At 41.8% G+C, this 60,948-nt stretch overlaps 1 protein-coding gene and 2 non-coding genes across 5 annotated transcripts; all 3 read right to left on the reverse strand.

The window, feature by feature from the left end:
• Positions 1-21,823: 21,823 nt before the first annotated feature.
• Positions 21,824-41,098, reverse strand: LOC147120421 (nuclear receptor subfamily 4 group A member 2). 3 transcript variants are annotated; one of them, XM_085986317.1, is made up of 10 exons: positions 40,734-40,798; positions 39,279-39,331; positions 28,895-35,553; positions 27,015-27,138; positions 25,678-26,537; positions 24,785-24,914; positions 24,496-24,659; positions 23,826-24,028; positions 23,500-23,678; positions 21,824-23,360 (listed from the first exon to the last, which is right to left on the reverse strand). In XM_085986317.1, exons 5-10 carry the CDS (start codon positions 26,533-26,535, stop codon positions 23,104-23,106), a joined length of 1,791 nt encoding a protein of 596 aa, XP_085842443.1. In that variant the 5' UTR covers positions 26,536-26,537; positions 27,015-27,138; positions 28,895-35,553; positions 39,279-39,331; positions 40,734-40,798; the 3' UTR covers positions 21,824-23,103. The 3 variants fall into 3 exon arrangements, with proteins under 3 accessions (XP_085842443.1, XP_085842441.1, XP_085842444.1); XM_085986315.1 differs by lacking the exon at positions 40,734-40,798 and adding an exon at positions 40,844-41,098 and having other exon boundaries at positions 27,015-35,553; XM_085986318.1 differs by lacking the exons at positions 28,895-35,553; positions 39,279-39,331; positions 40,734-40,798 and having other exon boundaries at positions 25,678-26,519; positions 27,015-27,105.
• Positions 41,099-50,372: 9,274 nt separating this feature from the next.
• Positions 50,373-50,444, reverse strand: trnaa-cgc (transfer RNA alanine (anticodon CGC)). Its single transcript has one exon. It is a non-coding gene; the product is annotated as a tRNA-Ala (tRNA).
• A 322-nt stretch (positions 50,445-50,766) lies between these two features.
• trnag-gcc (transfer RNA glycine (anticodon GCC)) lies at positions 50,767-50,837 on the reverse strand. Its single transcript has one exon. It is a non-coding gene; the product is annotated as a tRNA-Gly (tRNA).
• Positions 50,838-60,948: the final 10,111 nt, after the last annotated feature.

A 60,948-nucleotide genomic window follows, 5' to 3' on the forward strand; every position in this document is an offset into this window, starting at 1 on the left:
GTACCCGTGGATTGGGGGGTAGCTAATGTTACCCCAATATTTAAAAAGGGGGGTAGAGAGAAAGCAGGGAATTATAGACCAGTAAGCCTTACATCGGTTGTGGGCAAAATGCTAGAGTCCATTATTAAGGATAAAATAGCGGAGCACTTGACAAATGGGGAAAGGATCGGACAGAGTCAACATGGATTTACAAAGGGTAAATCGTGTTTGACTAATCTGCTGGAATTTTTTGAGGAAGTAACTGGTAAAATAGATGGGGGAGAGCCAGTGGATGTGGTGTACCTTGACTTCCAGAAAGCCTTCGATAAGGTTCCACACAAAAGATTATCATGCAAAATTAAGGCTCATGGGATTGGGGGCAAAGTATTAACGTGGATAGAGAACTGGCTGGCGGATAGAAAACAGAGAGTTGGAATAAACGGCTCGTTTTCGGAGTGGCAGGCAGTGACCAGCGGGGTGCCGCAAGGATCTGTCCTGGGACCCCAGCTGTTCACAATATATATAAATGATCTGGATCAGGGAATTGGATGCAATATTTCCAAATTCGCTGACGACACTAAACTAGGAGGAGGGGTGGGCTCTGATGAGGATGTCAGGAGGCTACAGTGCGATTTGGACAGGTTGGGGGAATGGGCGGATACGTGGCAGATGCACTATAATGTGGATAAATGCGAGGTTATCCACTTTGGGGGTAAAAACAGGAGGGTAGATTATTATCTAAATGGCAATAGATTGGGAGATGGGGAAGTGCAGAGGGACCTGGGTGTTCTTGTGCACCAGTCACTGAAGGAGAGCATGCAGGTGCAACAGGCGATTAAGAAGGCAAATGGTATGTTGGCCTTCATATCAAGGGGGTTCGAGTATAGGAATAGGGATACCTTACTACAGCTGTACAAGGTGCTGGTGAGACCGCATCTGGAGTATTGTGTACAGTTTTGGTCGCCCCATCTGCGGAAGGATGTTCTTGCCATGGAAAGAGTGCAACGGCGATTCACCAGGCTGATACCTGGAATGGCAGGAATGACCTACGAAGAGAGATTAAATAGTTTGGGCTTGTACTCACTGGAGTTTAGAAGATTGAGAGGGGATCTCATCGAAACATATAAAATTATGGCAGGCCTGGACAGGCTGAATTCAGAGAGAATGTTTCCAATGGCCGGGGAGCACAGAACCAGGGGCCACAGTCTAAAAATAGCGGGCAAATCATTTAAAACAGAGATGAGGAAGAATTTCTTCACTCAAAGAGTGGTGAGCCTGTGGAATTCCCTGCCACAGAGGGCTGTGAAGGCTAATTCAATAAATATTTTCAAGAGAGAATTGGATATATTTCTGAAGGCTAAGGGGATTAAGGGTTACGGAGAAAAGGCGGGGACGGGGTACTGAACTGGTAAGATCAGCTATGATCTCAGACGAAGATCAGCCATGATCTCATTGAATGGCGGAGCAGGCTCGAAGGGCCGAATGGCCTACTCCTGTTCCTATCTCTATGTTTCTATGTTTCAGTTCTAATGGGTAAAGCAGGCTTTGCATGAGCAGTACATGCCCGCCATGATCAAGTAGTGTATGTCCTGGACTGTGACATTTTTGCTAACAGTTACCCTATCTAGCTGTAACACGGAGCACTAAAATTGTGTACAATGTTCTCACTGCTTCTCCTGTCTCTCGAAAATTAGCTCCTAATCAGTGTATATACACTGAAACAATTCAGAAATGCAGAGATAATAGACAAATATTATATAGTACAGTAACCAGATGCAAGATCAAGATATTAACCTGGGGCGGGAATCGAACATGTGGGATAAGCAGCAAATCCCCCAACATGATTTTAACTCAGGGCCTAATTTTAATATGATTGAGAGGCTGGCCACCCAATCACCTCGGGAAATGGACAGCCCGCCCACTTTCATGGCAAAGTGTCTGGCAAGCCACCTGAGGCCTAGTTGAAGTGGGAGTGCATCTCTTAAAGTGAGTTTGCATTCCCTGCTTTCATAATTTGCTGTCAGGGTGGTCATTTAAGTAATGAATCGGAGGGCTGCTCCTAGGTTTTCTGATGCCTCCCTGGAAGTATTGGGGGAGGAAGTTAGGGCAAGGAGGGATGTACTGTTCCCTAGCACCCACAGGAGCATACCCAGGGTGACTAACCAGCAAGCCTGAGAGGGTGAGTGCCAGCAGCATTACCTCCAGGACCTGGGTTTAATGTAGAAAGAGCTTCAATGACCTGGCAAGAGCAGCAAGGATAAGTACAGCTCTTCATCTGTCCATCTCTCTCAACAACACCTGTCAACACTCATTTCACCCCCTCCCCAGCACTTTCAACAATTCCCTTTCCCCATCACATTCTTCAGAATACACCTCTCTTTCTCATTCCAAACACATTGACCTCCTCCTTTGCTCTCTTCACACCACACACTAACAGCATTCTAATCTCACATCCTAGTACTTGCAGAACTATAACCTCCTCCCAGCACTCCTAACTCACTTCACATTCCACACACTTGGATTTGCATTCATTACCTCCCCATCCTCATTCCATCTTGCTTCTTCTCCAGCACATGTACTGTATGCACAAACCCTACACATCTCCACTTTACTTTTTAAAAGCCACTCACTAACTCACACCCTCTCTTTCTGCAGGACAAAACAGCACATAATGCAAGGCAGGAACAAGATCAGGGGAGGAGTATGTGACATCATAGCCCTCACCCAAACAGAGCACAAAGCCCTGGAGATTAGTGGCCCAGGTCAAGCCATGAGCATTGGGAAAGGGCGACTTATTTGGGCAGGGTGTCTACATATTACTTGTCACCTTTCATTCACCTCAGCAAATATTCAGAAAACTTGACAACTTCAAACTGCATTCTGAAGACTGTCATCTGCTAATGTCCAGCCTTTCAGTGCCATTCTAACTCTTCTCCCTTTACTCTTTCCTCTAGGTCTGGGCAAGAGTTAGGATGGCACTGAGGGGTTGGAGATTAGCAGGTGCCCTGAAGGATTGCCCTCCCCCAAGGTGTTTTCTTCTGCAGGGACAACACACCTGTGAGGAAGACAATCCTCCTGAGGATGCACCTTCATGCGCCGCATCACTCCCAAGCACCATCACGGAGTGGTAAGTTCTCTGAAGCGATTTTAACCGTCCGCCCCATTCTGCTGGGTGGGGTGGGTTAAAATTGCCCCTCAAGAAGCAGGCCAGAAGAGGCTCATTACCATTATTAAGCATCAGGCTTTCTCTAGGTTAAAATAAACAATCCTTACAGTTTCTTTTTAGAATGGAATAGTTTCTTAGGATGAAATAGATGAGTTTCCTCCTGTCCCTTGGCAAATAGATTAGATCCTTCAGTTATAGGTGTTCCACATAGAAACATAGAGATAGGAGCAGGAGTAGGCCATTCGGCCCCTCGAGCCTGCTCCGCCATTCAATGAGATCATGGCTGATCATCCAAATTCAGTACCCGGTCCCTGCCTTCTCCCCATATCCCTTGATCCCTTTAGCCTTAAGAAATATATCCAACTCTTTCTTGAATATATTTAATGAATTGGCCTCAACTGCTTTGTGTGGTAGAGAATTCCACAGGTTCACCACTCTCTGGGTGAAGGAATTCCTCCTCATCTCTGTCCTCAATGGCTTACCCCTTATCCTTAGCCTGTGACCCCTGGTTCTGTACTCCCCCCCGCATGGAATATGTGAACCCCCAATGTCACAGAGTTCTATGCATTTGAAAGGATATTAACAGCTAAGCCAGAGCTATTGATCTCTGAAAGATTCTGGTGTTTTATACTCTGAATGATAAATTTTATGATGGGGTATTTGAACACCTCTCAGGTATAGACCGTGATCTTAAAATTCTGAATCTACCACTAACCCTTGCCTAGACTGGTACATTTGTCTTCAAATAAACCAGCACAAATTGCACAATTTATGACAAGTGGTTTATAGAGAATAAACTGCTCATCTCACAGTTGACATTACTCACTTGTTATATAACCAATATCACGCTGTAGTTTACTTCTTCCAAATCACCAATCCTCGATGCGTATCTGCTAAATAATAAAGGCTACATTATATTTTCACAAACTCCACTTATCTACATCCCAAGAACAATACCACCAAACACTATGAAGCTCAAACAAGCTTTAGAAATAAACATAAATGCTACCTATTTCATATTGCAAAGACTAAGCATGTCTGACAAAGGTATAGGGAGCACAGTGAATTAAGGTATTCACATAGAAACATAGAAACATAGAAGATAGGAGCAGGAGTAGGCCATTCGGCCCCTCGAGCCTGCTCCGCCATTCGATGAGATCATGGCTGATCATCCAAACTCAGTACCCCGTACCTGCCTTCTCCCCATATCCCTTGATACCTTTAGCTCTAAGAAATATATCTAACTCCTTCTTGAATATATTTAAAGACTTGGCCTCAACTGCCTTCTGTGGTAGAGAATTCCACAGGTTCACCACTCTCTGGGTGAAGAAATTCTTCCTCATCTCTGTCCTAAATGGCTTACCCCTTATCCTTAGACTATGACCCCTGGTTCTGGACTTTCCGACCATCGGGAAAATTCTATCTGCATCTAAGTTTGTCCAGACCTGTCAGAATTTTATAAGTTTCAATGAGATCCCCTCTCATTCTTCTAAACTCCAGCGAGTATAAGCCCAATCGACCCAATCTCTCCTCATACGTCATTCCTGCCATCCCAGGGATCAGCCTTGTGAATCTTCGCTGAACTCCTTCCATGGCAAGAACATCCTTCCTCAGATAAGGCGACCAAAACTGCACACAGTACTCAAGGTGTGGTCTCACCAAGGCCCTGTACAACTGCAGCAGGACATCCTTGCTCCTGTACTCAAACCTTTTCGCTATGAAGGCCAACATACCATTTGCCTTCTTCACCGCCTGCTGCACCTGCATGCTTACCTTCAGCGACTGGTGCACAAGGACACCCAGGTCTCGTTGCACTTCCCCTTCTCCCAATCTATTGCCATTCAGATAATAGTCTGCCTTTCTGTTTTTGACACCAAAGTGGATAAGCTCGCATTTATCCACGTTATATTGCATCTGCCACGCTTCTGCCCAATCACCCAACCTGTCCAAATCATCCTGGAGTTTCTCAGTATCCTCCTCGCAGCACACACGCCCACCCAGCTTTGTGTCGTCTGCAAACTTGGAGATATTACATCTAGTTCCCTCGTCTAGATCATTAATGCATATTGTGAGTAGCTGGGGTCCAAGGACCGATCCCTGCGGTACCCCACTAGTCACTGCCTGCCACTCGGAAAAAGACTTGTTAATTCCTACTCTCTGCTTTCTGTCCGCCAACCAATTCTCTATCCAAGTCAATACCTTGCCCCCAATCCCATGTGCCTTAACTTTACATGCTAATCTCTTACGCGGGATCTTATCGAAAGCCTTTTGAAAGTCCAAATACACCACATCTACTGGTTCTCCCTTATCTATTTTCCCAGTTACATCCTCAAAAAATTCCAGTTGATTAGTCAAGCACGATTTACCTTTTGTAAATCCATGTTGACTTTGTCCGATCCTGTCACTGTTTTCCAAGTGCTCAGCTATTACATCCTTTATAATGGACTCTAGCATTTTCCCCACTACCGATGTCAGGCTTACCGGTCTGTAATTCCCTGCTTGCTCTCTACCTCCCTTTTTGAAAAGTGTGGTAACATTAGCTACCCTCCAATCCATGGGTACTGTTCCAGATTCCAGCGAATTTTGGAAGATGATCAGCAATGCATCTACTATTTCTAGGGCCACCTCCTTAAATACCCTAGGATGTAGATTATCAGGCCCTGGGGATTTATCGGCCTTCAATCCCGTCAATTTCCCTAACACCATTTCCCTACAAATACTGATTTCTTTCAGTTCCTCCCTCTCATCAGACCTTATGTTCCCCGACATCTCTGGGAGGTTATTTATGTTCTCCTTTGTGAAGACAAAACCAAAATATGCATTTAATTGGTCTGCCATTTCTTTGTTCCCCATTATAACTTCCCCTGCTTCTGACTGCAAGGGACCTACACTTGATTTCACTAATCTTTTTCTCTTCACAATATCTATAAAAGCTCTTACAGTCACTTTTTATGTTCCCTGCAAGCTTACTTTCATATTCTATTTTCCCCTTCTTAATTAATCCCTTTGTCCTCCTTTGTTGAATCCTAAACTGCTCCCAATCCTCAGGGTTACCGCTTTTTCTGGCCAAATTTATATGCCCTCTCCTTGGATCTTATGCTATCCCTAATTTCCCTTGTTAGCCACGGTTGAGGCAGCCTTTTTGTTTTATTCTTATCCCAAACTGGGATGAACAACTTCTGTAGTTCATCCATGTGGTCTTTGAATGTTTGCCATTGCCTATCCACCGTCAACCCTTTGTGTGACATTCCCCAATCAATCCTACCCAATTCGCACCTCATACCATCGTAGTTTCCTTTATTTAAATTCAGGACCCTAGTCTCCGAGTCAACTACTTCACTCTCCATCCTAATGAAGAATTCTATCATATTATGATCGCTCTGACCCAAGGGGCCTCATACAAAAAGATTGCTAATTAATCCTCTCTCATTACATGATACCCAGTCTAAGATGGCCTGATCTCTGGTTGGTTCCTCGACATATTGTTCCAGAAAACCATCCCGTAAACATTCTAGGAATTCCTCCTCCACAGTATTTTTACTAATTTGGTTACCCCAATCTATATGTAAATTAAAGTCACCCATGATGACTGCTGTGCCCTTACTGCATGCTTCTCTAATTTCCCTTTTAATGCCATCCCCAACCTCCGTATTCATGTTTGGAGGTCTATATACCACTCCCACTAACGTTTTCTGCCCCTTGATATTTCTCAGTTCTACCCATTCAGATTCTGCATCATCAGAGTTAATATCCTTCCTTTCAATTATGTTAATCCCCTCTTTAACCAGCAATGCTACCCCACCTCCCTTTCTTTTTGCCCATCCTTCCTAAATATTGAATACCCCTGGATGTTGAGTTCCCAGCCTTGGCCACCCTGGAGCCATGTTTCTGTAATCCCAATCAAATCATATTCGTTTACCTCTATTTGTGCAGCTAATTCATCCACTTTGTTCCGAATGCTCCTTGCATTAAGACACAAAGCCTTCAGGCTTGTTTTTTTAATGCTCTCAGACCTATATGAATTATTATTTACTGTGACCATGTTTGATTTAAACCGTTGAGTTCTTTGCCTTCTAATTTTGTTTTTCTCCTTCCTGTCTTTTGCTTTTTTCCTTGTTTCCCTTTCCTCTGTCTCCCTGCTCAGGTTCCCAACCCCCTGCCACTTTAGTTTAAACCCTCCCCAACAGCACTAGCAAACACTCCCCCTAGGACATCGGTCCCGGCCCTGCCCAGGTGCAAACCGTCCCGTTTGTACTGGTCCCACCTCTCCCAGAACCGGTTCCAATGTCCAAGGAATTTGAATCCCTCCTCCTTGCACCATTCCTCTAGCCACGTATTCATTTGAAATATCCTCCTATTTCTACTCTGACTAGCACGTGGCACTGGTAGCAATCCTGAGATTACTACCTTTGAGGTCCTATTTTTTAATTTACCTCCTAACTCCCTATATTCTGCTTTTAGGACCTCATCCCGTTTTTTACCTATATCGTTGGTGCCATGTGCACCACGACAACTGGCTGTTCGCCCTCCCCCTCCAAAATGTTCTGCAGCCGCTCCGAGACGTCCTTGACCCTTGCACCAGGGAGGCAACACACCATCCTGGAGTCTCAATTGCGGCCGCAAAAACGCCTATCTATTCCCCTTACAATTGAGCCCCCTATCACTATAGCTCATCCACTCTTTTTCCTCCCGTCCTGTGCAGCAGAGCCACCCATGGTGCCGGGAAGTTGGCTGCTGCTGCCTTCCCCTGATGAGTCATCCCCCCCAACAGTATTCAAAGTGGTATATCTGTTTGAGAGGGGGATGGCCACAGGGGATTCCTGCACTACCTGCCTGTGCCTCTTACTCTGCCTGCTGGTCACCCATTCCCTTCCTGCCTGTACACCCTTTACCTGCAGTGTGACCAACTCGCTAAATGTGATATTCATGACATCCTCAGCATCGCGAATGCTCCAAAATGAATCCATCCGCAGCTCCAGTGCTGCAATGCGGTCTGTCAGTAGCTGCAGCTGGACACACTTCCCGCACACATGGTCGTCAGGGATGCAGGAAGCATCCCTGATTTCCCACATAGAGCAGGAGGAGCATACCATGGGGCTGGGCTGTCCTGCCATGACTTACCCTTTAATTAATTAATTAAAATTAAATGAATCCCACCAATTTCACTTCAATTAAATGATATACTCAAGGGCCCTTGCTTAACAGTAGTCCCTGCTACACAACAGAGACCTTAGAAACCACAAAATTTAAGTTTAGAAAAATTTAGAAAGAACATACTCACCAACCAATCACTTACCTGCTTCTTGGTGACGTCACACTTCGATTACTTTTTGCTTCCCTCTCCCTGAACCTGGATTGGTAAGCCGCCTCTGGTGCTCCCTCGCAGGTCCGCCGCCTCTCCGCTCTCGGGGCTCTGGGCCTCGCTGCCTCGGGCTGCTCCTTTTATCACATGACATGGAAAACTGCCCAAGCTTTGTTATGTCATAATTAGCACTTTGTTGATCTAATTGTTAATTTAGATTTCACCGTCAACCATCTATTATCCTATTTACATTAGTTAACCATTTGTAGCATTAGTCACCTCCTTCTTCCCAAGTTATCTAAACTGATTTTCATTTGATAATGGAATATGACTTTCATATGACTTTTCCTTTTCAGCTTAGAGTGGTACAGACATCACAACTGCTCTGGTTTTCATTGTGTGCACTGGTAAAATAATTTGTTTTGTGACTTGGAGTGTAGAATTTCTGAAACAAAATGTGACTTTGATCATTTTCACGAAGTAAATAATGTCTTTACATTTAGAAAGAAAGAAAGAATTTGCATTTATATAGCACTTTTCACAATCTCAGAACATCTCAAATTAATTGGAAACCTATTAACTGCATCATCACAAATTAACACGCATCTAATATTAAGCACAATCAGGTGAAAAATTAAATTATTTGGAATGGTGTCCGAGGAAAAATTGGTCCCCCATTCCTCGCTGATAATAACAATTGTTGTAAGTGAATCTCTGTACAGGCTACAATTTATCCATTATACTGAATGTTGATGAATTCTAAGCCAACATAATCCTCCAACTACAATGATAATTTGTTAGATATTGAGCTGAAGAATGGCTGGGAAACCCTAACTAACCATTGATACCCCTATATATATTTTGGTTGTGACTACCTTCAAAAGTACTTCTTTATTTCATTTGGAAGATATTATATTGCATTGCCTGAGGCGTTTGTATCAGAGAACAAGGTCTACTTGCCTGAAGGCCGTGTCTAATATAAAAACAAAATCTTTCCCCAGGGAAGCATATGCCAATTTCAAACTTCGTTCATCAACTAATGTTCAGCAGCTAGAAGATTTGACTTATTTAATGCGGTTTCATGTATTTTGAATCGCTCTGTAAATATATACTTTATTAGCCAATCTTCTATGGCGTTGCTCATAGTGAATTAGAGAATATGCTGTTTTATGCAATGTTATGTACAATATATTATTGGGACTACTGACTTACACAGATTGAACATGACAAATTGCATTTTTATTCCTGGGTATTATTGAGTGTTAGTGGTATTCTATGATTATGTGCATATTTGCATGGAAACTATTAAAAGTTTATTTAATTATGCACTCTGTTTTATCTCTTATATTTTTTTTAATCTAGGAGAAGAAGAAGATGTTTCAGGTTGCAACAAGGTAGAAGGTAGGTCCTAGGAACTGCATGTCGCAGTCGGGGTAAATTGAAGGGGCTCCATGGGTTGTATTGTTAGGAGGATGGCCCTTCGGTTTGGGAGCAGGGTTCATAGGGTGTGGGAGCATTGGGGGGTGTAAGGGTCTGAGAGCACCTAGAGGGTTTTTGGGATGTGAGGGTACATGGGGGGACAGTAATGGTGTTTGGGAACAATGGGAAGGGGTTACCAGAATTTTATAGAAGTAAGAGAAGGGTCTTCAGGTGTGCAGTGGTAGTGGGAGGAGGAATATGGGGTATGGCAGCACTGAGATAGTGGTAATGGAATGTGCAAGCATTGGGGAGCGGTGTTGCTGGGTTTAAAAGTACTGGGAGGGAGTTGCTTATATGGAAGTACTGGGAGAAGGTTTGTGGAATGCTGCTAATAAAATCACCACCGTGATTGGACCCCAAGCCAGCCTCGAGGCCATGTGTCATGGTTCAGCATCTGTTTGAGACAATGGGTGTGTAGTGGTGGAGGGAAGTGTTCATTCATGACAGGGAAGATTTCTTACAAGAGTTATCCAGCATTGACCTGGAGAAACAACTGGGTCATGCCCCCGTCACTATTACCAGACTGCAAGCCTTGACTTTGTGTTTGAGTCCCAAGGCCCGAGACTCCTGTCTGTAGCTCTAAAAGTTGCTTTCTCAGCCACTGTCAGGACCATGTTAAAGTTCCTCAATCACATTTTCAACAACAACTTGCATTTATATCGTGCCTTTAAGGTACAAAAAATTCCCATGGCATGTTTCAACATTTTTATTACTTTAATATTTTAAAAACATTGAAAATGTGCTAAAGGAATTTTAAGCCAGTTTCTTGGCATGATTTTGAATCCAACTTTGGGTGGGATCCTTGTGATTCAAAGGATTTGGGCTTGCTGGCTGATTGTAGCAGGGGAGGGGGCATCGCCAATGGAGAAATGAATTGTTGTCAGCATCAGGTAAAGGGACTAGTTATGGTGAGGTGACAGCAGAGGTAGAAATAGGCAAGGGAAAGGAATCATCGGGTCAAAGGTCTGATTTTAGCTGCTCCAAGAAAGATGCTTCGGTGAACAATGGTGCCATGTCACCACTGGTCTTGGAGATAAAGCTAAAAGTCTCAGAGGTAAGCATACATTGGTGCTACATCCCTTGTAGACCAAAAGTGGAGGATAAATAAATAGGTAAGTTTAATTGTGACAGAATAACATGACAGAAGTATGTCTGGTTAGTACCTGGAGGGGTGACCATCAGGGAAGACCAGGTGCAGAAGGTCACGGAAGGAGCCCCGAGGAGGGGCGGTTGGTGAGAAGGTCACGGAAGGAGGAGCAGCTGGTGATCAGGCCCGGGCGTTGGGCTGAAGATTGTCGGACAGGAGGAATGGTGGAAATGGAATGGCGGTGCGCACCGACGCAGCGGCTTTGCTTCTCCCAGTCATGGGAGCTTGCAAGATCACATTTCGTTGTTCATGTACTTGTGCAATGACAATAAAGTTGAATTATTACAGAAAGTAAGTGTGATACTTATAGGTGTGCGCATAGGGAAGACTTTTAATATATTAATAGAGATTATTGCAATTTGTTAATTCTTAGCAGCATATCGATATAAGAGATGAAATAATCTCACTCCACTGCCATGACTGCAGCAGAGCAAGAATCACTATCCGCCTGTGCCTTGTGCTCCTGACACTGCCGCAATACATGAGGTCTTCAATGGGACAGATGGAATTCGCTCGCCCACAGCAAGAATTCCCAGGAAATGATCTTTGGGATAGAGAACTGGGATGACCAGCACCTGACCAATTTCCTGTCACTGCCTGTTATCTTCCATCTCTTTTACACCAACATTCCGTCGCATGTCCCAAGGAACTTTGGGACTATGCTTTTCTGTAGTATAATCTAATTATTAATCATTAACAACTGGATTATGCAATCAATTGTGTCTACTGTGTTATTTCTTTTTCGCTATTTGTAAATTTAATGTCCCTGTTAGGGGATAGGACAGGATGCAGCCCTGGCAGGGTATAAATATGTGGCACCTGCAGGCTTGTGAAACTCCTCTGCACGGGCACAATTCTGAATGTACGTATACACCCACACAATTCATGAAAAAGACTAATAGATTGTTAACACGCCTAACAATAAAACAAAAACAGCAGTGATCTTGAGGACAAGGGACAGGCTGAATTCGACAGACATTAAAAATGTTTTGTGTTCCATCTACTCTTACAACAGCAATATTGAGGCACTAGGGTAGAAATTGGTACGTGTTGCTCCTGTTTTTCAGGCATAAACGGGTGCAAATCTTACTAATTTAGCAGGGAGACAATGCTAAAGTGGTCCCGCTGCTAGCTTGGTGAGGCCCATTTTAGGCGCCCTGGGTGGACCCCTTGTTGAGGATCCCTTTGCAAAATTAATTCCTAATGAATTCTTCAGTGGCCGCAACCCCCAGAGCCACCAACTAAAAGTATGGATTTTTTTTAAACCCTTCCTTTGGACCCAGGAGGAGCACGGGTGTTCCACCAACTCCACAGGCACGGCAATCACCAACCACCGCCACCCCCCCCCGCCCCGCGCCGTAGCCCACTCCAACCTCCCCTGCTAGAACTTAACTGAGGGCTGCTACTGGCAGCGATGCAGGCGGCACTAAATTGTATTCTCGTGTCGAGGGAGCTGTCTGTGGAAGTGCGAGCAACGCCCACAGCCTGCAGCCCGCCCCGAGTATCCTGTCGATCCTCCGGCTTCTTGCTTTGGGCGCTTACAAATCGTACAGTGCCGAGTCTGGACTCGAAAACAGGCCACTGTCTCAGTCATACTGCAAACCAGCAAATCTTCATACGACTGAGAGACATCCCTGTTTGTTGTACTATCAGGAATTTGGGATAACAGTGGGGACCTACAAGATACTTTTGAAAATTTGCAAAATCTTAGCCACAAGAACCCTCTCCCACATAAAGAGAGAAAAAATGCTTTCAATATTTGCATTATTTGTAAAATTAGTTGTTCTTCATAAGAGTCTCCCATTTCTTATAGACCTTATAAGATCTTATAGACATTGTTCTCATCACTTGGTCTCTAATACAACAATGCTCTTTACTTGTTTAAATGTGCAAAAAGTAATAAATAAATTCTAATATTTCTAACCTTATGTGGAATCAGTTTATTCAGTATATGTCCCTATAAATAAGATCCTGAACAGATCAACTTGAGTTTAACACAATTTTGATAGAAATATGTCCTCATCTGAGAGTTGACCGCTGGGCATCAACCCCACCATTGATGCCCATGCCTTCAGCCATCCAGGCCCCACACTCAGAAGTTCCCTCCCGAAACACCTCCGTCTTTCCACGTCTTTCGTCAACCCTCCTAATATCTCTATCTTTGGTTTGTCAAGCATTTGTGACTGATTACACATAGGACATTTTTCTACAAAATGTAAGTGGTTGTTCCTATTGAAGAGGAAACTCTGAGGCTAAGGACAACAGCAGCTTAAAGACATTGGGGGGAAAATTGGGTTGGTTTGCACCTCTTGTTAGCACCCCTGGGGGATGTTAACGGGGCGCAAATCCCCTAGGGTGCGGCGCCGCTAACACTTCCTGTAAAATTCAAAGGGAGGTTAGCGGCGGCACTAGCCAGTAGCACCCCGTGGCGCTGCGCTGCCAGTGCTGACATCATCGTCATGCGCTGTGCCCCGCCCGCAAACTTCCCTTGTGCCCCCTGACCTATCGCCGGACAATATGTGAAACATCTTCTCTACCTCTCCCCTATCAAACCCTTTCATAATCTTAAAGGCCTCTATCAGGTCACCCCTCAGCCTTCTCTTTTCTAGAGAAAACTGCACAAGCCTGTTCAATCTTACTAATTACCAATTCGTGAATATTCTCCTTTGGGAGGAAGGTAAGTGGGGTCTCTATCAGGTTAAGGTGGCTCCATCATGACACCTCTAGTGACAGAAGCTCAGAACCAAGCCAATACTCTGTGGCAGATTTGGTAGTCCAGTACCTGAAGAAACCAGATCCGCAGTACTGCAGGACACTAACAGAACCTGGAGGGGTAGACCTCTCTCGGGAGATGGGATCTTTCCCACACAGTTCTCCATAATTCTGCAAACCAGTTCTCTAATGGATAGGGTAGTGCTAGCTGGACAAGCAGCAGGAAGATTATTAGTGCTTCATCCTGAAAAGATGTGTGGTTGTAGCTGGCTAAACTCCAGCAGTACACCTACACATAGTTAGGGGTCCCTGTCAACCTGCACCTAAGCTCTCTAGATTTAGGTAAGTGAGCTATGTCCCCATGCAGAGAAAGTGCTCACTCCATGCCAGGCAAACAAATATTCTACATATGTAGATTTCTCAATAGTTGGAGATGCCTAAAAAACAGTGATGGGTTTTCACACATGTCAAACACCCAGCTGACCAAAGGAAAAAAATACTGCAACACTGTGACATTTTTCTTTTTCCACAATGACAATCCTTGAGGCCTCGCTCAATGAGCATTTTGTGCCGAATATTCCTACATAATGGGTAGGTTTGTGCTATGAACTCACCCCTATTATGAACTCATATCAGCCAGCAAAGAGAGGTTTTCTTTCCATCAGTCACAACTAAATTCAAACACAGAAGGCAGTGTCTACCACCTAGTCACCAGGATTCAGGCTTAGGCAACTTTGTTGCCAAGGAATGATACTGGAGTTGGGACTGGAAACAAAGAATATCTTCCCGTGTTTCATTTTTTGTGTGTGCATTTTGACCATCATTCTATCTGTTCTGGGTTTAATTCCGTTCCCCTTGTATTCCAGGTTGTAATCTTTATATTTTAAGCTATTTTCTGTCTTGTTATTTGTGGTCTGTTTTTCTTCCCCTGTGTTTGGAATTATACTTCTATATTCTAGGCTAGTTTGTTCCTAGCCATTTTCATTGTCATTAAAACTAGTTAATAGTCTTCCAGTCTATATTCTTTATATTCCAAGTAGTATCTCTATATTTCAGGCCATTTCCTTATATTTTGATGGTATTCTCTGTGCTGTTGCCTGGTGCCTGTGTTAATTGAACATTCCCAGCTATATATTCTTGTGTTCTGAGCTGTGTTTTATGTAACCTGTGCATTTTCATTGTGGTCCATGCTGCGCTCCTTCTATTTCAGGCTGTGTTCACTGTGATGTGGACTGTTTTGTGTGTGTCCCCTGCAATCCGTGCTGTATTCTGAGTGGTCCATCCAGCCTGTGTTCTTTGTGATCCATGTTGTGTTTCCTGTGATGTGTACTCTATGATATGACAGAGCTCAGAATTCACAGTTGTCCATGCTATTGAGACATTTGTCAAACCACTGCATTTCAAATGTTAGACTGGCTGCTTGTTTTCATAGCTTAGAGGTTGTTAATGTTGTACAAAGGCTTTTTCCACTATCATGGCAAAAACTGCGGCCAACAATAGCACCTTCACCACCACCCCAGCTGAGATCAGCTAATTCAAACCAGACCATGAATCAAACCTGACACCTTCCTGATCAGTGTACCTTAGTAGACCGGGTGGAGCCGGGTTCATGTTCAACCAGGATTGTAACAACATTCAAGTGACAGGAATAGACCATATTACTGATAAATAATGCACCCTCGTTTTACTAGATGCAATGCACATGTGTATATGTTATGGACATTTTCTAAGCATTGATTCCCCTTATTTCTGAATCTTGATTTTTCTCCCTTTGTCCAGGAACAAATGAGAGTTTGTGGATGTTTTCTTATCCATGACTGCACAGTGAAAGCGGCTGTTTCCATATTAACCCTGTTCAGCAAAGATTTTATTTTAAATAAATTACCAAATCGTGATATTGCGGCCAAAATGCACTTGAAATTGTGCTGGTTATGTTAGGCTTCAAGTTCCCACAAAATTCATTTGCATAATCACAAATGTAAAATCTTCCATGAACCAGTGCAATTTGGCAACGTAATAGAACATCATTGTTTCTTTTTTCTTTCCATTAAAAAGTATTCCTTGATGTATTTAAGAGTGGAAACCTAGTTCAGTTTTATTAATACAGCTGAAAATGGGATTATCAGCAAAAATAAGCATTTTTAATAAGGGTGTCCAGTCCTCCACCTGTGACTAATCTGCTGTTAAATCATGAAAATGACTTAAAAATATATATACTGAACCATTTAATAGTTTCATTGGTGTACACTAGTCAATTTCTTAATAAATTAAGTATTTTTGATATGAAAGAACTTTTAAAACATGCCTACTAGTGCCTGTGCACCTAAGAAAATGAATGCAATTTGAAGAACCTTCCCAAACGAGCACAAACTCGTAATTTTGACCTGGAGGCATGGCCAATTTTGTGGGCAGGGCCTGATTCCAGCACTGGTTTGGCCGATTCCACCCTGATTGTGCTGATATAATGGAAACAAGTGGAAGCTCAATCCTTATTTATTTTTGTTGAAGGTAAGACTTCTCGTTTTAACTCCCTCCAGTTCTCTCCCCATCTCTTCTGAAGGCATTGAGTTATGCTACAGTATGGTTGCATGGGTCCTCGCCAATCTCCTGTACTTCACCCTTCTTTTTGTGTTAGCCTAAGCAGTGAATGTCAACAGGCATGTCACCATGTAGACATTACAAATGACACCAGTCCTGTCCAGTGTCATTAGATAATGATCAAGTGTAGGATTCCTGACATGCTGAGACCAATTGTAGCACTCCCATCATCATCCTGGTTCAGATCCGTTAACTCAGCGCAGACTGGGGATCACAGCTGACACCTTCTTGGTCCACATAGCTCAGTTCTACATTGAGCAGTGTATTAACCAAATGAGCCATCAGGGTCACACAGAGGACACAATCCCCGATTTTAAGGTGTTTTCTTCCTTCCTCTTTTTTTGACCCCTCTACATGCATTATCCCTGGCCAAATGTTATCCCTGGCCATATGTTAAATGTACAACCTGCTTCCAAGCCTCTCACAATACCAATATGAAGTCATCCACTAGCATCTGTATGACAGGGACCCAAGGTGACTCTTGCTCCATTATCCCTCCCTGCCTTAGAGAACCACTTCACAGAAGTCACAGAAATCACAGAAACCCCACAATGCAGATAGAGGCCATTTCAGCCCATTGAGCCTGCACCGACACATATCCCACCCGATCCCCGTAACCCCTACACCAACACATATCCCACCCTATCCCCGTAACCCCACGTATTTAATCCCCCTAACACTAAGGGTCAATTTATCATAGCCAATCATCCTAACCCGCACATCTTTGGACTGTGGGAGGAAACTGGAGCACCCGGAGGAAACCCACGCAAACACGGGGAGAATGTGCAAACTCCACACAGACAGTCACCCGAGGCCGGATTCGAACCCAGGTCCCTGGTACTGTGAGGCAACAGTGCTAACCACTATGCCACCATGCTGCCACTTGTCCAGTGCTCCAGATGTCCTCACATCAGCATGGCTGAAATCAGAAAGTCAACATGTGGGGGATCACATGTCCCGTCACTCTGTGATTCCACTGCACTACCACTCAGATAAGTTAAAGAGAACATTCAGATTTCACTGCATTTTTGAGGCCAGAACATCCTTGAATTTGGCTGAAATCAACATGAAAGCAAAACAGTTCAGTTACTGGAAATATAATATTACAACCAAAAAGCACAATGAAAATGAACTATCAGTGTAACTAAAAAATGGAATTATAATTATTCAAGTGATCATTCTTATGCAATACCTGGGCAATAGGTGTCTCACACAAACACAAGACCTCATATATAACGATAGCAAAATACTGCGGATGCTGGAAATCCGAAATAACAACAGAAAACGCTGAAAAAACTCAGCAGGCCAGGCAGCATCCGTGGAGAGAGAAACAGAGTTAACGTTTCAGGTCGATGACCTTTCCTCTGAACTGGAAAAAAGCAGGAAATGGAAAGCAAGTTTATATATAACCATTGTTTCTGCAGATGTTGTACTTGTCTGCTCTCATTAGACTGGCAGTGTCAGTGCAGGACTGGCACCAATTGTGCATTGGCATGAGTACCGAATATGGGATTATAATGCCTGCTCACACTGTTGTGCAGAGGCTGTGTACAGCTGAGTATGTGTGCTCAAACATTTGCCTGAAGTATAATTTACCAGCCTCCAGTGTTGCTGGTGAATTTTCTACTGATTGAATAGAACTGATGGGATAGTCATCTCTTTTCGCTCAAAAACAAACCTTCTGTGCGGCCAATATCTTGTTTAAAACAGTAAATAAAAGGCAGGCTTCACACCAATCACAACAAAGCAAACCGAATGTGAAATGATCTCTTGGAGGTCCTCTTGCTTATATCGGAACTTCTGAGATCAGGCTAGTACTGGCAGGATTATGCTATACTTTTGGCACCAGCACAATGAAAATCTTGGCATTGCCTCAGTACCAAAAATGCAGTGTAACGACAGCATAAATCAGATGGTTTCAACCCCCGTCAAGTAGATTTATATTAATTGTAGTGTCCCTGAGTCATACGATCGTCGGTGAGGGCAGGAATTACACCACCGAGTCATTCCTGGTCAACACACCACAGTCCAAGGGAGCGATGAAACCACCCAACTCGCTGCAAATACCCAGAAACAAATGTAAATTATGAAAAGAATAATGAATACCTGTGGGGAATACAGGGCGCTAATCTGATTAATGGGCTCAGATGACATCATAAACTGCAAAAGCAAGCCTGTAATGGATTAAAACCATCATCTACATCCAGAATTATTGCTTTGAAGTTACTCTATGTGATCTGTATCTTGCATTTAATATAGACGATGTGGATGGTTGTGGGTCTGTTTCTGCCGACACGAGCTGTCACTGGGTTCCAGACATGCTGACACTTGTGGTGTCATTACCAAAAATGATTGTGAAATTATTTGGAGTATATCAGGAATGTCTACGTTTACTTTGTAGAACATTTGAATAATATGGCGAGACAACTTTCACAACACCTGCGAACATTAGAAATGAGCGCGATTCTGTTTCTCAATTGCTGCTCCCACGGGCGCTGGAAGCCCCTTGTGTGCGCATCTCATGTTGTCGCTTTGAGATTTGCTGGGGTGGGGGTGGGGGGCTATTGATTTGGAAAAAGCACTTACGGATAGAGATGCACCACGTCTGCACAGAAATGTCCCACGGTTTGAACGTGTAATTTGCACGTCTTTGTCACCCTGTTTAATAACATGTAGAGAGCATATATATGCATATATGTGGGTAATGTGAATCTATTGTGTCCTCCAGATGCAAAACCGAGGCACGCCACAAATGCATTTGCAAAGGCATGGACACTCTGTCCCCAAACTTGACCGGGACCGTGTTGTCTGTATTCCAGGCTGTGTTCTCCCTGGTTGAAGCTCCCGGTTCTATTTGTACTCCACGCGATCTTACCTCGTGCTGTGGACGGAGCTACCCCATCCTCATCCCCCTCCCGCCAGCTGCTTTATGGTCTGACCGGCCCTCGGCTTTCTCCTACTTTGCGGGCTGATCTGCCTGCGATTGCGGATGCTCTCTGTGTTCCAAGTGTGGAAACTCTCTGGTTCCAGCTCTGCAGCGGCCCCAGCTGCCGATCACTCTCTGTGGAGCCTCTGTAAAAGGCTGTCCATACACATGCACACAGACACGCAGGCTGTCTCCAAATACTACCAATTATATATGATAGCGCATTGAGATCTTAAGCTGCCAGTAAACAGATCCACCTTAGCAAAACCATGTAAAAAGACAACTGTGCTTCTTTTGGTGGGATGGTTGATTTCCTTGAGAACTCTAGCTGTTTACCTAGAACTCGTGGAGTAAGGTTCACATTTTCTGTTTTTCAGGGCTGTCTGTATTATCCTCAATCGAATTGTTACATGCTAAGACAATCATTAAGGTAAAGTTATTGACTACGTTTTTGAACTTCGGTACCGCGCATGATAGGTTAAAATCGGCTTATACAGTCAGAAAAGTGACTTTATATAATTTCGATGATTTTTTTCCTGGCTGTCCAATGTTGTTGAATAATATTCGCCGTCCATTCAGTCCTAATAAAAAATAATTGAAATGCTTCGTTATTTGTGATCAAATCTGAACGCCATTAGAAATATAAAAATAAAGTTAATAACAGCGTTATTGTAAGAAAGTAAATAGGGGACCAACACCTTGTCATATGATATAAATGCGGGGTTGAAGCAGACACTAGATGTATACAGCCTTGTCAAACTCATTTATAAGTTGCATTGAAATAATCAAATTATTTTCTTGTTTCTTTATACTTCTCAAAATAGATACAGAACAATATTTTGCATTGAGGCGTGTGTTGTGGGTAATTCACTGAATGAAGACAATGTATAGAGTGGAGGCGATTCAGATTTCTGTTAAACACCGAATGAATACAAGAATTGTTGATAAATATTGTGCTGTGAAATAATGCTGTACTGTTAAAAACTGGTGAGAGCTGGAAGAATCCCACAGAACATCTACAGCCACGCAGCGAAAGGACACCCGCTTCTCCAACCATTTACAGCCGCAAACTCCAAACATTCTTTTCCTAAAATTGCCAACATTAATTTAAAATAAAACCACGGTTGGTCGATATCAACATGTCCTGAAATAAACCACCAGTTGGAATATTATATTACAAATGGCAAATCATTTTAAACTTTGGCTCTACGTTTTCAAAAATTCAAATGACACTCCCATAAATATTTCAGGCTGAGAACTTTTAGGAAATCCACTTCGATTCAGATGCTGCAATGCGAGAAGTTTTAATTCATATATGTTTAGCACGTCAAATAAAAGCGGAATCCTGTGTAAATCCTGGCGCTGTGTGTAAAGCAAGAGCCCACCAAGGCTGACATACAAGTTCCTGGGCAAGTTTGAAAATGTAGCTATAAGCAATATATTGCGAATTATATTACACACTTATTGCGAATTGTGATTCCTACCTCTAACTATTAAAGAGAATTCACTATTATGACTAAAGCGCTGTATCAACAGTGATATTAATTCTGTTGCCTACATTTGATTGGATTTTTCCCCTGAATACTCGGCTCACATTCGCTGCCAGCTTCTGTCTCCGCGACAAACTTTCTTGTATTCGATTACGAATTCGGGCTGAACTCAAACGGCTACCTAACAACGTCGGAAATACTGCGTGTCGCTCACTGTACATATTTCAAATGATAGGTTTGAGGAATTGAAAAGGCGATAAGCGGAAACAGCGGTTTTCAGCCGCGCACATCTTAGTGTAAAATGACTAATTGTGTCAAGGTAATGATAAAAAAAAACGCTTTCTGCATTCACAACCACCGAAGCAGTGCACGCAGAACAAGTCGCATCTTTTCACTGCGCAAACTAATCTGAATTCCTTATCTGGAGACAAGAGAAGCTAATCTTGTGACATTCATGAAATCGAGAAATTCTCTGGGTAGCTATTTCCTTTAATTTATTTGAATCCCAAGACAGAATACATGAATAACCGATAACCAAATGCTATCCAGATAGGATGTCGGAAACCTTAATTGCATTTCTCATTAGGAAAGGTACTTAAACTGATGGGACATTTCTGACGAAATAAGAAAAAACTTGCACCACATACACATAGCATGTACTAGGGAAATACTTTCAAATCAGCATAGTTTCTGCTTCTATAAAATTCAGCACCATTTGCTAAAAAGCGCATCTGCACGCTACAATAAATATTTGCCTAAAGTTTATTTTAAAAAAACTTCACATCACATTGAAATTAGCTTTATGATCAGCTAGGAAAATTATCAGTTCATACGCATATACCCTTTGCTACTTTGATATTCCAAAAGCTTTATAGTAAATGAAATTACTATGGTGAATCTGTGTTTGTATAAAACGGGCTATGGATGATTAAAATTGAAATAGTAGGTTGGATAAAGTACAAGACTGTATATGCAAATGTAATGGAAATTTGGATTGAATACACAGGAATCCATCAAACAACTATTTGAAGACATCTTGTTTATTTGTGTAAACATTAAATGTTTCTTTCTCAAAGAAAGAATTCTCAGAAAACATACTTTAAGCATTTCTAAATGTAAGATACACAATAGAAAAGGCAGTGATTTGTAGGTCAAAATGTATACGTACCGCATACATATATATATTTTAATATACAAAGTAAAACCTACATGTATGTAAATACTTTCTTTTAAAAATCCCACTGAAACATGAAATGACAACTGTCACCTTTTTGCAGACGTTTGGAAAGTAAGACAAAGTGCTCAGTAAATTGCAGGAGATTATCTCTAAAAGCACTCTGAAAACCGTCGAAAGCAGTAGCATGCAAATTCATGTTAGACGACAAAAATAATAAAGATATAAACTTTTATCAACATCAACAGTACATACAACACTTACAAACGATGATTGTTGAACGGTCTTTACAAACACAATGTATCTCTTTAAGATGTCAGTCGGTTTATACTTGTAGCCAAATGCTAGAATTGTACATCTGCTAACAAGATATCAAACACTACATCTGTCTTTAAAAAATCTAACAGACTACATAGTGTCTGGAATACTATTTCTTAGGTTTTCATACTGTAGACATAATCCATCAAGAAGATACCAAGTGCCTATAATATTTCCAACATACAAGTATGAAGATTAGTCCTGCAACAGCATTCACATGCTTTATTTTGTACTAACCGCTATTAGATCTGCATCTTTTTTCTTCACTCTTACATTTCAAATCAACCAGAAAAATAATCAGAGCAAAACTTAATTTGATAATTTACATCTGTTTGCGGCTTTCAGTGACGCTTTGGACGCATCACATCATCATATAATTGCTGTATTTATATAAGCCAATTCTTTATTATATATACTGCGGCATATATCTGCTTAGAGCACGAGCTTTGCCGAGGACGGAGTTTACAATCCATTTTATACACTTCAAATATGAGTTTTATCAAAAGTTGAACGGAGCTTGACAGGAATGCGTGTATTCCCATTTAGGGAAGCTTCATCTCGTCAATAAAAAAAATAAAATAGATAATTAAAAACTGTATATACCACGTTTTGCAGTTTATTTGCTGTGAATCCTGGTCAGTAAACGACTGTGAATACAAAGTTCTAGCAAGTGCAAAAAGTTCTCAGGCTTTTTGCAAATGCGTTTGGCACCAAAGTTCCGTTTCACTGCAGAAATGTCTCTGCTGGATTTCTGGAGCAGTTTAACATCCTTTATTATTATAGTTTTTCAGCTTAAGTGCTTAGGTTTGCTTTCAAAAGGGTAGTGTGTCTAGGAAGAGCTTATCAATTATTGTCGGGGGTGGGACGAGGTCCTCGAGTTTTAGATAGAAGATGCGCTGGAGACCTTGTGTGCAGAGAGTGCGGAGCTCCGGCAATTTCCCCAAAAGTTTAGACAAGTAGTTTGGACGATTTAAGTTTCCGCCGTTGAAAGTCACGTGGTCTTTGAGACAGTTTACAATTTTATTTTGAAATTCTTCCACCTTCTTGGGTTCCTTCAGCCCGTGTCGCTCTGCAACAATAAAAAAAACCAAATGCGAACGTTACCAAAGGCTCCCAGTTTGAGCTTGGCACTTACAATGTGGCACTGAAGGGGTTAAAGGGTTTTATCGTACGATTTAAGGAGATAGGCTTAAAATAAATGCGCTGACCTGTTACCATGGCGAGGGCAGCAATGCAGGAGAAGGCTGAAATGTCTATGTTCATACTGTGGAGGTTGGAGGAGAAGTCAATGATTGAATCTATCCATTCCCCAAAGCCACGAACGCACTGCAGCCTGTGCAGCACCACCCCATTGCAAAATATTAGCTTGCCGTCCACAGGGTTGGACCTGAAATTAATAATAATAACGCAACTAATTGCTTTGCAGTAATAAACGGAATTTAATTAGCGGAGAGCAATAAAACTTAGATCACTGAAGCTTGAAAGGGGTTGGGTATGGGAAAGGGTCGATGACACTTTAAAAGTATATATGTACCGGTAGGCCAGCCTCAGGACGAACAGTTCCAGAAAAGCCGATTCAAAAAGCAGGTCCTGGTCCTCTTTCGGTAGGTCGGTATAGCCGGGGATCTTTTCCGCCCAACCGCGGATGATTTCCATGGAGCCTGTTAGAAGGTCATAGAACTGCTGGATGTGCTCTGTATCCCCGCCGCTCAGCTGGTACTCGGGATTGGACTGGAACTAGATTGTCACAGAGAAAAACGATCAATAAAGTCCTATTAGACTGATAAAGAGTGAAATGGCACCTCCTTTGTACACGGCCTTGATAATTCTGCCAACAATTCTATCTCGTGTTGACCAATTAAGAGATGTTAATACCTGAATTCATTCGGGGTGGTGTTTATTTTTTTTTACATTCCTTTTAACATCTCGCAAACAATTCTATCGCCTTATAACAAATCAAATCAAATGCAGTCATGCATTCCAATGTTACTATTTTTAAATTACGTTGGTGTAATGTTCGCTGTTTATCGTAGTCCAGAAAGCTGGTGTCTGCAGCTCCGAACAGATCGGAATCAATGTACGCGCATTTTCTAATGTATTGATGAATCTGGTGGAGCTGAATTAGTGACCAAAGATACATTTTCAAACTGTTTAGACTGAAAACTCTGACTGCTGTCTGGTGGGAAAGCAATTGTGGGACTCACCCTGGAGTAATCGAGGTTGGACATGGCAGGGTTGGAGTCGACGTGCGCTCTGACCAGCGCTGTGATGAGACTGACTGGAGGAGACGGGGGAGACGGCTCCTGGGGGCTCTTCGGCTTGGACGGGAGACGTCCCCTGCGACCCTTCAGGCTATCTGTACGAACAACTGGAAAATAAATATTTTTTAAAAACTTAAAATTGTGTGACCTGAGACATTCCTAGAAAAAAAAACCTTACAATTTGCTTTCTAGTACAAGTTGGAGCACAGACACACATCGTGTCAAAACTTACCTTCTTTCACCATGCCAACAACAAGGCACTTCTGAAAGCGACAATATTGGCACCTGTTCCGGCGGCGCTTATCAACTGGACAGTTCTTGTTTGCCAAACAAACATATTTAGCGTTTTTCTGCACCGTGCGCTGTAAAAGAACAATGAAAAAACGTTAATCAATAAAATTACCAAATTTATTTCCGCAATGTCTGGTATATAAATATATATATATTGAAATCAGACAATGATTTTTAAGCTAAGATTTTTTGCACCATATTTAATGGGTGGATATTTACAGTGTTCACAGTAGCTTTAACCGTCTGCCTCTTTCCCAGCTTCTAGCTGTATTTGATATGCGAGGAAGAGAAGAAGCAGACACTGGGTAAATACAAATTCGTGGGCATTCATATTATTTACATCCCTCCGAGACCCCTCGATTTAAAATGATAAGATTATTCAATCACGGTGCTGAAATAAAGAGATCACTTTAATTTTACCATAGGGAATTATGTTCCACTTGGTTAACTTAGACACGGCTTAATGTTGTTACCAATTTAAATCTCAAGGAGTCGTCTGAGTTTGTGACAGACGCTAGGTAGGTTCCCTCTGCTATCTGTATTTGAGCCAATCACACCAAAAATTACTAGTTGCTAATGTAATAAATTGGTACAATCAGAAATTACACTACTTATCATAACAAAACCTATTCTTACACCCATAGTACAGTTTACCGGTAGGTCTTTGTAACCTCTGATATAACATCGCACCCTTTTACTAATCTAGGTGGTAATTTCATTTAACCAGTACACACACAGCGATTAAACACACAGGAAAAATGAACAAAAACAGTCCTTTAACTTATTTTCTCAACAGCATGAAACTTAAATCAAAATTTAAAATAAAACAATCACCTTGAAAAAGCCTTTACAGCCCTCGCATGTGCGGACTCCATAGTGCTGGCAGGCAGCGTTGTCCCCGCACACTGCGCAAAGGCCTTCGTTTGATGGAGAGTTTCGAGATGGAGGTGATGGTACCTGGCTGTCCATCAGCTGAGACCCATGACCAATCTGGAGACCAGGGAAGCCCACGGATGCTTGTTTTCTGACGGGATTGGGGACAGCGAAGTTCTGGCTGTCCACCACGTGATGTCCACCTCCCGTCTCAGGGTTCATGGAAATATGTAGGGGGTTATCAAACCTCATTTGACAGCTGGACACTGGGGTACCGGGGGGCGACTGCTTGAAGGAGAAAAGAGATAGTCTTGAGACAGGGGTCTTCCGCTGGTCTATCATATGGGTGGTGGCTACATAGTTTTGGGAAAAGCTGTGAAGAGAACTGGGGTCATCCCATAATGGGCTGTGCTGGACCTGGAAGCCTGGAGTTGTTGGGGTAGGGGGTGGAGATGGCTTGTAATACATGGAACCAGAATGGATCATCTCCTCTGGTGGGTGCTGTAGATGGTTCTGTTGGTGGTAGCCGTGCATCTGGATGTCTTCGATCTTGATGGCGGACTGCTGGTTGGATAGTGGCATCTGGTACAAGCAAGGGGGTTTCACGTCGTAATTGGTGCTGTAATTCTCCATGAAGGTGCTGAAGCTTGGCAGCGATGTAGTGGCTGTAATTTCAGTGTTGGTGAGATCCATGCTGAACTTGACGAACTCTGGCGTTAAGAAGTCAGAGCTGTATTCCCCACTGTGGTAGCTGTAGCTCTGAGAGGCAGGACTGGCTCCTTGTGGCGATGACCCATACTGAGCTTGAACACAGGGCATGGCTGTAAATGAAAGTTCTGAACATGTACTCATACCATTTAAATGCATACGACCACTACTTCTAAATCACCTTGCTTCACACATCCGAGCCCCACTGTAGGAATCTGAACTAAATGTCTCGAAATCATTTCATTTAAACTCATGGATATACTTTCAGGGCGTGTGCCAGAGATACGAGCTAAAGCGATTTAACGTATTCACTTGTTACGGGTTCCCTAGTAAAATAACTCCTTGATACTTTAAAATGATTAATTTCAATGTTCAGCCAAGTTTCCTTTTGTTCTGTAAGTATTCGAGGTGAACTAAAATATTTGTAATGTGTAGTTTCCTATCAAAGTGGCAACTACAATTTAAAAAATATGGAATACATAGGGAATATTTTCTTCGTGGCTGACTTAAAAAAAGAAAAATGGCAATATAATGTAATTAAAATAATTTGATAAATTAACACCTATGACAGCGCATTCAAACTGACGTACCTTCAGCCAAGTGACTGTGAAAGAAATGGAAAGTAGACACTGTTGTGGTTTGTGTTCCTGAAGAGCAGAATTCGGAATGTTTTTTCTTAATTGCAATTCAGATAAAAGTACAATGAAACCTTTTCTGAAAACAGATGGAAACAAATAATCATTGACCCACACCACGCCAACTGTTAGTTGTAACAGAATGTTGTAAGAATTATATTCCAGTGACTTTCATAGGACACATAACACGTTATCTTTGCCCTTTTCAAGTTACATTTTCCTTGTGATTCCTTATTTTAAAAGTTTATTTAAATACGCACTGATGTACCTCAATGGAGCAGGTTTGCACAACCCCCGCACGAACCCTCGGATTTTTGTCCTGCTCCACTCATCATCCTTTGGAGCAAACCATCATCTTTGCTTAAGTATATTTGTGAATTCCCTCTGAATTTAATTGTAAGTATCTGACCAACACTAATAACGCCCTCAACCTTTCTATATACACTGGACCATATTTTACTGGACAATCCAATATATTTAAAGCCTAGAAGGAGACTATGACAAAACATACAAGGGAAAAAAATCATTTCTGGAAGAGGTCTGCTTAGAAAAGAATGTTATAGAAAGTTGGCTGTTTTGCTCTCAACAATGCAGCATTAGCAGGACAAATTACCCCAAGTGCTAAATTACAGCTATGGAAAGATCTGTATGCAATATTCTGTCCATTATTATATATAAAATAGTTATACAGAGTATTACACGAGTATTACACATATAAACACAGATAGATGGATGGATAGCTAGACAGAGAAACAGATAGAAAGGGAAATGTGCAGCATTGATTCAATTTAAATGATTGCTCTGTAATGCACATATAGGAAGACAGACCAGACTATGTAAATGCGTATCTTTTAAAATATACGAATAACACGAATGTTCACAAAAAACACATGGAAAGTTCCTTTGGTAAACCATTTTAGCAGTTGTTTTGTGCTGTGGTTCCCTGGAAGACTCCGGAATCCAAACAGTAAAAGTAATAACCATTGGCTTAAAAATAACTTTTTAGCAATAGTCATCTGCAATATGTATATTACGTAAACCGCCCTTAGAAGCTTAAACTGGAAAGTATGCCGCAACGTTAAAAAAACAAAATAACTTTTCGAAATGACAATCATAACTCTGCATGCTTTACAATTTACCCTATCCGCGCAGCTCAATTTGATTATTTACTGACCGTCATAATTACAAAATATCAAGCAGATTTCAGACTTACAATCCCCATAATACTCGCCAAGATCCAGTGTGTTTACCATAACTAACCGCGTACATCTAACTTTCTGTCAACTGTCTCACATCGGTCTGTAAATCTTTTGGACCGCAGTCTGACGTTTACACATTGCAACGTGGGTTGCGTCTTGGTGGCCGTGATTAATTTGGTATTTTTGTGGGTTTTTTAAATATATCATGTTGCTGGTCGCAAGAAATACACGTGTGGATGAGATCCCGCTATCACCGCCCCCATCCCAAACAGCTGGAGCAGGGCACCAGGTGGAACGTACAGGTGACCACATTAAAAACAAAGCCACGCGGATCAACCTGGACACCACCTACAACTTCTAAAAGGAAGAGTAGATATTCAATCATTGTTTAAAATTATTATTAAGATGTGTCTTTCAATTGCTTAATGACAGCTACGATGGCCGGAACAGAAAACGCTGCCAGCCTGTAACTGTTGTCAAGTAGACACAGTTCTAAAATTGACAAGCTTTACAGCTAATTCACAACATCCTCAGAAAAACTAAGCCGTGACAATCAGAACAGCAGCAGTGAACAATATAATGGAAATATTCGCATAAACACACATCATGAAATTGCTCAAACAATTCAATACCTACTTGTTTAATTTTTACTTCCACTTATCATTTAGATACTGCAGATCGCAGGGCGAGTAGAAAGTCGGTTCAACATGGAATGAACTTTGAAGTGCAGCAGTGTTTGATTTAAGTAGCGGTGGTACAGGTTGCTGTTCTCGGCACTCTGAGCAGGCGATCAGACTCGGACTGGCCCTACTCTCCAATGTGCCTTTGTTTATGTGAGCTCCTCTCTTCCACCGGCAGCGTGTAACCAAGTCTCCGAGCGTCAGCGAGCGTCAGCGTCCCAAGCCCAATGAGCGCCCGAGGGCTGGGCCGCACCACACGGTTGGCTAAGTCTCACTTTGGTAAATTTCCGAGGTGACGTTAACGCGCTGGATTTTTAAGGTAGTTGGGGCATGACTTGAGGCAACCTTCTCACCTCCTTTTTCAGCATTTCCAAAACAACACGTAGTTGGAATATTCGCCGTTTATAGCTTATCGATCGTATTGATCACTTGTTTTGGACTTATTTCTAGAACGGTAAACTGCGCATTTATTATTTTTCATTTCCGGTATAAAGATTTATTCCATGATTCAATATTTTCTACTGTAAAAACTAGTAAATCGTAAGAGCCAGAAAGGGAAACTGGTGGGTGCATTATTTGGCATTCAAAGAAATTTCCTTTTTTTTGCTTTATTCAGTTTGTGTTCAATTGGAAGTACCTGTGTATTGTTTAAAACACGCGCATTTTATTTGATGTAAGCTACATTTATGCACATTAGTGACTTTACACAACCAGCGTGCATACACTCATTGATTAATGTCGAATGCAGGGGAAAGGTTCTGCTTGTGGAATGTCAAAAAAGAAAAGCAGCCGGTATAATTTCGGGTAAGTTTCGGTGTCACGGTGTGAAAGAGCTGCGCTGGTAATTGGCGAATTTAAATATTGAATCCGGTTGCTCTGCAGCAGGATTAGATATAAAAGTCACAATGCTGCATGTGTATATATCTGCAATGGTGGAAATAATAACAATGCAAAGAGCGGGGAAAGTCTGGTGGCCACCTTTAATGATGACAGGCGCTGGAAGGACAGAGGGAGCTCATTAATACGGGCTGTTGCAGAGCAGCGTCAGCGCTGGTGGGCGAAGCCATTTAATGAACGAAAGGAAAATGTGATCGGGCGCGCGCCGGGGCCAGCAGAGTGCCGCGTGACGCAGGAACGCCGCCATTGACGCAAAGAGCCGGCTGGGCCAAAAATAGCAGGTCTGGCAGCGAGCGCACTGTCAGCCTGCAACTGATGCACTGCTGGGCAGGGCTTGCTCCGGCTATTTTAAACTCCGTCGGAAACTCGAGAACACCAAATTAAGACATTGCGGATATTTTTAGAGATACTGGCTTGGCGTGGGATTATGTAGAAGGGGTCACGTTTGCTATATACACACACCTTTATAGAAAAGTAAAAGTTTTTTTTGCAGGGACATGCTGTTTTGTGGATTTTATACTGGTTTATTTTTTTTGCCACGTTTGATGGGTTGTGTTAGTGTTGTGCTGTTAAAACTGTGAAGTGCGGCTACAATACTGCACTTTTCCACTTTCAGTATAACCCCGAGCGGGGAGGAAAGCGGCAGGTTAGCTTTGAACTAAAACTTGCCCACCACGTCCGGGACCGTCTCCTCTACTCTTCATATTTGAGGGTAACAATACGAGAATATATTAGGATATAATTTATTATATTGTCAAACGTGGTCTATGAAAATACACTTTTTGGTTGAAAATAAACATTATATGAGCGGTGTTTGTACCAGTGAAGTCCCCCCCACCCCCTTTGTCTTCTGAGTAATACTGAGCTTTCCCGTATACAAAAACGTACAATTAATACAAAAGGAAAACAATTTAGGTGAAAACGCCCATTACGGTCCTAAATGGAAACGTTCTTGGCAGATGGTACATTTCCAGTGGTTGACCGCTTTTCAGGTTCTTCACTTGTCTGGAAACAGAGCCATTCAAATAACCGGAACTGTTGCAGTTGCGCGTTTTGACCAGGAAGAGGCACTCGCCCTCAATCATATACCAGCAAAAAATACGTTATTTTTCCAAAATAAATTTACATATAAAACCAAACAGGCCAACAGCACGTCTAGCTTTCCCTCACATATAAAGTAGACTAGCTAAATTACAAGTTCTCACGATGCACTGAGAATAGTTTTTAGCAGCTAGATAGCTAGCAGCAGAATAGATGGCACATTTACTGGAATTGTTACAGGATAATTTAAGTCTTGGCCAGAAACATTAATCACTTACTATTATCCTATTGATCCAATTCAGTTTCAGTGCACAAGAGCAAAATGACAATGTTTTACAATGGTAAATAGGATATGGGGACTGATCTTGTTCCCTCCTCGGCTAAAATGTCTTCTAGACGCATGTGTTGTGTGTGTGTGTATGTATGTGGGGGGGGGGGGGGCGGAAATGGAGAGAAAGTAGAGGCACACCACACAAAGTAAAAAAATTATATGCACAAAAATTTTATTGTTAGAGAAACAGTACAGTTCATTAATTACAAAGAGTCAAATGAAAGTAACTTCCTTGTGATGTTAAGTGGAGAAAATGCATTTTGAATTTTAATAAGCTTCTCAGAAAATTCAAATTCTGAATAAATATTAAGTTGAAATAATCACTGGTAAAGGCCATTTTATATCCTAACACTCAATGTGATATAAAACAGATCCTTCTTAATGGCATAGGTAACAATCTAATCCCTGATGCTGTGATAAAAAGACTCAGGTAAACAATCTGCTTCACGTGCAAATGGACGAATTAGACATCTCAATCTCATGTTTTAGATTGTTTATGGTTTGTGATGTTAACACTACAAAATGGTTCTTTTAAGTGAATGTATTGTTGTAAATTCTAAAACATTAAAACAAATGCAAGTTACTTACATGCTGCTATTATATATATATTAATTAAGCCTACTGCCTAAACTAACCCCAGTACATGATGGCTGAATTCTTAAACTGAACATGGATAGTAACAAATGCGATCTTGTCTGAAAATGACTGTTGTCAATTTCCAACTGATGTAAAAATATTCCCCGAAACCACTTATGGGCAAAAAAAGAATTTAACTCTTAAAAATACTGTTGACTGAAATTATCAAATAAATTGAATTAAATAGCTCAACAAATCCTTCAGTTGGTGCAGAGAAAGTTCACTGCGTTTACATTTGCATCATGCTTGTGCTAAGATTTTTTTAATAAAATGGCACATCCCCAAGGGCATGGTGTAGATGATATATCCTCCTCCACCCCAAGGGCATGATGTAGATTAAAAATCAACTGAGTCCTGATAAAACAAACTCATAGATCAAGATAAAAAGAAAAATCAAAATGTTGAAATGTGAAATCTAAACAGAAAATGATGGAAATACACATCAGGTCACATTGCACAGCCTCGTGCTCAAACTGTAATGTTCTCAGTGCAGTGGTTGAACTACATCATCATTACATCCACGTCAGTCAATGGGTGAATGAAAACCTTGTTTCATTCCATTCTTCAAAGACAGACAGTTTATTCATGTCTCTAGCAAGTCTAACACTACAACTATCACATCTTACCTTTGATGGCTATATTCACAATCTTCCTTCATCTAAATCGAAATTGGTGGTTTCACAATCTTTGACTTTGTGGCACTGCCACTTCTCCGTTGCTGGACCTGGTTTCAAGTTTAGTTTCTTTTCTCATGCCAAATAGTATTTCTCCCCCCCCACCCCCGTCAACCAACCATTCTTCACTCTCTTATCAAGCCCAAGTCTGACCAAGACTTGAATATTTGTCCCATCTCCAAGACAGACATCGCTACCATCTCGTTCACACTACTGGACAGGATAAATAAAGGCTGATAGGTGATCACCTTTCGTACCTCTAGCTTCCAACCTGTCGGTCTGAGAGTCTTTCTTGTTCTTCTCTCTATTGATCAATACTATTGCCAGAACTTTTCTCTTTTTGCTTTTTCTCTAAATACAGCACCAAACAGGTTTTTCCTCCTCCCCTACATCCCCAATGTACTCAAATAAACTCTTATCTCAGAGTGTCTCATTCTTAATTTGTTCTTCCCCAAGACTTCAATCCTATGCAACTCCTTACTTCCCTCAAATTTTCCTTCCTCCTAGTCATCAGGCTTTTAAAACCCAAGCTTATTACATTTAACATCAGTACTTCCCAATTTATTTGGTCTTGTCTTTTACTCTTTCCAACTTTGGGAACAACCAACACTATTCACCTTGGTTTCTCAATTTTAAAAGAGCCAGTAAAGATCTAAAAGTGAAAAAGACAAGTTAACAGTTCAAGGTGGGACGTAGATTCACTGCAGATTCTCACCTGTAACATTAACCTGTAATCCCATTAATCTTCCAGATGCTGAGTAATCTGCTGTGTATTTTGTATGATTCAATTCAGCACCCTGTAAATTGTACATTTGGAATATGCACAATAATCCATTTAATTACAGGATTGTGGAAAACGAGTAGGGGTTTATGTACCATATTTAAATTAAAAATTAAGATTCCATACATCACTTTTTGGATTCTTCTAAAGCAAAGCATAAACAAGCTATATTTGGTGTCAATTTGGGATTGGAAAATTTAGTTTAAAACCAAATTTAAGACATTTTCCAATAATTTTTAGAGCCATGAAATTCTGTTGACTAGCTGTTTTTATGCATTTAAAAAAAGAGACAAACTACATCTTATTCTATATACTTGAAGCATGGGAAACACAGCACCACAGAAAGAAAGAAAGTCAGTGGGATTAGTATTGAATTACTCTTGCAAAGAGCAAGAACAAAAATCATGGGACAAATATCTTCCTGATAAAAGCACACATGTTTACAGCCTATGATCTTACAACAGCAAAAGCAATTAGTTATTAACTTAATGAGAGATTTTATAATTCCAGGAATTATGCCCCGGCATAATGTTTATTAAAAAAAAAAATTAAGCATAACTTTCAGAGCCTCAGTATTATATTGTCAATATAGCAAACAACAAGAAAAACAACCATCAGTGATTAAAAGTTGTGTTGAGAATTAAATTGCATTCGAACATGGGGGGTGGGGGGGGGCAAGAAGACAGGAGAAAAAATAATTTTATGAACAAAACTATTGCAAGTGAGTTTTAAAATGTGGCAGTTTACATTTTAGAAGTATTTCACGTAATTGCCTTAACACAGAAGTACTCAGTTGCATATGCATCATCAGCAAGATTATTACACCAACAGGTTTCTACTAGTGTAGCTTTATAGATACAAGCATTGCAACATAGCCCTAAAGCATTGTAAAAAGCTCTTCAAACATCTGAAATTTAATCCATGCTGACAAATTTTGCAACTGCAGATATAGCTACAGGAGGTAAATTTGGATTGGACTTGGTGTTTATACATTTCTAGCTCAATGTGGTCAATCAGAGAGTACAATTGTGAAATCAGCAAAATCTTGATTGGTGGAGGGAAGAGAGGAAAAGAGAGAGAACATTACCTTTATATTACCCATCATTTTTGGAGTCATTAAGTGAGATGTTGAATGCAATCTGTCCTTTTCAGCAATACTGGATATTTGTCCAAAATCATTTATTGTTCCAGGCTACATTATATCACAGATGGTAGGCTGTAATAGAATGCTCATAACCTATTCATTTTTTTCTTGTACAATTTTGCTACACTACATGAACGTAGGTGTTATGGTAGAACGTATAACAAAAGAAAGGCAAGTGTTAATTAGATCAAAGTCCTCCAGAATAACCTGTGCATTGTACTTTTGATACATAATACAATCTAACTTCACAGCATGGCAGTGTAGCACTGCTTCTCCCACCACAGGATGTTAGGATGCAAGTCTGCGCCCAAAATTCCCTTTATGGCAAGTTTTTGATTGTGTCATGGGCCAAGAGTATAAGGGCAGAGAGCAGATACCAAGGACTTCCCGACAAAGAGGAAAGGAAAGCAAATGATAAGGTTACTTAGGTCACTCTTGTGCACCTTCTAGTGATCCAATTAATGTAATCTACCCTCTGCTCAGCAGGAAAATGGTGCATGATGTAAAGAGACCCAGAGCGAAACAAAACACTAATAAAATAAAGATTCTTCAGTTCTCAGAATATTGAATCTATCATGAATTAGTACTTTCTCACCAATCAAATCAGGACATGTTCATTAAACTAAATGCTCAGACATTTTAAATACACCGAGATTAAAGTACTACCACAATTAAGGACACACTGCTGAAGTCTGCCCATTATCAACCATTTAGCTGTGTGTTGGTTGTCATCCGAGTGTAATAACTTTGTTGAATTCCTAATGCAGTTTTTACACCAGCAAAATCTTACTTTTTGTTATATTACAATTCTGCCATTTGTGATCTTGTAACATAGAGCCCATTACTGTGCATAGTTGGTCGTGTATAGCTTGTAGATGAACATTCAGCTATTTTAAAGGATAATCCAGCATTCAACAGACTTGATGTTTACATTAAAGGGTTATACTTTTGAAAGAAATAAAATTATCTAATATATGAATTCACAAATACATAGAGTGCCCTACCACCATTTTGTACTTATCTGTAATGGAGTCACATAGATACTGTGCTGATAAAAACTCCACTGCACTAAACGCAGCAACCTTCAGGGTTAATGGAAGAGACACCATTGCTGCAATTAAATAAAAAAATGTTACAAATCAGCTGCTAGGATTTAAAAAATCTTAAATAGAAGTTTAACATAGTACGGTTAAAATCAGAGACAACACACCCAATATCTCGGAGTAATGTATACCATGTTACTGAGCCACAGAGCTCATTTGTCCAGATTCAATTAACCAGAGTTCTGGCTCTTGATCACTATCCAGGGACCCAGATTGGAAATTGCACATGTATGTGCTTTGGGTGAAAATAGGGTTGGACTTGACTGTGTTGGCACCCATGGTTAAATAGCCTGCCAACATTCAATGTCTGGATTCACATGTGAAAAATGCCCACTTACCCCAATACAAGTCACAACCTTCTAGTGGGGGGAGGTGATGAAATCAAGATCAGGATCACAAGCTCTAACCACTTCTTGGAGTAAAACCTAAACAGTTCTAAAAATGCTCGTGCTTCTCAGGGTTTTGATACAACAACAACTTGTATTTATATAGCATCTTTAACATGTAAAACATCCCAAGGCATTTCACAGGAGCGTTATCAGACAATATTTGATACAAAGCCACATATTGGGACCAAAAGCTTGGTTTAAGGTTTTAATACTATGATCATTAGCACTGAAGTGTGAAGTTGATTGTTTGGTGGTTGACATTATTTTTGTGCACACTCGGTCAGACTGGACTAAAATTCCAGGTCCACGTCCTCTATTTCAGAAACAGGACTTCCCTCTTATTTTGATACCAAACCCCAACATGGTGGTGAAAGCCAGTGACTTGAATTAACGCATCAGCAATGGCAGAGGCAGATGGCACATGAGAGAAATGGAGAAATAATCAGGGTCCTGAGTGAATTTACCTACCTGACCTCAGCACCATAAATCCTTTAGTGACAAAGGCAGGCCCCCCCCTTTCCTCCTCCCGAACACTTTCACAAATCGCCGGCAGTATCTCAAAGGACACCAGCACCCAGATTAGGCCTATACATCCGTCAGAGGAGCACATGGCTATGAACATAAAGCTCCGAGTCTGAGGTACAAGGAAAATCGTGATAACGCCTTCATCTATTCTATTAACTCAGACTGAAGAAAGTGAAGGAGAATGTGACACCGGATCACGATTATTATGGCCTTGCCGCAGGCCCAGAGACTGGAAATTGTCTTTCTTTCTTCCCACCACCCCGCCCCTGCACCCACTCACCACCCCTCCAAGGCCACATGGCGTGCATGCACTCTCACCATTGACGGCGTTCTTTTCAAATGCACGAGCAGCTTCCAAGTGACACAGGATGGCTCCGCACGAGGGGAAAGAAAAGCTCGTGCTACCTCAGCCCACGCAACGCCGGACTAACTCACGGATTTCCCCACCCCTAACTCGGGTTTTAATTCCCCCAGTAGAGAAGTTATAACTTCCACTATTTTATTTAATAGTTAAAAGCGGCGAGTTATTTATGAACGTGGGAGCGATTAGGGCTGGATCAAAAAAAACGTACCAAGATAAATACTGCAGTAAAAGGGACTTGTCTAAGCGTTCAAATGGTGTCCAACAGCAAGAACCTGAATTGACTGCGCATGCACAGTCTTTGTATAGCTAAGACTACAGGGAAGACTACTGATGTTTATGCCATAAACCAACTGGCGGACCGCCTGAAATCTTCTCAGTCCCAAGAACCACCTCCCCCACCCCCACCCGGTTGAGAACCCCTACCCTAGAGAACTGATAACTGATGAAAAGGGACTGAGAAAGGGTTGGCAGGCTGTAACTAGTGGAGTACCGCAAGGATCAGTGCTTGGGCCTCAGCCATTTACAATCTATATCAATGACTTAGAGGAGGGGACGGAGTGTAATCTATCCAGGTTTGCTGACAATGCAAAGCTAGGTGGGAAAGTAAGCTGTGAGGAGGATGCAAAGAGGCTGCAAAGGGGCATAGACAGGTTAAGTGAGTGGGCAAGAACGTGGCAGATGGAAAATAATGTGAAGTTAATCCACTTTAGTAGGAAAAATAGAAAAGCAGATTACAGGAAACTTCGCGATATCCGGCACCGACGGGACCGAGCTGCTGCCGATCTATCAAAACTTCCGGATAGACCAGCGCTAATGTTGAAGGATATGGAGGTTTTCATCTCCGTATCTGACAACAAACACTGTTGCTTAGCAACAGCTTGTAAACACTCAGCCCGTACCTTGGAAGCGTCTCTGAAGCTGTTGCTAAGCTACAGAGGCGTTTTCCAGAGCCTGACTGTTTAAAAAAATGCTAGGAGAAGAAAAAAAAAACGAACCAAAACAGCTGCTGATTTCTGCCGTTAGATCGAGGTTTCCAGACATACAACCTCCGGATAAACCAAAGCTTCCTGTACTTTTTAAAAGGTGAAAGACTAGGAAATGTTGGTATTCAGAGGAACCTATGTGTCCCTGTACACGAATCACAAAGTTAACATACAGGTACAGCAAGCAATTAGGAAAGTAAATGGTATGTTAGCCTTTATTACAAAGGGATTGGAGTACAAGAATCAAGAAGTCTTACTGCAATAATGTAGGTCCTTGGTGAGATCATACCTGGAGTACCGTGTACAGTTTTGGTCTCCTTACCAAAGGAAGGATATACTTGCCTTAGAGGGAGTGCAACAAAGGTTCACAAGACTGGTTCCTGGGATGGGGGGGATTGTCCTATGAGGAGAGATTGCATAGACTAGGCCAATATTCCCTAGAGTTAAGAAGAATGAGAGGTGATCTCATTGAAACATATAACATTTTTATGGGGCTTGACAGGGTAGATACTGGGACGATGTTTCCTTGGTTGGGGAGTCTAGGACTAGGGGTACAGCCCCAGAATAAGAGGTTGGCCATTTAGGACTGAGATGAGGAGAAATAGCTTCACTGAAAGGGTTGTAAATATTTGGAATTTGCCACCTCAGAGGGCTGTGGATGCGCAGTCATTGAGTATATTCCAGACAGAGATTGCTAGATATTTGGATACCAAGGGAATTAAGCGATATGGGGATAGGGTGGGAAAGTGGAGTTGAGGTAGAAGATCAGCCATGATCTCATTGAATGGGGGAGCAGGCTTGACGGGCCAAATGGCCTAGTCTTGCTCCTATTTCTTATGTTCTTATGTAGAGAACATTTTACTCATTGAATATATAACATCTGACAATGCAACCAGTCAAAAAAATTCAATTTCTAAGAGGACTTAAAAAAAAAAAAATCTCTATAGAATTGAAAATACAAAAGGTTTCTGAAAGATTTTTTTTCAGTACAAGGTTAATTATGAAATCACCATGCACTAAAGATTCTTAGAATTATTATAGAATGATACAGCCCAGAATGAGGCCATTCAGCCCATCATGCCTGTGCCGGCTCTTTGGTAGAGCTATTCAATTAGTCCCACTCCCCTGCTCTTTCCCCATAGCTTTGCTCATCAGCTAGCTACTAACCTACAGTAAATTGACTATACAGAGGATCATTTGTCTAACAGTGGTTCTAATGTGAATTAATAAGCTATTTCAGTAAAGAACCATGCCACCCCACTTAGAACAAACTCACATTCATCTATGCACCTAACCTGTCGGGCAATATGCAGGATAAAAAAAAATCCATGTCAGAGATGCAATAGCAGTGGGAAAAGAATAGCATATGGTTTATACAAACATACAGTACTCATTAGCACAGTGTAGGTTTACAGCAGCAAATGAATCATCCCCTACTTAAAACATCAACAGTCCATATTTATAACACTTACCCAATTTAAACCAATCTTCAGTCGTCAGCACATGATTTAGTGCTGGTTTGAATCTGTAGAAAAAGAGGTTTGAATTATAAGCTTAAATATATATAGAATTTAAATTTTACCTCAATTTTTGCTATTATACTCATCTACTCCTAACCTCCACAGTAACATGCACAGAGTACAGCAAAGCATTTCTCCCTCTCACCTCCAATGTTTAAGTGCAGTACTTTATATACAACTCAAACTGAACAAAGTTTTTATTTGTTAAACATTACAAGTTTGTCTAATTTATGAAATTACTTTAAACATTTATCCCAATTTCCCATTCTGTATTCTTAAGCATAATAAAATCTAATTTGCCTGCAACACATTAAAAAAAGACTTTTGCTTCATCCTGCTCATTCTCAACAAGAGCACATATTTAAGCATTTAGCAATGACTTATCATTGCAGTGCAAAGGCCCAAAAGATGAGACAAGCACTAATATGGTTATTTATTATCCCTTGCAATGTACAAACTAGTACTCCCACACATCATTCTGCGACACAAAATCCATCTTTGCCATTGAGATACCACTGTCATTTCACACAGATTGTATATGATTGATTCTACTGAAGGTTAGAGGCTAAATGGACCATATGGCAACATGTTGCTTTCCATATGTTTACATGCCCATCCATGCTTAACCATTTATTAAGCAACATCTGTACCCCATGTGGATCCTACTTCACCTAATCGAAATATGTGCTTCTATTAGTCACTTAACTGTATTACATTACTGACACATAACTAATTATTTCCATAATATACAATTAATGAGTTTGAGGCATGCACTTAACAGTTATACCATGGGTATTATTTTTGATAAAATTCCCGATTAAAAATACAGTATTAGAAACTGGCGAGAAAACCAGTGGCTCTGATGCTAGTTATACACGAGTTATCTGAATAGAAAAATACACTAACTAAAAAATTTTAAAATAATTTTCAAAATAAAAAAAGTGATCATCGTTTTTACAGTCAATAACCGTATTCCATGCAGCCAGCGCAAAACTTATTTTAAGATATTCGGTAGAATCATTTGCCTTATCAAAAAACAGAATTTAGTACAGGGACTCCCTTTGGTTTGTCGGCGAAATCTTGCCAATCAAGGTCGACAAACTAAGAATAGAATTTTTAAATGCAATCAGGATAGAGAGCACCAAACCTGCTCTTTGCTTTGATTTTAAACAAAAAACATATATCCAGGCACCACATCTGTCCGCACCTCTGCAGCAAGAGCCCAAAGCAGGGACTGGGGGAGTGGGGAGAGCGGCACGCTGGAAGAGCAGAGCGCCGATCCCACCGAGGACGTGCGGCATCGGCTGTAATGTCGAGCGGGCAGAGGGGCTGCCGTGTGTGTGTGTGTGTGTGTGTGTGTGTGTAAGAGCAAAGCCTGGCACCACGGCCGGGCTAGCGGCTACTCACTGCGTGCAGAACGCTGAGCCGGGCGCGGGGTAGAGCGCTGAGCTGAACCGTGTGTGTGTGTGTGTGTAAGAGCAAAGCCTGGCACCACGGCCGGGCTGGCGGCTACTCACTGCGTGCAGAACGCTGAGCCGGGCGCGGGGTAGAGCGCTGAGCTGAACCGAGCCGCTCTGCTCTGAACTGCATCGGGCGGCCTCGCGCTGTAGGTCGGACTCTGCTGCAGCCTCGCGCTGTGTCAGTGCTGAGCCCGCGCCGCTCTTCCTTTGTTTCCAGTGGAACTCTCCGGATAAAGGCTCCATTGTGACAAAAACGCCATTCCGTCCACACTGCCGCTCGCGCCCGGACCCTCCTAACAAACCCCACACCCGCGTCATCCTGACGTCAATGGAGCCCGGCTCAGTGACGCGGGCGGCACGCGTCCACTGCCTGCGTCATTCTATAAATAGAGCCATTTGTTTCAATTACAGCCCAGCGCCTGACTGATGGCTTTTTCCATTGACGGCATGCAGTGGGAAAAGGAGCGAAAGGGGATCCTCGCGAGTGGCTGTACAATGGAAACACAGCGTTTACTGCGTGTGTGATGATGCATTACGATAATAGTGAATATTATCAGGCGAGCATTGTCCGAAATTAGAAGCAGATGAATGCGGCTGCAAAGTTTGAATAGTATTAAAAACTCGTTTTTCTTCATTTAAGAGACAATTTCTCGTTTTGTGCTGCGGTTCCTGCCTTGCAAGCGCTTTGGCGAAGATCCATCCAAACAACAACTTGAAAATCTACACGTGTGCTATATTTAACATTGATGTATATTTAGACATTTTGCTGTGCCAAGTTACTTTTGTTTCTAAGCGTATTGTAATTGGTAACATTGTAGTTCCGCAGAAGAACTAGTTGTCATATATTTATAATTTATGAACAGCAAGGGGGTTGTAGGTAGCAATTTGAACCCTGCACACATAGAGCATCTGATCCATTGATCCCTCCCCTCCCAAATCTACCAAACGTCCAGTGATGTAGGCGCCAAATTTAGAATTACGCACATTTCTTCCAAATGTTAATCCCAACCTACTGTGCACTGACTCACATTTTCTTATGGAGATTGGAGGAAGGGGGCAGGCTCACTGGGATTTTTGAAATGTGCATTAAAAATACTCTGGTTAACTTTATAATATGTTTGAGTTTATCTAGATTCAACAGTTGACCAGCTGTTTCTCAAAAACAACCTGAAAAGTCACTCCATCTCCCTTCATAGAGTGCAATGAAAATATAAGTTTTGTCACTTGAGACAGGCAGATTTTGTACATGTGTATTTTAGCTGCTTGGAGTCAGAGCTCCAGAAAGTTTTGTTTGAGAATTAGTCAAGTTAAAGGTTGTCTTTGAAGGAAAAGGTATGTTAAATGCCTTCTGTGATCATTCCCAGCCAAAACGTGTTTGTTGGAAGGAAAATAAATATTGGGTGGATGGCTCTTTAGTGGAATAGGGCAATCCTCTGCATCCATAGCTGCTAACTCTGCAGAGAAGTATCTTCGCTTTGATACCTCAGCATCTGCTTGCTGTTTCTCAACTGCTACCTCCACCTTCACAAAACGTGTCCCATGCAAGTTAAGCACAATGAAAAAAGGTATTTGCAGATGGGCAATGGTTGTGTACAGTGCTTAAAATGATACCTCCCAGAGGGTACAGCAGTTTGTATCGGCTTAATGGGCCCCACAAGAAATGTGTGCATGGACAAGGAACTCACTATCCTTCACTTTATTCCTGACACCAACACATTTCTTCTTCACTTGCAGCCAGGTACAAGGAAGTTAGGCAACTTCACTGACTCAGTCAGTGACCTCCTTCCACACAATTACCACCTGTGCTTTTATTCAGCCCTAAATATGGCTACACTTCTTTAGTGCTCGTCTGGAGTAGAATGTATAACTCTTCAGCCTCAAAAGGAGCAGTGTTGCCCACATGTCTCTGCTCTGCCATTGTGAATAATTAATCCATTTCTCTCCCACCACTACAATTTCCCCTTTTATGGCTAGCTACATTCCTTTAAGAACTCCTCTCTTGCAGGATTTTGTAATCCCCACAGTGGTTATGGTATTGGACTAGCAATCAAGAGGTTGTGCATTAGAATTCCACCAGTTGTGAAATTGAACTGAGAAATTTCTGGCCTAGCACCAGAAAAAAAAAATTAAAAACAAAATGGTTCCTTAATGTCCTTCAGGGAAGGGAGCCTGCCACCACTGGCCTACACATGTTTCCAGTCCCACATTATATGGTTGACTCTTAATACTCTTTGAATTGGCCTAGCAAGGCACACAGTTGTAAACAATCAATACCAAATTCAAAAATATGCAGAAAAAAATCACTGGACCTAAGGAGGACAAGATTTAGGCAATCTCAGCCCAGTTGAACATGCAAAGTCCTCACTAACTTCTGGGGGCTAATGCCCATGTTAACAGAGCTGTCCCACAGACTTATCAAGTAACAGTGTGACATTGTTATACTCACAGAACCATATCTATCAGCCAACATCCCAGACTCCTCCATCACTATCCCTGGCTGTGTCCTATCCCACCGGCAGAATAGACCCATCAGAGGTGGAGACATGGTGGTATACAATTGGGTGGAAAAGCCCTCATTATTGACTCCAATCCCACAAAGTCTCATGGCTTCAGGTCAAACAGTATCAACGAAATCTCCTGTTGATGGCCATCTACCACTTCCTCAACTGAAGAATCAGTACTCCTCCATGTTGAACACTACTTGGAGGAAGCACTGAGGGAAGCAAGGGCATAGAATGTACTCTACAAGGGGACCTTCAATGTTCACCACCAAGAGTGGCTCTGTAGTACCGCCACTAACTGAATCCTGAGGACATAGCTGCAAACTGTGCTTGCATCTTTAGTAAATCATCCAAACTTAAATCTACCACCTTGTATCTTCCTGTGCTTCAAATATTTATCTGCTCTTCCTATAAAATGATCCAATAGTCTCTGACTCAACTATTCCCTGTAGCAAAGCTCTGTGTAAAGAAATGTCTTCAAACCTCTCTCCTCAATCTCTTAGTGACAATTGATGACCCCTCCTCACACTCTAACCAAAGGAAATAGCTTTCCCAATTCACTTTATCAAAATCTTTCATAATTTTAACAATCGCTATTAAATCTCCTCTTAGCCTTCACTGATGTCATTGAAATAGCCTTAGTATCTCAAGTCTCTCCTAATACCTATAGTCTCCCATCTCTACTATCGTCCTTGTGAATCTACAATATATGCTCTCTACAGCTTTAATGTCTTTAATTTCCACAATGGGGTACCCAAAACTGCACACAGTACCCTAAGTGCTATGGCCTAACCATTGTCTTGTACAAATAAATCCTAATCTTTTTGTTCTTTCACTCTATGCCCCATTTATAAATTGAGCTACACCGACTCAAAATCAACAGAGTATAAAGGAAAAGTATAAAGGGACATATATCAGTTCATAAGCAATTAGGTCTGCTTATGGAAACTAATATCAGCTGTTTACACATGGGAAAAAGTTATTGGAGAAAGCCTAAACTGTTACACAGAGAAACTGTTATCTCTTTCATAGAGAGACCCTTTCACAAAAACCCTCTCTTCTTCACAGAGGCACTCTTTCCCTCTTTCATGGAAACACTCAACCACCACACCCTCCCCCCCCCACCCCGCCACCCTGCCATCCCTTTTACAGAGGCATGCTTACCTCTTCTATTCATAAAGTTACCCTTCCACCCCACCTCCCTCAATGGCCACTCTCGGGTCCCTGACACTTCTCACTGCTGATCCCAGCTCTAGCTCCTACCTGATGCTGTTACTTTGCTCTGGGAATGGACTCTCTAGTGAGAGCTTACACTGCAAAAGCTGATTTGTCACACCAAGTGTAGGCACCACAGTAAGTGCCACTTCTTATCTTATTAGCATAAAGACCCAAATAGCGTCACCAGCATAACAACTATTTAAACACCAAACTGCTGCTGCTACAGAGATGGCACTGAAAATGATTGTACGCAATTGTATACATTACGTATGTCTGCCCACGCCTGTAACAAGTGAATGATGAGAATATGTAGCTGAGAGCATTTCCTGCAAACTGAAACAAGTATTAGCATAATTAAATATAGTTGGCTTATGTGCAAATAAGAGACTTTATGTGGGTGGGTGTATAAGCTTTAACATTGTGTTTTGTTTGCAACCTGATTTTTTTTTGGAACGGTATCTAGTTGCCCAGTAAAGAACTAACATTGTTTGGACACAACATCATACATAAAAATCACTGTAAAATATATTATTGATGATTCATTAATAAGTTAATCAGATTGCTTTAAATAAACATGACCTGAAATAAAATTCCGTATACTGTATTTGTAAAATAGTAACATAGTTTATATGTAATAACATCTATTTCACAAGAATTGGCAGATTTTCAAATTACAAATGTCATTGGCATCTGCTGTATCTCACTACAAGAGCAGCAGTCACATACACCAGTTCTTTTTAGGAAATATAACTTGAGAACTTCCTCTTGAATTTAAAAATAGAAAATGCTGAAAACATACAGCAAGATTGTCAGAATCTGAAAAGAGTAAAATTGTTTAACTTCTCAGGTGTAAACCTTTTGGCAGTAGTAGATTTTTTCCTTTCTGCGGTTCACCGATTACGTGGTATTGGCAGCACAGCAATCAATCGCGTGGCAGGGAATACCTTGGCACATCCTTTGCTTTCAAATTGTTCTGTTTAACGTTGCTGAGAAAATTCGGGCTGCTTATCTGCTTTGTCAGTAGGGTAGCTCTTAGCTGTCTTGAAGCAGATGCTGGCCTCACAAAAAGGGATAACCACCAAGTTGGAGTGGTTGATGGCACTCTAAGAATATGGGCTTTTGAGGGTATTTTGAGAGATTAGGCATTGCAGGAGTTAAATAACCGTAAGCTTTTCTCTAAAGGTACTGTTCTGCAAAAATACACTGCTTTGGACTGACTGCTAACTTCTGGCAGGTGCAGTATCACAAGTGGCTTTGTTATTGCTAGAAGAGAGGGGAAAGAACAAAGTGAGACTTCGAGCTGGCTATCTCTTTCTATGTCTGTGGGAATGTGCAAACTTTTGTAAGTTGTTAAAATATAGTCAAATATAATTCCCTTTTTCTCTTTTCATTATTAAGCTTTGCTAGATTACAGTTTAATATTAAGGTTGCTAGTCTATAGGTTTATTACTTTAGATTTATTTCGCATCTGTTAGAATTAGGGAAAAGTATGTTAAAATCTAGGTTTTATTTACAGTTATAACTCTTGTCCTCAAGATCCTGGGTTGTGTCATCAACCATAGAAACAGAAAACAAATACAGAAAAAGCTTGTGCTAAGGCTAAAACACATGTAGGGGATGCCCAAGGCCTGTGCCCGAACACAGAACTTGCCATGCCTGTGATTGGATGGATTTTTCCGCAGTTCCAGTTTTTGGTGTACATCCTAGAAGTTTGGGTCATTCTCAGTATAGCAGGGCCAGGAAGGACACCAGACAGGTGTAGATGCATATGTGAGTAGAAGGTATGAGGAATGGGCCATGCCTTCTACCCAAAGGACAATAACGGGTAATATAATTCTCAATTATACTTTGTACTCTGCTGCTCGAATATTGAGTATATTAAGTCTCACTTATGCTTAAATAAAATCATAACTGTTACCAATATTGAGTCAGCTTCGAATTATTGGACAGTCCAAAGAGACTTCAAATTTATTATATCACCAAGGCACTGAACTACAAGAAAGATAAGGCTGATTGTGGTAAAAGCAGACTCAATGGCAGGTGATGTGGCTAATAATTCCTTTTTGACTCTGTGGTCAAAATGAAAAACTAATTGAAGCTGGGACCTGCTACTCATTCACTGAGCAGGTCCTTTCAAGGTACTATGAAGGGAAGAAGAACTGTTAGGTGAAAGTAGAGAGCTGTTAGCCTCTTCAGAAGCCTCTTCAGAACAAACAAGAGCAACTGTGAAGATAAATTATGATATTGCACTTCATAAGGCCGGGAAGGGTGTTAGGGAGGTGAAGCAGGATTAAAAGGTTGCATCATCTGCAAAGCCTTGCAATTACGCAAATATAATTCTACATAATTTTTCTATTGGCTAATGTTTGTCATCAATCATGGTTGGAAGGTTTTCTATGGGCTAATGCCATAGAAACTCTGGTGCTCTTCAAAAGAATGGTGTGGATATTCTCAGGGTCTAGAGTGTGCATTAAACTGGGTATTCATCGAACCCAATGGGTTGTACTAGTGACCCATCGGTGTGGAGCTCAGAAAGGTGGGCAGATGCGCTGTGAGATAGGAGGCCTCAATAAAGCAGTTCACTGGGGGGGGGCGGGGGAATTGACTGCGCAGATATAGCTAATACGTAGATTGGCAGCCATGGATGGTATTCATAGCAAATTTCTTAACGCTGCTCTAGGTGAGGGGGAGGAGAGCCATAAAGGATTTAGATAATGGATCAGTGCCAAGAACCAATAACACACCTTGGCGCTGCCTTTCTGAGGCATGGGAACAGGATTTTGTTTAAGGTGTGTACACCCTTAGTGTTCCATAGCACAGTTGTGACCACTATCTACGAAAGGGGAATTGTACTGAGACAAAATCTTGCTGTTATCAGTGGCTCTTAAGGTGGTTCTTCAAATGTTTGTGGGACATCTATTGGCTGCTTTGGAGGCCTGTGGTGTAATCAAGAAAAAAACAGCTAGATTTTATGAAGATTGGGTAAATTGTGGTTTACTTTGAGGTGGTGGAACACCATAAGATGAATTGTATTAATAAATCCTTATAAGACTTTTGACAGCCCTTAGGATGAACCTGGAAGCCTTGGGAGTAACTAGCCATATCTTGGAGTTTATCTGAAATATGTACTCCAGCTCCAAGACTCAAGTAAAGACAGCTGGGAGACTCACTGAACCTATTTCTCATGAAAGAGGAGGCTTAGGAGGCAAAATTGTTCACTATCATTCATCCTATTCAATGTCTTTGACAATGATGTGCTGGATGAAATTGGTCTCAGACTTCCAAAAATTTGACAGACTCTTTGAAGGAGCAGAAGTGTGGCATAGCAGAACATCAGCAAGCTACTTTGCTGTGTCATGATGGGATCATAAATCCTGGGAATGTGATGATTAGAATATTTGGGATGGGCAACAGAGGTGCCAACCCCATTGTGGAGGCAGAAGTCAGAGCAGCACCCTGCCACTCAGAAAATACAAATTGGGCCAACAAAAAAATGGCAAATACAAAAGCAAAATTCTACAGATGCTGGAAATCTGAAATAAAAACAGAAAATTCTAGAAATACTCAGCAGGTCAAGCAGCATCTGTGGAGAGAGAAACAGAGTTAATGTTTCAAGTCCTTTCGAAACCTTTCGAAAATGGCAAAAACTACTTTCTTAATTTCCTTGGAGAATGGAGGGATAATGCTGTAAAGGTAACCCTCTGGGATTGATTACCTCTATTTCCTGTATTCATGGGCCTTTTTAAGGCCCAGAATGGGATCTACACTTGTGGTCAGCAGGCATAGGTCCTGCTGGGCCTATCAAGGCAAGTTGGCTGGAATGCCCAGGGCAACCTAGCAATGCCCCAGACATATCCCAAAAGCTGTCCTTTGATATTGTGGAGGCAGGCCTAAGAAGCACCTGCCTGCCCCCATCCCAGTCCTCCCGAATTGAATTTGGTGGGCAACTTAAGAGGAGCAGAAACCAAGCAGATACCAGTTCCATGCCAAATTGCTCCACCTCATCAGAATCGTACCATAGTTTTGTCATGGAATTTCTAGTCTACAGTCTTGTTTTGAGATCTTTATGAATGAATCAAATCATATCTGATGTATTATTGGCAGATTCACATATGGATTTTGTATATTGCAGTCCCCTTTTGAACAATGGGATAGCTAATGTACATGGTGCTGGGCACCCCCAGTATAGTGGCTCAAGGCGGTATTTCTAAGGCATTGATTGGAAAACACAAGGCATGTCTGTTCCAATTGTTGGTTGATTCATATCAGTGCTAGAGTTCTAATGGATGCCAACTTTGGTTTGGGTACAATTCTTTGGGTCCACACTGAGAAGTGATGAAGGCCACTCTGATCTTTCTCATCAATGAGGTGGATTTATGCCATAAAGGGAAACAATTACAAAGAAGGAGGGCACTGCCCAACTCAGCAACAACAACAACAACTTGTGTTTATATAGCGCCTTTAATGTAGTAAAATGTCCCAAGGTGCTTCACAGGAGTGTTATAAGACAATAAATTTGTCACCGAGCAACAGAAAGAGAAATTAGGGCAGAGGTAGGTTTTAAGGAGCATCTTAAAGGAGGAAAGAGAGGTAGAGAGGCAGGGGGTTTAGGGAGGGAATTCCAGAGCTTAGGGCCTAGTCAGCTGAAGACACAGCCACCAATGGTTGAGCGATTAAAATCAGGGATGTTAAAGAGGGTAGAATTAGAGGAGTGCAGATATCTCGGGGAGTTGTGGAGCTGGAGGAGATTACAGAGATAGGGAAAGGTGAGGCCATGGAGGGATTTGAAAACAAGGATGAGAATTTTAAAATTGAGACGTTGCTTAACCGGGAGCCAATGTAGGTCAGCGAGCACAGGGGTCATGGGTGAACGAGACTTGGTGCGAGTTAGGACACAGGCAGCCAAGTTTTGGATGACTTCAAGTTTACGTATTGTAGAACGTGGGACGCCAGCTAGAAGTGCGTTGGAATAGTCTAGAGGTAACAAAAGCACTCTGTAGAAGGAGTCAGCCTTGTAGAGTGCACGACTCTTTGCCAAAATCCCTTAAGTGAAGACCTGGAATAAGCAGTTTGTGAGCAGTAAACATGGATCACAGAATTGGACTTGAAAGTCTTGTACATCTAGGGCACCTGCCCCATAGGCCCATGCATTAAAGCAACACTGGTCCACGTGAACAGAAGTGTCCTCACTACAAGGGGTGTGAACATTTGTTTGGCCATGTGGGACAAGATTACAAATTGCTTAATGTCGCTTGTAATCCTGGCTAATAGGGCTGGTATTAATCCTCTTTGTATCAATTTTGAAACTGGCTGTGAGTTGTACTATTCCTCAAACTAGCTCATCTGAGTTTAATATACATTCTCCAATGCCTGCAGCCTGTGGCTTTTCTTTTTAAACCTAAGTAAATTCTCTTTGTTTGCAAACATAACCCAATCCCAAAATCCTTTCCATGAAGACAAAATTATCAAAAATCCCAGAACATGACAATTGGTAAACTGTATCGTTTACCTGGTTAAACTGCAGCATTGTCTTCGAGGCCTCTATATTGTGGTTTATGTATACTAAGGTAAGTGTCCTTCTGTGGTGAGTTTGCTCTTCATATTGGGCAAACAGAAACTTGAAACTTTACTCTTACGTTTCTTGGTGATTTGGTTTGGTTCTCAAGCAGTGTCAAACTCAAAAATAATCTCTTCCTGGTTTTTTAATTCCTTTCACTTTGAGAACATTATGTGCTTCTCCTCTGCAAATAATTTCTTAAAAATATACTATGATGACTGAATGTACCAGTGAAGAATGCTTTAAATCTCCACGTACCAGGAAGAATGCTTTAAAGTTCAATTTACAACATAAATAAAATCTAGCTTTCTGGAGATGCCGGGGATTGAACCCGGGACCTCACACATGCGAAGCGCGCGCTCTACCACTGAGCTACATCCCCAAGCCCGAAAGTTGGCATTAAATAATGGTTGAAATCGATTGCACTCGAGTGTTGGGATGCATTATCTTTTCACATCACGTAGATTTGCTGTTGTATTATTCGTTCAACTGAAAATTTGCTCGCGAATCGGGCGACAGTTACCAGCGAAGTGCGAATCCTTCACACTCGCACGCGTCAGTGATACTCGCTGTTTAATTTGTTTCCTCCGACTCGGTCCCAGCTGGAGCAACGCAAAAAGTCGAACGACTTTTATAAAAACCGAAATATTCTCAGGAACAGAGTATGTAACATTTTTTTTTAATTAATACGGAAAGAAAAATGTTGCATCGGCCGGGAATCGAACCCGGGCCTCCCGCGTGGCAGGCGAGAATTCTACCACTGAACCACCGATGCATAAGTGTAAATGCGCCCGGCCGCTCTAAAGCTCCAGCCCAGCAACACCGGATTCGTTTCGTTTTGCAGTAAATGTTGCACGTGATCTATTTGCACGAATCCGCTGCCACGCGCAGCTCAGGGCCACATTTCTTATTCTGCCATCGGGTAATTTATTGTTTTTTAGCTAGTTGGTCCACTCTGAATATGCTGAAAGATTCTTTGCAACAGGGCTGATGTTAATGAACTATATACTGCATTGTCTTGAACAACAGCTCAAGCAGAAAAGTAAACCTGCTCTATTGTCAGCTCATCCATCAACACAAACAACACTTGGTCCTCCTGGTGCTGAATGGAGGAAACCAGCAGCTAAAAATAAAGATACCAAGTGGCATGGCCATGGAGGGATTTGAAAATAAGGATGAGGAAGGCTAATGGGTGAATGGGACTTGGTGCGAGTTAGGACACGGGCAGCAGAGTTTTGGATGAGCTCAAGTTTATGGAGGGTAGAAAGCGGGAGGCCGGCCAGAATTGCGTTAGAATAGTCGAGTCTAGAAGTAACAAAGGCATGGATGAGGGTTTCAGCAGCAGATGTGCTGAGGAGGTGGAAGTAGGCTGACTTGGTGATGGAGCGGATATGGGATCAGAAGCTTACCTCAGCCAAATAGAATGGTAAGGTTGCGAACCATCTGGTTCAGTCTCAAGAGGGATGGAGTCAGTGGCTAGGAAACGGAGTTTGTGGCAAGTACTGAAGACAATTGCTTTGATCTTCCCAATATTTAGTTGGAGGAAATTTTTGCTCTTCCAGTACTGGATGAGGGACAAGCAGTCTGACAAATCAGAATCAGTATTGCACACCACATGAAAAAAGTGAGTAACAGACAAATGACATATTACATGAACAGTATTCAGATAGCTGAGGATGAAGCTGAGAGACCTAGGGGTTTTAGTAGACTTGACACTCAATGGCCCAGAACTTGGTGTCGGGGGCTTGCCGCGCGTGCAAGCCCCCGATGTGCACTTACCCGGCGCGCCGACATCTGAAACCTGGCCCGCAGTGGATTTCCTGTCAGTGGCCCGGTTCTGATGTCGGCGCGCTGTGCTAACCTGACCCAGCAGCGTAGTTAGTGCGATGTGCCGGCTGGGATCAGGTGAGCACTGTTCAGCCAATCAGGGGAGGGGAAACTTCATTCATAAGTTTGAGAGTAAGAACTGTCAAACTCATGAGAAGTACTGCACCCCAAAACACTACTTAAACTTTAAATAAAATTTTAAAAAACATCCCAATCATTAAATTAAGTATAAATAAGTTAAAAAAAATAATTTAAACAATAATTTTTTTTTTGAAAAAAATAAATTTTTAATAAAAAGGGTCTAAAACTAAACTTACCTTATTGTAGATTCTTTAAAATAATAAACTTGTGGGAAAAAATTTTCTAAATTGCACTAAAACACCACTTACCTGTAAAAATAAATACTTACGTGTGCTTTTTACAAGCGTAAAGACCGGAGGCCTTTACACATGCGCAAAACAGAGGAAATCCAAGACGCACGCGCTGCCCCCTACAGTGCACGCGCTAGCCTCTTCATCTCTTGGGTTAGAGGAGAGGAAATGCCGGTTTTCAGCGCATGCGCTGTGCATGCTGAAAACCGGCATTTCCTCCGGCCAGACGCGTGAGTACCCCTTCCGTACTCACGCGTTTGGGGAGGAATTACTGCCCCAATATGTCCAATCACTGTGAAGCAGCAATTAAAGCAAATAGACTGCTGATTAAAAAAACTGTAAACGCTGGAGATTCATATCTATAAAGTGAATCCATGTAAACAAATACGATAGCAAAATACTGCAGATGCTGGAAATCCGAAATAACAACAGAAAATGCTGGAAAAACTCAGCAGGCCAGGCAACATCCGTGGAGAGAAATTAGAGTCGACGTTTCGGGTCAAAACCCTTTACCAAAACAGATGTTGGTTGTAGCTCTTTGTCAGAACTGAAATAGAATGCTGAATTGCATTGCCAAATCAGTAGAGCACAACTTGCAATCCACATGCAGAGAACATAGCAAAACATTTTATATGGCAGTGCATAAAAAGTAGACAATGAGCAGAGAGGGAAAGAGAAAAAGAAAGATGGTGGGGCAAACAGTTGAAGAGATGGGCCACAGATGCCAATCATCAGCATTTCCAAATGACAATCAGTGTCTTGGGGATCTGGTGTTCGTGTCAGAATTTGATGGTCTCAGATCCAAATTCTACCTGACACTATTGTTTCAATCTTTGCCAAGAGCTGCAGATGGAAAAGCTTGATCCAGTAAAAATTATCACAAGATCACAAATTCCCACCTGCATCATGCGGCAGTGTCCAATCCCAGAGCAAAGCATAAGGTTGAGAACTGCTGCTCTATATCTAAACGTGAAATGTGTAATTGAGGGTTTCTGAACGACTGCTGTCTTTCTTCTGCCTGTGATGTTATTAGGCGCTTTTGCAGGGCAGTGTTGTGCGGGACACAGCAGGCTACAATAATCTCAGAGACCTGGACTGGACTAGACTGTAACATTTCCCTGATCTATCCAAGCAGGAATATGCAGCTAAAAATAGCCATTTATGCAATTTCTCTGGGGGATCCATCAATCTCTTGCCAAAGTTACAGCAGGAGAACAAGGGAATCCCACCAAAATTCAGTGCGTAGGTCTTAACGATCCTTGTGCACAGTATTGTGTGTGCAGGTTCCAGGTGCTTCGAGGTTGTATTTACATGCAGCTCTGGCGTGGAACAATTCAGATGCCTCTGATCGTATTGTCGGTCCCTAAATGCAAACTACAAACACCTACTTGAGTTCAAAAAGAAACAGCAACCCCTTTAATTACAAATTGTATTAGAAGAAGATTCTATATATACCCAGATTTTTCTGTCTCGTTCTTCTTTACTGTGTACTGTAATAATCAAAAATAAACCATCTACTCATGGGTTGTTCTTCAAAAGAGGCAACAAATTTAAAGAACATGACATATAACAGCCAACTTTAAGGGCTTAAAACCAGGCACAGATTAACCTCCAATCTGATTATGCTTGGAACAACGTTAGGTATTCAATGTAAACCTCTCTCCTCCAATCCTTAAATAAAAGCATGATGATACAGTTTTAAATACTTTATTCCAGCTAATGTAATTTGAGTTATTCAAGCCACATAAACAAATAGAGCCCAATTAGCCTCGTGACTCTGATCTATCTTATGGCCTTAACCCCTATGCTGAACTCCCCCTATCCATATTTATGTATTACAACCAGTCTGTCTCCAGCCATGTTTTATTAATGCACCCCTAATAGTCAGCATTTTCACAGAGAGAACTGAACAGGCTGCCAAGTCACAGAGACATCTAGGTAAGCACACTTCCAGCATTGCCCTGAGTGTCTTAATCCTGGATCTTGGCTGCATTCTTACTTTGGTTTAGCCTGTGGATCAAATATCTACCCTAGCCCTGTAATGGCCTTACCTTTGAGATAGATCTAGGTTTGCTAGTGGTCCAGTTCCTGGTTTCTGCCCTACGCTACCGTAAATAGTAAAGTGAGGTCTAATGCAAATAGCAGAATCTGTGCTTATGCCTGTAAGTCTGTGACCTTTTAGCCTGTACAGCTTCTCTCTCCCCTCTCTGTCATACAGGTTAACAAGGAAACATTACTGAAACACAGCTTTGGGTTGTTTGCCATGACTTATGCCCCATAACAGAACAATTGGAAAGAGGTTATTTGAAGAATTTATTCAATCAAACTGCAATACTTTTGAAGATTTGAAGTCCAGGAAAATAATTACACCACAGAGTATGTAATTGTGGAAAAATAAATGTTTTAAATCTCTAAATAAAAATATGAACAGTCATAGTATTTGTAGACTGGTAGGCTTACATTTCCTGCTTTGTTTAAACTGGCGATGATCAATTCAGGGGACTGAATTAGACCTTACTTTTGCTCTACCCTTTCCTAATTTTCCCATATTTCTTCTGTATCATTTCTTTTTTATTTATCATGGTGCTACATTGACAAAACAAACAGCAGGAAACAAGAATGGACAGGTTTTAAAGGAGAAAGCTTTGCTCATCTACATTACAACAGTGAGTACACTTCAAAAAGTACTTCATTGGCTGTATAGCGCTTTGGGTCGTCCGGTGGTCAAGAAAGGCACTATATAAATGCAAGTCTTCCTTTCTTTCTAATCTGGTTGTAAAAATGTTTGCAGTTTGCAGCACTATGGAAAGATAGCAGCAGTAATACTTATAAACTGTTGACTGTTCTAATCCATTGCTCTAATGATCCTCTCATTGGGAATCTTAGCATCAGAATACAAGCTGACCAGGACTGGCTTTGCTCTTCTTTTATTGCTTTAACAACCTCATTAGCTGTTCTTGAAGTCAATCCCAAATTCAGCCAATTTTGCTCATCAAGGGAAGAAAGGTTGCTGCCTTTCTTTCCATGATATAACCTGTTGTCACAGTTGCTAGTTCCTGTTCTGAAAATAGTGAGAATTTAAAGGGGAACAGATCAACTTGGAATACTATTTTTTGGAACATGCAGCATACAGAATCTATATGGGTGGAGCTAAGAAATAGCGAGGGGCGAAAAACATTAATAGGAGTGGTATATAGGCCTCCAAATAGTAAAATAGAGGTTAGGGAGGGCATCACGAGGGAAATTAGAGAAGCGTGCAATAAGAGCACAGCTGTCATCATAGGTGACTTTAACTTACATATAGATTGGACTAGCCTAATCAGTAAAAATAATGAGGAGGAGGAATTCCTTGAGTGTTTGAGGGATGGTTATCTGGATCAATATGTCGAGGAACCAACTCGGGAACAGGCTATATTGGACTGGGTACTGTGCAATGAGAAGGGACTAATCAGTAATCTTGTTGTACGGGGACCCTTGGGTCAGAGCGATCATAACATGATCGATTTCTCACTCGAAATGGAGAGCGAAGAAATTGACTCAGAGACTAAGGTCCTGAATTTAAACAAGGGGAATTATGATGCCATGAGACGGGAACTGAGTAGGTCTGATTGGACAACGTTCCTGGGAGGACTGGAGGTAGATAAACAATGGCAAACATTTAAAGATAGAATGACAAAATTGCAAAAATTGTTTATACCAATCTGGCATAAAAGGAAATCTAAAAAGGTGACTCAACCGTGGATAACAGGGGAAATTAGAGACAGCATAAAATCCAAAGATAGGGCGTATAAAATAGCCAAAAAAAGCGCCAGAGCGGAAGATTGGGAACAGTTTAAGATAGAGCAAAGGAGGGCAAAGGGCATAATCAAGAGGGGCAAAATAGCTTACGAAAACAAGCTGGCGGAAAATATAAAAACTAACTCCAAAAGCTTTTATAAGTATATCAAAAGGAAAAGACTGGTGAAAACCAAAGTTGGTCCATTGCAGTCAGATACGGGGGAATATATAATGGGAAATAAGGAAATGGCAGATCAACTAAATGCATACTTTGGGTCAGTCTTTACGAAGGAAGACACAAAAAACCTCCCTGGGATATCGGGAAAAATAGGGACATTGGCAAAGGAGGAACTGACGCAAATCAATATCTCTAAGGATATGGTGTTAAGGAAGCTAAAGGGATTGAAGGTGGACAAATCCCCAGGGCCTGATAACATGCATCCTAGGGTACTGAAGGAGGTGGCCCTAGAGATAGCGGATGCACTAAGGATGATTTTTCAGAATTCATTAGACTCGGGAACAGTGCCGATGGATTGGAGGGTAGCTAACGTTACCCCACTATTCAAAAAGGGGGGTAGGGAAAAAGCAGGTAATTACAGACCTGTAAGCCTTACATCAGTTGTGGGCAAAATGCTGGAGTCCATCATTAAGGATGAAATAGCGGAGCACTTAGCAAATGGGGACAGGATAGGACAGAGTCAACATGGATTTACAAAGGGTAAATCGTGCTTGACTAATCTATTGGAATTTTTTGAGGGAGTAACTGGTAGAATAGATGGGGGAGAGCCAGTAGATGTGGTGTACCTGGACTTCCAAAAGGCCTTCGATAAGGTCCCACATAAAAGATTAGCATGGAAAATTGAGGCTCATGGGATAAAGGGGAAAGTTTTGGCGTGGATAGGGAACTGGCTGTCAGATAGAAAACAGAGAGTTGGAATAAACGGCTCATTTTCTGAATGGCAGGCAGTAACAAGTGGGGTACCACAGGGATCTGTCCTGGGCCCCCAGCTGTTCACAATTTACATTAATGACCTGGATCAGGGAGTCGGATGCAGCATTTCCAAATTTGCAGACGACACTAAACTAGGAGGTGGGGTGGGCTCAGAGGAAGAGACCAGGAAGCTCCAGAGCGATTTGGACAGACTGGGCGATTGGGCGGATAAATGGCAGATGCACTATAATGTGGACAAGTGCGAAGTTATCCACCTTGGGTGCAGGAACGGGAGGGCAAATTATTATTTAAATGGCAATAGATTGGGAGAGGGGGAAGTACAGAGAGACCTGGGTGTTCTTGTACACCAGTCACTGAAGGCGAGCATGCAGGTGCAACAGGCGGTCAAGAAGGCAAACGGTATGCTGGCCTTCATAGCAAAAGGGTTAGAATACAGGAACAGGGATACCTTGCTGCAGCTGTACAGGGCACTGGTGAGACCACACCTCGAGTACTGTGTACAGTTTTGGTCGCCTCATCTGAGGAAGGATGTTCTTGCCATGGAGGGGGTGCAGCGGCGATTCACCAGGCTGATACCAGGAATGGCGGGAATGACCTATGAGGAGAGACTATGTAGTTTAGGGATGTACACACTGGAGTTTAGAAGATTGAGAGGGGACCTCATAGAAGTGTATAAAATTCTGACAGGTCTAGACAGACTGGATGCAGAAGGAATGTTTCCCTTGGCGGGTGAGAACAGAACTAGAGGACATAATTTAAGGATAAGGGCTAAACCATTTAGGACAGAGATGAGGGGGAATTTCTTCACTCAGAGAGTGGTGAACCTGTGGAACTCATTGCCACAGAGGGCAGTGTACGCCAGCTCATTAAATATATTTAAGAGGGAATTAGATATATTTCTACGGGCAAAAGGGGTTAAGGGTTACGGAGAGAAGGCGGGGACGGGATACTGAATTAAAGGATCAGCCATGATCTCATTAAATGGCGGAGCAGGCACGAAGGGCCGAATGGCCTACTCCTGCTCCTATCTTCTATGTATCTATGTATAAGAGTACTTTTGATGGACTTTATTACAGCTTTCATGTTGTGGGATTGTTGACCATTTTTTCACGGAATGGTTTTGAAAAAAGCAACTTTAAACGTTGTGTGTCAAGGCATAGTGTCTTCTTGCAAATTAAAAGAAAAGGGCTCTGAGACAATAGCAAATTAAGATTCTAATGAGCTATGTTTGATGTTATTTTCCCATAGATTGTAAATAATAAACAATTTGTTAGCCTATGAAAAAGTCTATCACATCCAATGTAACATGTAACATTTTTAACAGTAGGCCAGGTTTTTAAAAAGGAGGCTGCGAGGCCGTTAGGCTCAGCAAAAGGTGCAACATCAATAACTTGTATTCACATAGCACCGTTAACATAGTAAAATGCCCCAAGGCACTTCACAGGAGTGTTATCAAACAAAATTTGACACGGAGCCACATAAGGAGATATTAGGGCAGGTTTAAGGAGCGTCTTAAAGGAAACAGTTGTAGAGAGACGGAGAGGTTTAGGGAGGGAATTCCAGAGCTTAGGGCCTTGGCAGCTGAAGGCTCGGCCACCAATGCTGGAGCGATTATAATCAGGGATGCTCAAGAGGCCAGAATTAGAGGAGCGCAGATATCTCAGGGGGTTGTGGAGCTGGAGGAGGTTTCAGAGATAGGGAGGGGCGAGGCCATGAAGGGATTTGAAAACAAGGTTGAGAATTTTGAAATCGAGGCTTTGCAAGGATGAGGGTTTCAGCAGCAGATGAGCTGAGGCAGGGGCAGAGTCGGGAGATGTTCCAGAGGTGGAACTAGGCGGTCTTAGTAATGGCACAGATATGTGTTCGGAAGCTCAGTTCAGGGTTAACTATGACACCAAGGTTGCAAACAGTGTGGTTCAGCTTCAGACAGATGTTAGGGAGATGGATGGAGTCAGTGGCTAGGGAACAGAGTTTGTGGCGGGGACCAAAGACAATGCCAGGACTTCGGGTCCCCACGGGTGAGTACACGCTGGGTACTCACGCGTGCACCGTTCCCTTAAAGGAAGAGGTTCACAGGTCGAATGCGTGCGCCAGAGAGGCAGCGCATACGCCTGGAACTTCCGTTTTTTTGGCAGGTTTTTCCGGGAGGGTAAGTCTCCAGGAGCTACGTTTCTAAAAAGCAGTCGCAAGGCTTGCTTTTAACAAGGTAAGTGGTGAATTAAGTAAAATTAAAACATTTTTTCCACAGGTTTATTATTCTTAAATACTTTAAAGAAAGGTAATTTATTTTTAGCCCCGTTAGAAACTGTAATTAATTTTTTCAAAAATTTAAATTATTGTTTAAAATAGTTATTTTATGTAATTTATAGTTATTTTAAAAATGTGATTTTTAAAAATAATTTATTTGAAGTTTTAGTTATGTTTTGGGGCTGAATTGTATTCATAGATTTGACAGGTCCTCCTGTCAAATCTATGAATACAGATTCCCTGCTACCATTGGCTCCCCATGGCCCACGTGATCCCAGGGGACGCTTCGAACTAACTGCACCCCTGAGATACGCAAGCACTGCATGCCGGCAGTTGGAGCAGGCCCAGGATCGGAATCCCACGCAGGCCCACAGCACAACGGCCGGCGTGCTAGGTAAGTGCAGGTCGGAGGCTTGCACCCGCGGGAAGCCTCCGACCCAAATTTCTGGGCCAATGGCTTCGGTCTTCCCAATATTTAATTGGAGGAAATTTCTGCTCATCCAATAGTGGATGTCGGACAAGCAGTCTGACAATTTAGAGACAGTGGAGGGGTCGAGAGAGGTGGTGGTGAGGTAGAGCTGGGTGTCACCAGCAAGGGAGTAATGAGAAATTATTTTGTTTAAGTCAAGCCAGGTAGCCTACTGCTGTGGAAAGCATAGTGTGTTCATTATTTTGTATTATTATATGAAGACGACTTGTACTGATAGAAATAAGTGAAGCTGATGATAGCTGCTTAATGATTCGTACTTGGCCTATTCTCAGCAAGTGTTTGCTCACTTTCAAAGAGGTTGAAGAAGCATATGTGTAAAAGACACAAATATTCAGTCCATATCACAAAGGGATACTATTGTTATACCCCTGGGTTGTGCTTTTGTATAGTTAGATATCGGGCAGGACAGGAACACCCCTAACATAAGATGCTCAGACTACTTATGGGAGCAAATGACAAAATGGTGCCCAAGAGAATATTGAAGGCAGACCCTAAACTTGTAACACTAAGTTTGTTTTTCAATACTCCTGATTATCAGTTTTGGCATTGCCATTTTCATCTTCTCCAACTAAAATTTGAACCATGGGTATTCCAGTGATAATACCGCTATATGTTATTTGGGGTAAGAAAAAGATGATCAAAGGAGTGTTACCGGGCAGACGAGGTTGCACCAGAGGTAAGCATCCTATACTCACAAGCTCAGGGGAGAGTTAACATTTCAGGTCAGTGACCTTTTGTCTGAACGGAAAAGTATTACAGATTTTAAGCAAGTACAAAAGCAGTGAAAGGGGGGAGGGGATGAAAGAACAAGAGGATAGGTCTGTGATAGGGTGGAAGGCAGGAGTGATTAAATGGCAAAAGGGATGATGGTGCGAGGCAAAAGGGGGTGGCAATGGGACAAGTAAAGAAACAAAAGATGGGTCTAGAGGAGCTGTAAATGGCAACAGCAGAATCATTACCAGCACCCGCTGTCTGAAAAAATGGGAGCAGTGGTTATGAGCTGAAACTGTTGAACTCCATGTTGAGTCCGTAAGGTTGTAAACTGAACTTTGAGCCTCCTTCTCTCCTCCATCCAAAAATGTAAGATTAATTCAGCTCCAATTTTTTCTGAATGAGGTATCATCACCTTTAAGGTGCTGCTGCAGAACTTTAAACCCTGCACAGAAGTAGCACAGAACATTCTGTCCCACAACCAACAAGCTCTCAATGGCAGCCACCGTTC

This window comes from Somniosus microcephalus, chromosome 4, assembly GCF_052327205.1.
Source record: "Somniosus microcephalus isolate GS21.2 chromosome 4, FLI_Smic_1.0, whole genome shotgun sequence".
In the NCBI taxonomy this organism is placed as follows: Eukaryota; Metazoa; Chordata; class Chondrichthyes; order Squaliformes; family Somniosidae; genus Somniosus; species Somniosus microcephalus.

Bases quoted from the DNA above. Each gene is read 5' to 3' on its own strand.
- LOC147120421 (XM_085986315.1), bottom strand. From the start codon at position 26,535: ATGCCCTGTGTTCAAGCTCAGTATGGGTCATCGCCACAAGGAGCCAGT. The intron at 24,915-25,677 runs GTGATTGTTTTA...GTTCTTTTACAG, and splicing joins GCTGTAAAGGCTTTTTCAAG to CGCACGGTGCAGAAAAACGC. The intron at 23,361-23,499 runs GTCAGCGCATTT...TTATTGTTGCAG, and splicing joins TGCCCTCGCCATGGTAACAG to AGCGACACGGGCTGAAGGAA.